The sequence below is a fragment of the Hyaena hyaena genome, unplaced genomic scaffold (genome assembly GCF_003009895.1).
Source record: "Hyaena hyaena isolate Hyena2069 unplaced genomic scaffold, ASM300989v1 scaffold_252, whole genome shotgun sequence".
Lineage (NCBI taxonomy): Eukaryota > Metazoa > Chordata > Mammalia > Carnivora > Hyaenidae > Hyaena > Hyaena hyaena.
The window spans coordinates 1,525,290-1,595,733 of NW_024080884.1; the positions used below are offsets into that span (position 1 = coordinate 1,525,290).

At 48.7% G+C, this 70,444-nt stretch overlaps 3 protein-coding genes across 3 annotated transcripts; 1 reads left to right on the forward strand and 2 right to left on the reverse strand.

Moving 5' to 3' along the window:
- Positions 1 to 3,626: 3,626 nt before the first annotated feature.
- DTX4 (deltex E3 ubiquitin ligase 4) lies at positions 3,627 to 38,685 on the forward strand. The gene is made up of 9 exons (XM_039245117.1): positions 3,627 to 3,895; positions 12,177 to 12,903; positions 19,608 to 19,669; positions 19,982 to 20,143; positions 22,118 to 22,179; positions 23,848 to 24,000; positions 26,996 to 27,157; positions 31,639 to 31,728; positions 35,880 to 38,685. The coding sequence occupies exons 1-9, from the start codon at positions 3,685 to 3,687 to the stop codon at positions 36,111 to 36,113; spliced, it is 1,863 nt and encodes a 620-aa protein (XP_039101048.1). The 5' UTR covers positions 3,627 to 3,684; the 3' UTR covers positions 36,114 to 38,685.
- A 3,249-nt stretch (positions 38,686 to 41,934) lies between these two features.
- MPEG1 (macrophage expressed 1) lies at positions 41,935 to 44,321 on the reverse strand. The gene has a single exon (XM_039245062.1). It carries the CDS (start codon positions 44,264 to 44,266, stop codon positions 42,113 to 42,115), a length of 2,154 nt encoding a protein of 717 aa, XP_039100993.1. The 5' UTR covers positions 44,267 to 44,321; the 3' UTR covers positions 41,935 to 42,112.
- A 16,897-nt stretch (positions 44,322 to 61,218) lies between these two features.
- On the reverse strand, positions 61,219 to 62,181 carry LOC120240322 (olfactory receptor 5A1-like). Its single transcript, XM_039245036.1, has one exon. It carries the CDS (start codon positions 62,179 to 62,181, stop codon positions 61,219 to 61,221), a length of 963 nt encoding a protein of 320 aa, XP_039100967.1.
- Positions 62,182 to 70,444: the final 8,263 nt, after the last annotated feature.

Below are 70,444 nucleotides of genomic sequence, written 5' to 3' on the forward strand. Positions count from 1 at the left end.
GACAGTGTACAATAGTTGGTAAGTATAGTTTTATAAGATGTTACCATCGGGGAACATGGAGGGAGAGGGTACAGGTGATCTCTCTGGATTCTTATGACTACCTATGAGTCTACAGTTATTTAAAAATACAAAATGTAATTTGAAGAGAAGGCAACGTAGCTTCTGTCTGGCTCTGTCTGTCATTTGGAACCCAACCTCCACGCGATGAAGAAGCTAATCAGCAACATAAGCCATGCACAGGTGCGTGCATAGCTCTACTTGAGTTCCCAGGTGACAGCCAGCATCAAACACTAGACAAGTGAATGAACAAGACTGCACGTGACTTCCGCCCCCAGCCGACCTTCACCTTGCCCTTGAGCTCTCTGTGGAGCAGAGACTAGCTGTCCTCATCAAGCCTTCGCCAAACTACAGATTCATGTGCAACATAAATGCTTATTGCTGTTTTCAGTCACTAATTTTAGCGTGTTTGATACGGAGCAATAGGTAATGGAAAAAAGAATGACTTTTGCCCATGAACATGCCACAGACAAGGAGTACGTCTCTTCCCTTGAAACTTGGTGTCAAGTGATGATGGCATTTTTCTTTAAGTATCATCAAATTATACCTTTGAACAATTCAGACTGGCTTCATTCCAATGAGTCTCTAAATTAGTGAGGTTTTATTATGGCTGCCACATTCCAAATTACAAATTGGGCACCTTACTTGGTTAGAGATTATTATGCCACTTACGGATATAGTTTATCAAAAATATGGGGTGCCTGGGTGGCTTAGTCGGTTAAGCGTCCGACTTTCGCTTAGGTCAGGATCTCACGGTTCGTGGGTTCGAGCCCCGCGTCGGGCTCTGTGCTGACTGCCAGCTCAGAGCCTGGAGCCTGTTTCAGTCTGTGACTCCCTCTCTCTCTGACCCTCCCCTGTTCACGCTGTCTCTCTCTCTGTCTTCTAGAAATAAATAAACATTAAAAAAAAAAGAATCATTATCTAAAAAATATCTATCTATCTATCTATCTTAAACTGTAATTGATTACTAATGTCAAGTCATCTATATCTTTGCTTCCTCTTACACATGAATCAGGCTATATACAAACCCTCTCTTAGGTCAGCAGGCATTTTTGTTCTGTTTGTAAGACACTGCCATCTCTAACATGACAGACACAAGAAGACCAGATACAGGATCAAGCTGGACATAGGTAAGAGTCAGTTTCTTCCTACTTCCTCTTCATCTTTCAAACAACCGTTCATCTTTCAAATGGCGGGTCTAACATTTGGTAATAGCCCTCTTCTCTGGTTTGGCCTTTTTCCATTTGAGAATTCCTGGTTGAGCTGGTCAGGTGCGGTTTTCTCCCTGGAATTCCTAGCATTCCCTTAAATCATTACTGACAGTTTCTGAATCCATACTTACCCAGACCACAAGGAAGTTTCCAGCGTCTTCATACTCTTGGTCTTATGATTGGAAATAAAAATAGCTCAATAAAGCTTTAGGTTCCTTTTTCTTCACTTCTACTTTTGTTCTTCCAGAACACCCTAACCTTGTGGTGTTCTCCCTTCCCTTCTTTCACACTGAAGCACTTTTATTTACATTGCCACATACCTTGTGTGTATTGTACTACCTCCTTGTCACATAACATGGATGAAGGAATAGGCTTTTTTTTTTTTTTTTTTTTGGAGTCCAGCTAAGTTTTGAGTATCAGTTTCCCTCCTGGCTAAAAATGTAATCTGGGGCAAAATGCTTCATTTTCCCAAGTCTCATTTGTAAAAAGGGAATAATAATGGATCTTGGTAGGGTAAATTGAGATATCCTTTACTCCTTTCCCTTTTGTCCTTCAAATCCTGAAAACTGATGTCTTCATGATGGTGTTGATTGAGTTGGATTGGGAGACTGGCTTTAGGGAGAGACTAATTGGATCTCTGGAAGTCATCCTAGGGAGATTTGGAGGCAAGGGCACCATCAAGAGTGAAGCTCAGGGGTAGCCTCCATCCTGGTGCCTTTTAAAGGCTGGACGAATGTATCATCATCATCATTATTATTTTTGCTTGTTCTTTAGAACCCTGTGAACAGGGAGATGAGGGAAGAGGGATGAAGAAGAAATGGAAAATACTAATGACAGAATGGACAGCTGTAATTCAAGAGAGAGCAAGAAAGAGAGAGGGAAAGCAAATCTTCCAAAACAAATAAACAAAGTTTACGACATTATCAAAGACAGTGCTATTTCAAAGAGATTCAGAATCTCAGTCCCTAACACGAACTGTTTTTATTTCTGTGTCCTATCCTGGATCTTCTTGATCATATGAATTCATGTATGCAGCTGCCACGTCAGCAAAACGAAGTTTGTGTTCTCCGGCAAAATTAGCATGAAATCCTGATGTTAATCTGCCCTTCTAGGTTATTTTCCCTATTAACGAGTGATGCCGAAAATAACCAAGTGTAGCTCGTGTCTGTCTTACTGTCCCAAAATTTTGGTCACAGAAACCCGACAGAATAAATCAACTTAGCCTGTATCTTCTGGACTATAGGAGACCAGAAAAATATACATTTGCCCTCCACGCGGACGATATAAACCCACCAAACTGCTGCGTCCCTTTGCGCTGGGTCTCAGGAGCAGAGGTTAGAGGCGAGCGGCGGTGTGGCCATTGGCCCGCACGCGTCGCTCTGCGCCAGCAGGGGGCGTGTGAGCTGCGGGCACCCCTCCTTCCCCCCGCCCCCGGACCCCGGCCCCAGCAGCCAGGGGCGTGGCCCCGCATCCTTGACAGACAGCTGAGGATGCGGGCGAAGATGAGGTAATAGGAGCCCGAGCAACGAGGGCGTGGGGGTGCGGGCGCGCGAGTGTGTGCGAGTGTGTGAGTGTGAGTGCGTGCGCGAGCCGGGGACACTGCGCGTCTCGGAGCTGGCGCTGTGGACCCGGATCGCGCTGAATTAAAAAAAAAAAAAAAGAAAGAAAGAAAGACCATTCCAGTTCTGGAAGGGAGGCTGCAAAGCGGCGGCGCGCTCCAGCTGCGGTCCCGGGGCCGCGTCATGGCCCGGCGCTTTGGGGCGCCTGGGGACGCGGGAAACCCCCGCGGGCGCGCGATTGCCTCGGCGCCCGGCTCGGGAGGGGCGCTCCCTTCTGGAGGCGACTGAGCAGAGCCGCAGGGAGGGGGAGCTCTCGCCGCAGCCGCGGCCGCGCGGCCGGAGGGTGCGCAGGGAGGGGCGGGCGGGGAGGGGAGCCCGGCGTGCCTTTCCGAGCGCGAGCGCGCCGCGAGCTCCCACCCCGCAGCCCGCAGAGCCCGAGGCGCAACTGGTGCGAGGGCCCAGGGGCTCGCCGCGCCGCCAGCCCTGCTCCGGCCGCCGGGGCTGCGGCCGCGCGCCCGCCCGGGCTTCGCGAGGCGGGGGCCTGTCTGCGGAGAGCCCGGGCTTTGCATGACGCCGCTCGACCCCACGGAGCGGCGGACCCCGGCGGCGGCGGCGGCGGCGGCGGCTGCGCGCGGTCGGAGCCGGGCGGCCCGGGTGTCCGGGCCCCGGTGGATGCGCGGCTGGGGAGCGGCCCATGGGCCGGAGCTGAGGCTGCCCGGGGCGGCGGGGCGCGGGGCGGGGGGCGCGGCCGAGGCCCGCGGGCGGCGGCGCAGGAGGAAGCGGAGGAGGACCCGCGCGCGGCGCCCGGGAGGCAGGCAGCGCGGAGCCGCCGCGGCCGCCGCAGCCCGGGGCTCGCCATGCTCCTGGCCTCGGCCGTGGTGGTCTGGGAATGGCTGAACGAGCACGGCCGCTGGCGTCCCTACAGCCCGGCCGTGAGCCACCACATCGAGGCGGTGGTCCGCGCCGGCCCCCGCGCCGGGGGCAGCGTGGTGCTGGGCCAGGTGGACAGCCGTCTGGCGCCCTACATCATCGACCTGCAGTCCATGAACCAGTTCCGCCAGGATACCGGTGAGCCGGCGCCCCTGCCCCGCCCGCGCCCACCTCCCCTCCCTGCCCTGGGATCTCCCGCCTCGAGCGCCCACCGGGACCCACCCAGTCCGCAACTCCGTGCGGCGTGTCGCCAGGCGGTGGTCGTGGAGGGGGCGCTTTGCTCCCCGCCATCCTCTTAAGATCGCCCCCGCAATAAACGTCCATGCAAGTAGTATCCGTGTTCTGCTTGTGCAAATCGAGCTTCAGCCGAGACCCTAAGAACCCCCTCCCCGCATTTCGCGCCACCCCCCCCTTTAATCGTTTGGTGGCCCCAAGTCCCCCGATGTAGAAATTCCAGGGCCGGCGCAGCCCCCAAGCAATCCCCGCCGCTGGGGAAGACTTCCTGCTCGCATCCTCACACCTTGGCTGACCCTGCTTTGCCTCAGGCACCCTCGGGCCGCCACCTGTCCCCCTCGCCCCCCACCTCCCTGCCTCCGCCCCTTCTGTGTGGGACGCCTTCCCACAGCTGGGTGCTCGGGGTTGGGAACTGGGGGGAGGGAAAAGGGATTCCCTGGAGGCGTTCGCGGTGGTCTCGCAGGGAAGGGCAGGCGCCCTGGGAGGAGAGCCTGAGGCTGCTGGGGGATTCCGGGGCAGGAGGCACTCGGGATGCTGTTGCCCTGGCCTTACCGCCTGTGCACTCCAAGTGCTCCAAGCAACAGGCCCGAGCAGATGCAGAGGGGAGGGGGAGGGCCGCGGCTCCGGAATGCCTGGCAGGGAAGCCGCTCCCTTTGTCCGCGTGGGAGGAGGTGGATTCCTAAGGAGAAAGGGTCCCCAAGCTTCCTCCTGAAACTCTGACACTCTGGTCTCCCAGAGCACTAAACCCCTAGCTTTTCATGAGACTCGGGCTGTGGCCACCACAATCCCACTTCCCTCCTGACCAGCCTTTCCAGGGCTGAGCAAAGAAGAGAGAGCCTTCGGGGAGAGGGGTTCAGGGTGGCGCGTCACTGGCAGAGGGTCAGGACCCGGCTGCTTGTCTTTGCTCAGCTCAGGGTGTCCCTGGCTTCACTGAGGACCTGGGGACAAATCTGCCTCCTCTCCAGTAGTCTCTTCGTGGGGGTGGGAGGTTGTCTCTGGAATTCTGGCCGGGCTTTCTGGGGAGTGTGACCCAGGAGCCTGGAGAAGCAGGTGGGGTGGGAGGGGCTAGAGCGGATGGGGGGGGGGAGTCCCAGAGGATCAGAGAACAGCTGCTTGAGCAGGGCATCCCAGCCTCCTTGGAAAGCCCCCACATCCTGTGTGCTAATTAGGATTTTCATGGGAAAGGAGCGTCTTTCCACCCTCACTTCCCCATCTTCAGTCCTAACTCCCAATAGCTTCTTAGGCAGGGACTTTGCAGACACCGGCCAACTGAGCAAAGCCTTCTGGTGAAGGACTCCAGAAGTGTTAGCATCTGGAGGGGCTTGCTTCAACCCCCCTGGTGGGAAAGGCAGAGGGGTGGAGCTGAGAGACACTGGGAGGGAGGAGGGAATGAGGAGGAATGTTCGAAGATTGAGAAAGAGGATTAAGTGTGGCCAAGGGGAGGGAGAGAATGTAATTGGGCAATTGGGGTAAAGGTTGTGGAAGTGATGGCGGAGGCAGCAGACCGTTGGGGGGCCGGGGGGGGGGCGGAGAGTGTGCTGAGCCCTGGAAGTGGGACACCCGACCCAGAATTCCAGTCCTGCTCAGAATAAACAGGCAGGTGTTAGCTCTGTTTCAGACTAAATCTCTGCAGCATAATAGAGAAACAGCTTCGTGGCATGCTTGTCTCAGCCCCTGCCCACAGTTGGATGGGGGTGGTGTTTAATCCGTGTTCAGGGGTACTTAAGAGGGGAATGAAGAGTCATGGCTTGAAACGCCCCTTCTACCATCAGATGAGAAATTACAGAGAAAAGTGGGTTGAGGGACAGAAGCCGTGTCCCCCCAGGTCTGACCACCCCTCCTTGAAGACAGGCTGTCCATGGTCTGGTAGTCAGCAGTTCAATCTGAGGCTGGGGCTTCTCAGATTTTAGACCAGAGTCAGAAGAGCTAGTAGCCGGGATCATTTTAAAGACTGCCTCGGGGCTGTTTTATATTCTTGTCTGTCTTAGGGGCTCACGACTCAGGCTGCTCCTAATGCTCAGTTGGTGAATGGTCCCCACCGCCTTCTTCCCGGTGCCGGGCCCTGTGCTGGCTGCCTAAGGCACTGGGCTGAATTCCCAGGAACGCTGAGCTGTCAAGGAGCTTGTCAAAGCAGAATAAAATCTCTGGGCTTCTAGGCTTGGAGTCCCCTCCTCTCCCTTCTCCGCCAACAGACATGCAGCTCCTCTCAATATAGCTCATTGATGAGGCCATGACAGGGTAGGAACTTTATACTGTGGGCGCCCGGGCAACCTCAGCCAAGCCCTGGCAATGTTTAATTAAATTACCCGCCATCCCCAAGCCACAGTTTGAAGCTGGGAACCAGAAACATCCCCAGAAACAAAGAAGAGCTGGAAGTCCCCCTGCCTAGAGGCTGAGTCCTCTCTCTCTCTCTTTTTTTTTTTTTTTGCCTCCTCTATGTGGGGACATTTCCTGACATAGGAGCTTTGTATTTTACACAAGTTGCCTGGCCTGCTGCAAGTAAGGCCTCAGACTCTCAGCCTCCCCTGGGCTCCAGCCTCACCCACCCTGTCTCCAGGGGGATGGCTAGGAGGGTACAGAGACCCTCTGCAGCCTCTGTTTGCCCTGGGCCCTTCCTCCCCACACCTCCTCTGGGTTCCAGCTTATTTGCACTCTCTGCTGGTCTCTGGCCAGCTAGTATTTCGAGCTTGGAAATCTGGAAGAAGGGAGGAGAGGGCGTGAGGCAGAGGCATCGGTCTTGGCTGCTTGCTGAGCCTTGCTTGGGCCTTGTCCCTGTAAGGTCATTTGCCTTGATGAGGCTCACCTGTTCTGTCACAGGGCAGTGACTGGACTGCTGTGTGTCCTTCATCACCCCTGTCCCTTGTATCTTTCAGTACACCTGATCGCCACCACCTCCCGGGCTCTGACAGCAAGACATGGGGAGCCCCGGGCTGTGAGTGGGGAGACGTGACTCAGGCTGTCATCCCAGCCTCACAGGCTTCCCGTGCGACCTTGAGCAAGTCCCTCAGCTGCTCAGTCCCCGTATTTTCACAGTAGAATGAAAGCAGCCTTGAGAGTCCCCTGGCTCCTCTCCTATCATCATTCTGACGGGCAGGTGAATGGGTTTGGCCCCTGCACCTGTGAGGATGCCACTTAGAGGTGGCCTGGTGTGAGGGGCGTCCTTCTCAGCTCAAGAGTTTTCTCTGCAACTTTTGCCTTCTCACTGTCTTTAATGTGGTGACAAAGGTAGAGGGAGAGAAATGAAAAGTTTTGACAGAAGCTAATTTTTAGGTCCCTGCAATACCCTCTGCCCTGTGTGAGCACAGATGATGCCATGATCTATCGTTACAGTATGGGGAAGCCCCAGGCCCTTGTACCACACTGTCTTCTTTTTTTTTAAGTTTACTTATTTTTGAGAAAGTGAGAGACAGAGCACGAGAAACAGAAGGGCAGAGAGAGAGGGAGGCACAGAATCGGAAGCAGACTCCAGGCTCTGAGCTGTCAGCACAGAGCCTGACACGGGGCTCGAACCCACGAACTATGAGATCATGACCTGAGCTGAAGTTCGATGCTCAACCAACTGAGCCACCCAGGCGCCCCGTCACTGTCTTGTTTAATCCTCACAGCGATCTTAGGAAGGACTATTGTCCCCATATTATAGGAAAGGAAGCAATTTGGAAGAGACTAAGTTGCTCAGAGTTTTACGGCTAGTGCAGGGCAGAGCTGAGATTCCAAATCAAGTGTCCCACCCCCTACTCTGTCATCAGTCTACACTTCTGGAGCACCTACTTCATGCAGGTGCTGTTCCAGGCACGTGGGATGTAGGAAATGACGAAACATCCAGGGCCTTGCCGTCACAGGACATTCCGATGGGGCTAAGGGGCGCTTTGGAGAGGCCTGGGAGTTCTCTGACACAGTGATGTACAGATGTGCATAAAGTGCCCTAGAGACTGGCTCGGGCCGGTCTGGCTGGCTCATGGCCTTTCTCCCATTTCCCAGAAGCCAGAACATCTCTGGTGCTTTGGAGTGCAAGTGTCTGAGTTGCCAGGAAAAACGGATTTTCTTTCCCTTTCTCCCCGCTTGGTTTATGAACATTCTTTTTTCCTATCCCGTTAGCGGCCTTTTCCTTGGGTCACTGCACCCAAGGACTAAATAGATTTCTCAGATCATCTAGTTCGTGGTCCTGACTTTAAAGGAGGCCAGGACTCGCACATTCCAGAGAGAGTGGACTCTGAAAATAATCAGAGGAGTGAAATCCCACGATGAAATTCTTTTGCACCAGGGCTTTGGTTCTGAAGTCTGCCTTCTGTCTCTGACGAACCTGCTGGGGCTGAACTGAGCTCAGCGTCTTTCCCTCCAAACACTGGCTCTTCCTCTTGATACCCCTCTGCCAGCAACTAATATCCTCATTTTACCCCTTGCCTGTGGTCATGACCTCAGGATCCTTTGACTCTGTCAAGAGTCTTGTTCTGTCCAGTGTGTAAGGCAGCATGGACCACGTGGCCCAGCCGTTGAAATGAGCATGTGTGATGAAAATCCTGGACGGTTATTCGCATGCAGATTACCAGGCCCAGGCCCTGGAGATGCTGATGGTTCCTCACAGCACCCAGTGGGTACTCTAGGATGTGTTAAGTACCCCCAGGAGATTCCGAAGCAGGCGATTCTGGAAACTCCCTTGGAAAGCACTGAATTCAGCTACTCATGGTCACCTCCTACCCACTTATTCTCTGTAGGGTCCCTCCAATCTGTCACCTGCTTTTCATTTCCACCGCCCAAACCCTCATTACTTCTCACTTGGAACTCATTAACAGAGCAACTCTGGTTTTGTCACTTCTCCGTGTCACAAACGTCACTGGCTCCTCAGTGCCTGCAAATGAAACCTTCACAGCCTGGCGTTCCAGACTGTCTGCGCCTTGGCTCTAACATAACTTTCCAGGTTTATCTTCCTTCACTGCCTTATATCACCTGCCTGACAAACAGGTGTCCCTTTAATCCTCCTGTACCCCCTTAGAGTTCTGACACCCCTTCCCCCGACTCTTCACAAAGTCTCTTCTACTGAAATGCCCTTCTTTGCCATTTTCGCCTATTGAAATCCTCCCTCTCATTCAAGCCTCCGGGTACTTGTCAGCCATTTCTTGAAATGTCCTCTGAAGCATCATTACTTCCTTTATTCAACCAGTATTTATGGAGCTCCTAAGAAATGCTGGGCACCAGGGATAAAACCACGAGCAAACACCTGGATGCCCTCTGTCATGGCATTTGGGAGTCCGGTGAAGAGATACAGACATTCACCAAATTAGTCACACCAATAAATGTGTAACTGCACATCATGATAAATGCTGGGGGGAAAAAATAATAATGAGAATCCGATCTGGTCAGGGCAGCCCAGAGAAGTTTCCTGGAGGAAATGAGCTGAAATCGGAACTATGGGCAGCAAAGAGGATGCCAGAGTGTCTTGAGGGAGGGGCCAGCAGTGTGGAAAGGCCCAGAGAGGAGACGCACGGCAGTGGGAAGAGACTGGAGGAGGCAGAAGTGCAAGCAGACCGTTGGCCGCAGAGATGGGTGGAGAGGGTCAGGTTCTGACCTAAGGGGAGGTCATGGAAGGGCTTTAAGCACAGGATGTGGGTAGGTTTTCTCCCACGTGCATCTTGTTGGCACCCTTCCTGTGGCACATTCTGCCTCCTAAATAGTCATTCGCACCCTTTTCTCACTGTAGATTGTAAGCTGTTTGAGTAGTGCAGGCGTTCCTCACGGCAGCCGGTGGGGACTCGGCAATACGTGATAAATGATGAAGTGCCGAAGTAGCCAGAAGTCTTCCATCCATCACAGTGTGGTTATGGAGTCCTGGTGACCGCCGACACCGCCTTGGGCCCCAGAGCGCAGAGCTAGAGGGTGGTGGCTCTGTCTCCACTGGCGAGACCCTGGTACACACAGGGTCCAGGTCTGCACCCAGACCTCCTGAGAGCGGGGCCCCAGGCTGGGAGAGCCCTCCAGGAGGTGGATGGCAAATGGCATAGGACCCAAATGAAGACAGTCTCCATGGGTAAAAATGGCAAAGGAGGGCATTTCGGTGCACGGGACCTGGCGAATAGTAGGGGAGGGGGTCAGAGACCTGTGAGGGAGCACAGAAGGATTAAAGGCCATCTGTCTGCTGGGAGTCCAGGAGAAGACCAGCACCGGGGGGGTGGGGGGAACATAAACCTGGAAGGGTTTGCGAGAGCCACAGCGAGCTTCCAGAACTTCTGGGACAGCTCTCTGGCATCTCTGGGATTGATACCACTGTTGTAAAGGGGGAAAAAAAAGCCTCTTAAGCATATTTGTAAGAATTGGACACGTACATTGCCCCTGCTACGCTGGAGAGAAGATAAAATAGGGTCATTTAAGCTCTTGAAACTTCATCTCCTCATTTCTAAAAGGTGTTTCATAGGATTGCCATGAAGATCATGTGGGATGGGATAAGGGCTTTCTAAATAAGAAAGATTGTATAAGGAGTTATATATAAACTCCTCTCTCTCTCTCTCTCTCTCTCACACACACACACACACACACACACACTCCACACATCCTCTGAACCATGACTTCTCCATCCCACTTAGACATATAATAGAAAATAAATTACAATGATAATCAACCAACTTTTATTGAGCTCTTGGCATGGGGCAGGTGCTATTTTGGCCCTTTCTATTCAGTCCTTTAATCTTCAAATCTACCCTTTGAAGTAGTTCCCCAGGGACCCAAGCAGATGAGGAAACTGAGGCTCAGTCACACAGCTGGAAGGGACAGAGCCTGTGCTCTTTGTCCCCAAGTGAGTTGGCTCCTTAGGAAGGAAATGGAAGCAAACTGGGAACTCCTGCCCACCCCCTTCTTCCTCCTCTCTTCCTCCCATCCCCCCCCCCCCCCCCCCCAGTTCCCCAGCATCATCCTGGTGCTGAATAGCAGATTGTTTTGTTTCTCCCTCCCGCCTCTGAATGTTGATGTTTTGGGTCATTAAGGGGCTCAGAGATGGGGTGGGGGGTGGGTTATGACCCTGGAAAAGGACTGAATAGCCATTGTTCCTTTTCTTCCCCCCTTGAATGGAATTCTGTCCTGGTCTTGGTGTCTCCCTCTGGGCTGGAGGAGGGGATGGGTCAGAGGCCTGCAAGGGGAGCCTTTTCCCACCACTTGGATGGAGAGGGCTTAATGACAGATGCGAGGTCCAGGCGCCCTTGGAGCCCTCCCAGGCCCCTCAGCCTGCCTTGACCCAGGCATCTTCAGCCCTGATGTTGATACCCATGAAATGAGGCCTGATTGGGCACGAGTCTGAATTCAGTCTCAAGATGGGTTGGGGAGAAAGAGGCAACAGTTACAGACTTCGTTTTCCTTCGAGCCCCTTTGGACCTGCAGGTTTATTTCTTCTGTGCTGCTTGCCTGCAATGATCCTGGCCTCTCCCCTGCTCTCCCTTCCCCCAGTGAGACTGAAAATTAAGACCATCTTATCTTTAGGATGGCTTGAGCTTTTTGAAAGGAGAGTATTAGAGAAATAGAAAATTATCTTGATCATATTACTGTTTTGATAGAAGATTTAATGCTCAAAAGTGTAAGAGTTCTCACAACCTGATTTTCTTTCTTTTTTTTTTTTTTACTGCACCCTTAAAGGGGCAGTGAGGGGGCCCTAACTCCACCTGTCTAGACTGCCTTCCTGGGGGCCACGTCTTCTTCCTCTGCCCTCTAGGCTATGGTGACTCTGTTCTTTTCCTCGTAGCCCTCCAGGCAGGGGTTTACAGGGTAGGGGAGAAGTGACCGGCTATTTGTGAGCACCCACTACGTGTTCAGGGCATTATGGAATTTAGTGCAAATTGCCGGATGCACCTTTTCCAGTACATTTTTGTGGGATGAATAAGCAGAGCACATTTTATTTTCACAAAGACTCTGCAAAGGAGTCCTTGTTTCTCGGGGAGGTGGGAGGGGAAGGAAAGGATGTTGGGGAGTTCTGCATAAACCGCGAAGTGAATGCATTTGGCTGCAGACCAAGGTCTCCACACTGCAATCGGGCAGGTGCTCTTTCTGGTACCCCACACTGAGCCCACACCTCTCACCCTGTCACTCAGGGCTCCCACCCCACCTCGAAGCTGAGACCTTAGCAGGCAGGCCAGTGCCCGCCCGGACGACCCCCACCCGGTTTCACTCCCTGCTGATCCCGACCCTGTTCATCGTCCCACCCTTGCAGGGACCCTGCGCCCGGTTCGCCGCAACTACTACGACCCGTCCTCGGCGCCCGGGAAGGGCGTGGTGTGGGAGTGGGAGAACGACAATGGCTCTTGGACGCCCTACGACATGGAAGTGGGCATCACCATCCAGCACGCGTATGAGAAGCAGCACCCCTGGATCGACCTCACTTCGGTCGGCTTCAGCTACGTCATCGACTTCAGCACCATGGGCCAGATCAACCGGCAGACGCAGCGCCAGCGCCGCGTGCGCCGGCGCCTGGATCTCGTCTACCCCATGGTCACGGGCGCCCTGCCCAGGGCCCAGTCCTGGCCCGCCAGCCCCGCGTCGGCCGCCTCGCCCGCAGCCCCGCCCTGCTCCTGCCCCCAGTGCGTCCTGGTGATGAGCGTCAAGGCGGCCGTGGCCCCCGGGGGGAGCGCCGGGCCGCTGCACCCCCCCGCGGCCCGCAAGAACGCGCCCCCTTCTGGAGCGGTGAGGCTGCCCCCCGCCCCAGGCCCTGCGGCCAAGCCGCTGGACAGCGCGGGCACCGTCCGAGGCCCCGTGAAGCCTGTCCCGTCGCAGGCGATCCGGCGACCGGCCTCAAGCGCGCCGGCAGCGGGGACCGTGGGCTCTCCTGCCAGTCCCCCCGGAGCCAACGGCAAGACGGGAAGGGTGGCCCTGGCGACCTTAAACCGGACCAACCTGCAGCGGCTGGCCATCGCCCAGTCCCGGGTGCTGATCGCCTCTGGGTAGGTACTTCCATGCGATGCATATGAGCGTGTAATAAAGGGCACAGGACTTGACTGATGGGGGCCAGAGATGAAAGAGGGGCTGCCAGGGCTTAAGCTCCCTGTCACCCTCTTGTCCTGACCCTCTGGCGGCAGGTGGAAGGCAGCATGGTGAGGTGGGTAAAGGTGGGCTTGGCCTTTGGGTCCACAGTATGTGGCTTCTAAGGCTTCCGATGGAGACTCTGGGTAACTATGTGATTTGGGACACACCCCAACGTCCCAGAGGCCTAACTTTCTCTTCGGTAAATGCCTTCAGTAATCCCCCCCTTAGCGTCACTGCTGAGGGTTAAAGGTTATGCACACGGTGTCCTATTAACAGGCAATATTAAATGAGCTCCCACCCGGGTCTAGTTTGGGGGATTTGTCACCTCATTTAATCCTTACAGCAACTCTTTGTTGTTGTTGTTTAAATTTTTTAAATGTTTTTCATTCATTTCTGAGAGAGAAAGAGAGACAGCATGAGCAGGGGAGGGTCAGAGAGAGAGGGAGACACAGACTCTGAAGCAAGTTCCAGGCTCTGAGCTAACTGTCGGCACAGAGCCCGACGTGAGGCCCAAACCCACGAAACGTGTGATCATAACCTAGCTGAAGTCGGACGCTTCACTGACTGAGCCACCCAGGCACCCTTTTTGTTTTTAAAAAATTTTTAAACATTTATTTATTTTTAAGAGACAGTGTGAGTGGGGGAGGGGCAGAGAGAGAGGGAGACATAGAATCCGAAGCAGGCTCCTGGCTCCGAGCCGTCAGACCAGAGCCTGATGCGCGGCTCGAACTCATGAACTGTGAGATAGTGACCAGAGCTGAAGTCAGACGCTCAACCGACTGAGCCACCCAGGTGCCCCGATCACAGCAATTCTTTGAAGGAGGTATTTGGATCCCCCCATTTTACCCACGAAGAAATCAGAGGTTCTCTCCCTCAAGGGCGGAGAGCTCACCATTGGCTGAGACCAAAATTCAAACCTGAGGAAGTCTGATGCCAGAGGTGGACTCTTTTCTGATTCTGCCGTCCCGCTTCTCTGTCAAGCGCATACCACAATGCCCGGCATACAGTAGGTGCCAAATGAGGGTTAGCCCCTTTCCTCTGGCCTCTCTGCACACTGGAGGGGTAAGTCCAGATTGGAACCAAGAACCCATATTTAGTGAGCGCTTACTATGTGTGCCAGGCACCTGCTGTGGATTGTCTCAGTTCTTCCCGTGACTGCCCGGTGGTGGTGTTGGTTCTGTGATTACCGCTTTTTATGATCTTCTTGGTCCCCCTAATCATCAAATGCGGGAGACCCAGGTCCACGTGGTGCCCACAGCCTTTGCCTGCCAGCTCCTGATCTCTCGTGAGATTGGCCTCTCGCACTGGCTCAGTCTTCCTTTCCTCCAGAGGGGCCTGGCCGTGCCGGTGACGCCTGAGCCCCAGACTGTCAGGGTGGTTTGGAGTGAAGCTGGACGCCTGAGCGGGAAGTTCAGGCTGCCCAGAGGAGGCCATCTGCGCACAGAGGTTCAGAGGCAAGAGAAGGCAGGTGTATGTGGAAGAGGAGGCCTGGCCTTCCCTCCGGCCTCTGCTGCTAAACTGAGCCAGAGTCTCTCTCTGCAAGGTCCGGTTTCCCTGTGTGTGAGGTGGGGATCATCGCGCCTGCCTTGCTGGCCCCATGGGGTGCGTGTAGGAACCTCCACTAAGGGAGTGCATCCCTGGAGAATGTACCAGATGCACCTGCCAGTGTTCTCTCATTCCCTGACCCGATGCACCGAGGGTCAGGCTTGGGCACGCGGTGCAGAATTCACTTCCCACGGAGGGCCGCCCAGCTCACGTGTCCCGGAGTGGGGCCTGGGGCCCAGGGGCTCATCTGCCCTTTTGGCTAAAGCTCAGCTCCTCGCTGTATGCGAAGGCAATTCATAAATGGTCAAGTGCAGGTCACATGCGTGGGATTTTCACCTGATTTCCGAGCCAACAGAATATTTGGTAGAGGGGAACGGGCACCTAAACCACACCACTGCTCGGTTTCTCCCCAAGGCCCCAGAGCAGCATCCTGGGAGCCTCTGACAGGCTTCCAGGATAATTATTTGTGCGGCACAGGGAGGCTCCTATAGTGGATGAGAAACCCAGCCGCCAGCACCTGACTGCCCCGGGCTGCAACCCAAGTTCCTTCAAGTGCAACTTGGGGCGAGCATTGCACCCTCTGTCTTCAGCTTGCTCATCTGGACAGTGGGGTGAGTTATAGCACCTTCCTTATCAGGGCCGTCACAAGGATTAAATGCAATGCTCGGTGTACGGGATTCGCCCAGCGCTTGGCAGATTGTACGAGTTTGGTCACTATTAGCGGCTATTATTATTGTTACAACGAACGCATCTCTATTGAACGTGTGCTGTGTAGTTGTTGAAGCCAAAGCCGGGCAGCCTCTAGCAGCTCACCTCATTTCTGGCTTCCTTGGCAAAAGCCAAGTGACCCCGTGCCGTAATTGAGGGAAAGGACCCCCAGATCACTTTAAACCTCACTGAGGAAGCCAACAGCTCTCTCTCTCTCTCTCTCTCTGCTTTACTCCCCCTGGCTGCCAGTGGAATTGGAGCGAGAGAATGGGGCCATTTCAAAAGGGCTATAGAAACACGCTTTTTTTCTCCACTCTGTTTTCCTGCAAGGGGGGGGAGGGGAAGGGGTTGGGGGGAGGCCCCGCCCTACCCTTCTATCTTCTAGCCCCTTCCTTTTTTACCTCTCACCACCACCCTCACCCCCACCACCATTTCCCCCTGCAGTCTTTCTCGGCCATTTAATGAGCGTGCCTAGTCCCTTTGTCTGGCCTTGCCGTCCACCTTCTGTCGTGGAACGGCCCCTTCCCCTCCTCTGCCCGTCCGTGAGCTCTTCAAGCAACTTTCCCACGGAAAAAAAGGGAGACCAGGGAGGGCGGGAGAGGTGGGCCAAAGAGAAGGGTTTGAGGGGGAACAAAAGACCCTGTGAATTATTCAGAGACACAAGCAGGGGGTTTCTAAAGAGAAAAGAGGGGGGCTGTGTAGTGGGGGGCCGGCGTCGCCTCTGTGGCCCTCTCCTCCAGTCTCTATCTCCAGCGAGACTTCGAGAATTCGGTTGCTGGAGAGACAAGACCATTGTCCTGTGGGAGGATTCCTGGGTCGGCTCACAGCTCCGAAAAAAGCCCTCTGTTTCTCACCATGGTATCTGCAGAGCTTTCTCGGCCATCAGCCCCCTTCTCCCGCCACCTTGCCAGCTCCTGTCTTTTCTTAGTTTTGTATTTGAGGCACAGAAATGGAAACTGAGAACAGCTCAACAGAATGGGGAGGGGGCGTCTTCCGATGGTTGGGCCAGACAGCTTTGGCGGAGCGGAGCCGCCTGGAGGATGCGAGAGACGTGCCAGTGTTTGGGCTGCTGGTTTCTGGAAGGAGGGCTCAGAGGCATGGACAGCCGGGAAGGGGAGTTGTTGGGGGGAGGGGAGTTGTTGGGGGGAGGGGGCTGGGCGGCAGAGTGTGTGACCGGTGGGGACTCCATGGGCCTCCCCACTGCTTTCGTTTTATCCAGTCGCCGTGGGGGTGGGGGAGAGCCGATCAGCTGTTGCCAAGTCAACAATCCTATGCACTACCCGGGGCTCAACTTTACACTTTGCCCTCAATGTCCTCAAAATCAGAAGATTGGACTCTTCTGGCAGGAAAAGGCTTTATCAAGCCCAACTTCCTCTTACAGTTGAGAAACAAAAATGTAAACAACGCCCCCAATTTGCATAGGGCTTGCCCGTGTATAGAGTATTTGACCTAGATCCTGAATCCTCACAGGGACCCGGTGGGCAGAGACGTAGGGTGGCCCTGTTCATGGGTCTGGTAACTTGGTCACCGAAGTGCAGAGAGGCCACATGGCTCTCCCAGTGGCACAAGGTGGGTGCCGAGCTGGGCTGGAGGGCAGGTCTCCTGACCCCTGTGCAAGCCTCCTTCCTCCGTACCCCTCTGTGTTTCGTAAGCAAATCTCCTTCTCAAGTCCACTGCCACCATCCAGAGCCTAATGACGAGCGTTCCCTTCCCTGGCATGGTCCCTCCCATGGTATTCCCTGGAGTCCTGGGTCCTCATATGGACCCTCCCTCTCTCCAGACCTGGCCCCCTCCCTGGGTCCGTGGGATGCTGGGGGAGGGGGTTGTGCTCTGGGGATTGGACACTTTCCTGGGTAACCAGATTGGGTGTGGAAACCTGCCAGTCCAGTTTGTGGGAACAAAGGTGGCTTTTGTCACCCAGATCACAGCTACTTATCTCCTGGTGGAGGGGGAGCTGCTTGGAGCTGGTAAGGGGGTGGGAAGGCAGGTGCAGGCCTCGACTGTGGGCGTTGCCCCCTGGTGGGGAGTCAGGGAACAGGCTCCTTCCCCAGACCAGCGGTGGGGAGGCCAGTCAGCGCCTGCTGGGGACACAGCCTGGGGCTGTGAGTCTTCAAGAAGTCTGTGCCCCCCGCACCTGCTAACTCCAGAGCCACACAGGTTCACGGGTAAGGAGACTGAGGCTGAGAAAAGTTGAGGGAGTTTGTGAGGAATTACAGACAGGTTTGGGGCTCTAGTCTGGTTTTCCTGACTCCAGTCCATCATGTCATGCCTGGCCCCGGGGGGCAGGCCACTGAGTCCACAAGCAAGGCTGGGCCTCTTTTCTCTGCCAACCTTCCTTTGTGTTGAATTCAGCTTTCCCCTCCCCCCATCCGGGTTTGATTTATCCTGGGGGTGGAAAGCAGGCTTTGGTGGCCTGTTGAGACACAAACACTCCCACATCTGTTCTTTCACATCCTTCCCACAGCCCTGGAGCACATGTCATCATCTGGGGGAAGGGACAGGGGCCCCGGAAGACTCAGCATAGCCGGGGAAGCACCCATCCCTGTGGACCCTCTGCTCAGCCTTGAGGCCCAATTCCAGCCCCTCTCCTCTCTTAGTCCTAGATTCATTCCACACGCTCTTTGTTCCCCATGTCCTCTGTCTGCCACGTGGGGCGACAGAAAGGTCGCACAGACGCAAAAGCCCAGCACTGGGAGTGGCTACAGCAGTGGGCTCTGGAGCCAGATTTCCTGGGTTTGAATCCTTAGCTGTGTGACCTCCATCAAGTTTGCTCAACCTCTCTGTGCCTCAACTGCTTTGCCCATTAAAATGGGGCTAATGATAACAGCACTTCCTGTAGAGGTCGTGGGAGGTCTTAGATGGATTTATGCCTTGTGAACAGTTAGAACCGTGCCTGGTACCAGGTGGGCGCCCTGCAGGTTCACAATCTCCCCACGTGGATGCAGGGCCACGGGCTGTCATGATCACCGGCGTGTCCCCAGGCTCTAGCCGAGCGTCCAACACGAAGTAGGGCTCCACGTGAACAAACACAGAAACAGGTAATAAACACGCCCCTTTCCCTCCTGTATTCCCAGCGCCACCCTGCCCCCCCTTCCCACCTGGGGGTCTGCTGACTTCTCAGGCTCTCTGGCCCCTGGAGGCATCTGCGACCTAGTCCACTGGCGTCCAGAGCTCCCTTCCCCCTCCGAGCCCAGCTGTGGAAGCCTGGGTGGCAGGGGCGACGGCGCACGACCCAACCCACATGTCCCATGTTTTTCTATCTGGCGTCGTGGGAGGCCTCGCCTTTCCAGGCAGCTGTGCGGACTCCTCTCCAGAGCCTGGCTCGGGTTTCTGGGGAGAAGGACGGAAAGAGGAGGAGGCTTTGCCTGAAACTTAGATTTCTCAGGGAAAAGGAGGGGTTACAGCTGGTGGAGCAGTGGCTCCCCAGTGTCAGGCTGGGATCGACTTATCTTGAGTCCTCTCAGCAGAAGCTAGAGCAGAGGCGGGTTCCGGGCCCCACCGGTGGGGGTTCTGATTCGGGTCTGGGGCTCTGTCTTTTTACACGCTTCTTAGGAGACCCTTGCGTACACCCAGGCTTGAACTTGCTTCTTCATTTTTCACTCGTTCCGCAAATTCTCACTGAATGCCTGCTGGTGTCAGGCTGTGAGTGGGATGAGATATTTGCCCGGGTGGAGCTTAGATTCTGGATGGAGAGGTAATAAAGCAACAGCTTATTTAAAAAAAAAAAAAAAAAAAGTTAGTTCCAGGGCGCCTGGGGGGCATAGTCGGTTGAGTGTCTGACTCCTGGTTCTGGCTCGGGTTGTGATCTAATGGTTTGTGAGTTCAAGCCCTGCATCAGGCTCCACGCTACAGCGCAGAGCCTGCTTGGGACTCTGTCTCCCTCTCTGTCTGTGCCTCCCCCACTCGTTCTCTCTCTCTCTCAAAATAAATAAATAAACTTTAAAAAAATTTTAAAATTGTCAGTTCCATGGGGGGAAAAAAAAAACCAAGAGTGAGACAATAGGCCTCGAGAGACCCGGGGTGGGTTGTAGTATTAAATGAGATGGGTCTCAGGAACTTCACAAAAAGGTGAGCCAAGAATCTGTAGGAGGAAGCCAGGCAGAGATCTGCTGGTAGAGCATTGCAGGCAGAAGGAACCGCATATGCAAAGGCCCTGAGGCAGGAGTGTGGCCCAGCTGGAGCAGGGTAAAATGGTGAGAGATATGTGGGGACACCAGGAAGATGAGGGTTGAGGCTGTGGGATGGGGGGGGGGTTGCAGGTCACAGGGGGCTGTGTGGGCCTTGCTGGGACCTCAAGTGACTTGAGGAGCCATTGTGAATTTTGGGGTTTTGAGTGGAGGGCTGACTCAGTCCGCCTTTCCTTCCACAGGGTCCCCACCGTGCCAGTGAAGAACCTCAATGGGTCCAGTCCTGTTAATCCTGCCCTGGCAGGTAAGTGCTTGCCTCGGGGCGGCCAAAGGAAAGCAGCAAAAGGGGTGGTGAGCATTTACAAAAGAGAGAGAACTGCATGAAAGCAAACGTGGCTTTTCGGAGTGGGGTGGGGTGGGGAGGGCAGGCAGAAGCCAGGCATGCTGTTGGAGAGGAGCAAACGACACGTTTCTGGGGCAGGCGGTGGGCGGGGGGGGAGGCTGAGTGAGAACATGTGCTGGGAAAGCCGGGGTGGGGGGGGGCTTGGTGGAGAGGGCAGGGGGTGGGATGCTGGGAGCCGAGGCTGCAGTCGGCGCTCACGCCCTGTCTTTCCAGGAATCACTGGGATTCTCATGAGCGCGGCGGGGCTGCCCGTGTGCCTCACCAGGCCGCCCAAGCTGGTCCTCCACCCTCCCCCGGTCAGCAAGAGCGAAATCAAATCCATCCCAGGGGTTTCCAACACGAGCCGCAAGACCACCAAAAAGCAAGCCAAGAAAGGTATCGGCCTTCTTATCCTAAGGCCTACGGGAGTCAAGGCGTGGGCCCCAGCCGTGGCTCTGCTGCCATCACCCAAGGTCATACCCGTGGCTTAACCCTCCATGCCTCTGTTTCTGCATCTGCTAAGTGGGCCCAGCTACCCCTGTTCTGATGATTGTATTAAAGCAGATTGTGCACGAATGAGATGGAGACACCTTAAGAGGTATAAAAGCACAGAAAAATAGAGACACAAAACCACAAAGTGTGACACATAAAATACAATACAGAGGGCGATCGCTGTGGGCTCGGAACTGCAACAGTCTGGGATCCAACCCTGACTTTGACACTTCCAAGTCACGTGACCGCAGAGAGCCTGTTTTCTTACCTTTGCACTGGGGTGAAAAATGCTCGCAACCAGTCTGGGGCAGGTGTGCCCCGGATCGCATCCATGACGGGGGCTAACCGCTGCCCTGTGTCCCTCCAGAGCCCTGGGCTGACCACTCGGACCTTCCTTCAGGCACTTCTTCTACCCATGCACAGTCCCGCCATTAAGGGGTCTGGGCCTGTGCTTACCCTGGCACCAAAGGACCCTGGCTCAGCTCTGCAGCCGCTCTTTCCGGCCACTGGTATTGGTTGTTAAATGTCTTGACCGTCACCCCAGGCCCCCACGTATTTCAGTGGGATCTCCTGTATCTTGTAACTGAGCCCAGGGCCTGGCAAGCAATAGGCTCTCCATGAACAGAAGCTTCATTCTTAGATGCGGGCCGGTGGGAAGGCATGGCAGTTGCACGATCTGCTTCCTCAAACCCTTGCCCTACTTTTCTGCTCCATCAGAAGTTCTCTGCTCAACTGAACTCAGTTGCCCTGTTCATAGTCTGATAGGAAATGACAGGATTTCACACTTTCCCGCGCTTCCTGTGGTTATTCATAGCGCATGTTGGGCCCTTAGCTGGAAAAGTGCTAAAGGTCTATACGTCCATTAGCTCATTTAATTGTCCAAGCACCCCTTTGAGCGGGTGCTATTGCTCTGGCCTATTTTACAGGCGAGGAAACAGAAGCTAAGAGAAGCTAGTAGGGGTGCCCAGGGAGGTACTGATCCTTTTTAAGGTCGTATCATCCTGTCTCTTGCCTTCAGACTGGGCCGCCTCCTCTGGGTCCTTCGCTGATGCTGGGCTCCGGCTCTGGCAGCAGCCAAGGAAGACCATCCTGAAGCCATGGGCAGAGCTTCCTGCTTTCCTGGGAAAATAAAATCGCTTTGACACCACCTTACAAATGGAGACAGTACTTAGCACACCGTAAAAGGAATGTGATAAGCCTACCTCATTTTTCTTTCTTTTTTAATTTTTTAAAAATGTTTTATTTATTTCTGAGAGAGAGAAAGAGAGAGAGAGAGACAGCATAAGCAGGGGAGGGTCAGAGAGAGAGGGAGACATAGGACCTGAAACAGGCTCCAGGCTCTGAGCTAGCTGTCAGCACAGAGCCCGATGCGGGGCTCGAACCCATGAACCGCGAGATCATGACCTGAGCCAAAGTCAGACGCTTAACCGACTGAGCCACCAGGTGCCCCTCTTTCCTTTTTTTAATTGTGTAATGGTTTACACAGTGCTGTCTCCTGCTACCTCGCCACATCGTTTGAGCATGCCCGGGCTCTTTGATTTTACAGAAGAGAGTCCCGCTCAACCTATCTCAGTTAAAAAGTGGGTTTGGTGGAAATAAGCCTGGGGGAATGTTAGGGAAAAGACTGCGGAGGGGGGAGGGGGGGTGGTAAAGACAGGCAGGAACACCTCTCACCTCCTCAGATACCTCGCTCTCTCTTCCATCTGCTGATTCCCTTTCAGATTCTTAAATGCGATTGCAGAATGAATTCCTCCCCCTGCCTGCTTTGAGGCTGGCTGACGGCTCCCCTCTCCCGCTTGCCCAGCTTGATGAGGCTGTTTGATGCCTTACCTCTGTCTTGGTGGCCCACCGACCACCCTGTTATTCTCTCCCACACAGGTAAAACCCCAGAAGAAGTGCTCAAGAAGTATCTGCAGAAAGTCCGGCACCCACCAGATGAGGTGAGCACGGGGGCAGCAGGGTGGGGGTCACCCGCTTCTCTCTGGAGTTTTCCACTGGATGCAACGAGAGCAGCCTTCTGTGTCCTGGCTGGTAGACAGCTGCTCAGAGCTGACACAGGGGCTCCGAGGTTGGTCATCGGAGCTGCAGACTGATGGCTGGATTCTAAACTGCCTGACCATTAAGTCTGAATTTAACAAAAATGGCATGACAAGCTATGGGAACTGACTTTTATTTCTTTTTTTACTTATTATTATTATTTTTTAAATGTTTTTTATTTATTTCTAAGAGAGAGAGAGAGAGAGAGACAGCGTGAGCAGGGGAGGGTCAGAGAGAGAGGGAGTCACAGACTCTGAAACAGGCTCCAGGCTGGCAGTCAACACAGAGCCCGACGCGGGGCTCGAACCCACGAACCGCGAGATCATGACCTAAGCGAAAGTCGGACGCTTAACCGACTAAGCCACCCAGGCGCCCCTATTATTATTATTTTTAATGAGAGCTTGAACTCATGACCCTGAGATCAAGAGTCAGTACTTAACCAACTGAATCACCCAGGCACTCTATGGAAACTGACTTTTAAATGGGCTTGATGTAAACCAGTTATTGCCAGAGGGAGTTCTGCATGGGGGGTGGGGGGAGTGAGCCAGAGGGAGTTCTGCTAATGGGCAGAGGCTAAGGATGCTAAATACCCACCATGCCCAGGACACCCCCCTCAGCGAAGAATTACTGACCCCAGATGTCAATAGTGCCAAGGTTGAGAAATCCTCTTGTAAACTTATTGATTTATTTTTAATGTTTATTTTATTATTGACAAAAATTTTTAATGTTTATTTGTTTTGGAGAGAGAGAGATAGAGACAGAGCGTTGAGTGGGGGAGAGGCAGAGAGACAGGGAGACAGAATCTGAAGCAGGCCCCAGGCTCTGAGCTGTCAGTACAGAGCTCAGCGTGGGGCTCGAACTCACACACTGCGAGATCATGACGGGAGCTGAAGTTGGATGCTTCACCAACCAACTGAGCCACCCAGGTGCCCCAATATTTATTTTATTTTTTTGAGAGGGAGAGAGAAAGCAAACATATGCAGGGGAGGAGGGGTGGCAGAGAGAGGAAGACAGAAGATCCAAAGCAGGCTCCAGGCTGTCAGCACAGAGCCCGATTCAGGGCTCCAACTCACAAACCGTGAGATCATGACCTGAGCCGAAATCGAACACTTAACCGACTGAGTCACCCAGGAGCGCCCCTTATTTGACTGAATGAAACAACAGCCCCTCTGTTACACTTGGGATACAAGTGCATTGCAAACGTTCAGCCTAAATAAAGGGTCTGTTGCCAAGTGTCTGTTTCCTCCACAAGCCATTGGAGAGCACCGGGGAAGGACAGTGTGTCATCATAGCCCTCAAGGAGACGACAGTTTTGTTGGGAAGCCCCCGGTGGCCTGAACCACCACCAGCAATTATTTTAGGAACTTTTCTGCTATGTAAAGTTGAGATAAATTTAGATTTAGATTCCCAAAGGCATGTCCGTATATATCCTGGTTTGTGGGTTTTCTAGAAGAGGAACAGGGACACCTCACCGGACCTCTGATCGCGCAGGAATCACTATGGAGATGCTCTGGCCTCCCAGGCTGGGCGGGCGCTGACGGCCTCTCTGCCCTGTCCCCTCCCACCCCCAGGACTGCACCATCTGTATGGAGCGCCTCACCGCCCCCTCCGGCTACAAGGGCCTGCAGCCAACGGTCAAGCCTGACCTGGTGGGAAAGCTGTCCAGATGCGGCCACATCTACCACATCTACTGTCTGGTCGCCATGTACAACAATGGCAACAAGGTTAGTGCCAGCCTGTGGGGCTGCCCCCCGCCCCCCCGCCATGGACCCTGGAGGAGCAAGAGTGTGAAGGCCCTGTTGGGGTGATTTGGGGCGTCTGAGAGACACCCCGGGGGCAGCAGGAGTGAGGATCTTGGCTGTGCTCAGCAGGGTCAGGCGTCTACACAATTATAATGTTCTCAAAACCTGTCGTACCCAACTGCCCCCATCTCTACACTGAGCGTGATGGTCTGAGAGGTGTAGACTGCAGTCCAGGAGAGTTCTTGGGGTGGGGGTGGGAGGTGGGAGTATACCCATGGTGGGCATTCATTACTCCCAGTGTGAGTGGATTTGCCAAATGACCCTTCCTTCTCCAGGGCTAGTGCTTTTCAGTTATAATTCATTTCCTTTGGACAGTCTCAAAACACCCGTGATTGCTGCCTCAGAGGCATTAGAGGCTGTTGCCAAAATATGTCTGGTAGTCCCTTCGAAGGTCACTGTCGGAGGAGGGGAAGGCTGTCCGTGATGCTCACCTCGGCCGTTACTGATGGCAACATGGTGTTCCTCTGCCAAGCTGGATTCCAGGAATCTGGGAGCCTCCTTCGATGATAACTCTCTCTTTACTGTCCGAGCTTTTACTAAGCCACTGATATCTCTGATTTCTTTCCTGTGCTTGGAGTAACCATCACTCCCCTATCCCATGAATTCAAATCCTACTTGCTTCTGCAGACCCAGCTTGGATCGCAGTGGAATTTGACATTTCTCTGATATCCCCAGCTTCTTATTCATTCCCCCCCCCCCAAAAAAAAGTCTGGCTTCTGGGGTCTGCTCTGTACTTCTCCCGCTGTGGGAAAGAGTCAGCAGACCCAAGCTTGAACCCTGGCTTTCGTAACTGAATGATCTTGGGCGAGATTTCCAATCTCTGAGGTTTCATTTTCCATCTGGAAAATGGAGATAAAACAATACCTACTTTCAGGGTATTATTACTGTTACTAGTCAAATAGATATCTCCTTGGTATTATAGCTATAATGTTTTTTTTTTCCCCTTCATCTTTATAAAGCCCTGTGATTGAAGTTCCCAGAGTGCTGACCTTGGGCTGACCTTGGGATCTTTGTTTCAGAGAGTTCATGCTCAGTCACTGATGGATGATATGGTCTGGAACTGGTGCTCGCTTCCCTGACCCTAAGTTAAAAGGTCGCACTGGGGCGTTGCATTTTAAGAGGTTATTTTGGATTTAAAGGGGTTTTTAGCACCTTCATTCCCTTTTTGATGACTGTTTTCAAGAAGAATCTAGCACCTCTTTGCCTCGATTTCCATGGCGCTTCAGAAATATTTCTCAAGACACCATCCTTTATTCTCTTTGCACTAATACTTTGAAGCATGCCGTTTAAAATTTTCTTTACACGCAAGAGGAAACGGAAGGGCCCAGAGAGAAATGAAGTGATTCGCCTGTGGTCATGAAGCAAGTTAAGGCCAGAGCAGAAGGGGGGATCCTGGTTCTTGGCCCCAGGCCTTGGGTTCCCGTCTGTTGACCACATGAAGTAAAGCGTCTCCATTGCCCTGAACGCAAGTTATTCCTTTAATGCTAGAGCTTGAGCTGAAGGTCCCCAAGTAGCTCCCCAGAAGATCTCTGTGCTCCTGAGACAGTGCGGATGGCCTGGAGAGCTTCTGCCCTGGCTGTGTGACCGTCCTTCCTGCACACATGGCTCCCTGGCCACGCCTTCCTTCTCACCCACTTTCTGCTGGAAAGCCTGGGAACAAGGTCTCCTCCCACCCATGCAGGCCGTGCCTCGCTGGGCCCCAGTGTGAAGCCATCGCCCTTATATCTCTACATCCAGAGTCTCATCCTGAGCCCCAACACAGCCACCAAGCAGCGGGGTTTGCACAGAGCCGCTGGGGCCCCAGCACTAACTAGCGTCAAGTCCTTTAATGGTGCAGTGCCTCCGTTTTCTTCTCTGTAAAAGGGAATAGTTTTTTTTTTGTTTTTTGTTTTTTAATGTTTATTTATTTGAGGGGGAGAGGGGCAGATAGAGAGGGAGACAGAGGTGGGACTTGAACTCACAAACCATGAGATGTTGACCTCAACCACAAAGGTGCCCCAAAGTGGGAATGATTTTTAAGGCTATTAATACTAAGGCTAATATTCCTTTTCAGCTGATATCAGGCGAGGCCTACATGAAACAAGATGAAAGTCTGTTGTAAGATTTAAAGTGCCTTCACTAACGACTCATTCCCTTCCTCGTTGCTTGTGGGGACCTTGTCCTCCATCCTTCAAAGCCAATCCACAGCTCTTCTTTAAGGACCATTTTCTTAAAGTCAGCTTCATCTACTCTCGCACACGGTGCCCACCTTCTCTTTTCAGAGCAGTAGTTTCTAAACCTGTACGAGCCTTGGGGATCGTAAAAGTACTAATAACAGTTAGAGATGCTACTAGTGCTCAGCACTTCCATTGGGTTCTCTAGTTCAATCCTTCCAACAACCCAGTAAGATAGATACTACTATTTTCCTTGTTCTGTAAAAAAGCTGAGACCCAGAGAGGTTAATTAATTTGCCCCAGGTCTCCCAGCAGGTAGATGGCAGAGCTGAGAATCAAATCCAGAGTTCTTAGTCTTTTCACTGCTATGTTCTGTAGCGCCCCACCCCTCAATCCAATTTGGTGGCCTGGGGTGGGGCCCAGGTGTCTGTTTCTAGCAAGCTTCGCAGGGATCGTGATGTTTAGCATGTCAGCAGCGGCTGCTCCCTAGTGCTTTGCTGTGTGTCCGACTCGTTTGGAAGGTCACAGTTCGATAATGACTCCCTGTGTGTGTTTCCCGCCCGCCTGGGCAGCTCTGCCTTTCAAGGACGGGGGTCTCTCTTACATGGCCCTTGGCATGGAGCTAATTTGTGGCATTTACTTATTTGGGTGCATTTTGTCCCCCTGGCCTTCTAACTTTGTTTCCTTCCAGGGTTGGGCGGGGAGGAGAGGGGGTGTTGCGAAGATAATTTCCCCACCTGGCTGATCCTGCCATGTGCCCTCAGGACGGCAGTTTGCAGTGTCCAACCTGTAAGACCATTTATGGTGTGAAGACAGGCACCCAGCCTCCGGGGAAGATGGAGTACCACCTCATCCCTCACTCCCTGCCCGGCCACCCCGACTGCAAAACCATCCGGATCATCTACAGCATCCCCCCTGGCATTCAGGTACGCCCATGCCCCGCACGGGCTTTTACTTATTTATTTTGTAAGTTTCAGTGTTTGCAGGTAATATGTTGTCTTTTTTTTTTTTAATGTTTATTTATTTTTGAGAGAGAGAAAGAGAGAGAGAGAGAGAGAGAGAGAGAGAGAGCATAAGCTGGGGAGGGGCAGAGAGAGGGGGAAATAACAGAATCTGAAGCAGGCTCCAGGCTCTGAGCTGTCAGCATAGAGCCCGACGCGGGGCTCGAACTCACAAACTGTGAGATCATGACCTGAGCTGAAGTTGGATGCTCAACCAACGAAGCTGCACAGGTGCCCTGGTAAGTTGTTTGTCTTAATCTGTTCAGGCTGCTGCCACAAAATATCACAAACTGGGTTGCTTTTAAACAACAGAAAGTTATTTCTCACACTTCTGGAGGCTCGGAAATCCAAGGTCAAGGTGCTGGCAGTTTCACTGTCTGGTAAGCAACTGCTTTCTAGTTCATGGACATCTTTATGCTGTGTCCTCATGACAGAAGGGGTGAGGGAGTTCTCTGGGGTCTCTTTAATAAGGGCACTAATTCCATTCATGAGGGTTCACCTTCATGACCTTATCACCCACCCCAGACCCCACCTCCAAATACCATCACCTTGGGGGTTAGATTTCAACACGTTAGTTTCCAAGGCACACAGACTCTCAGTCTATAGCATTCCATCACTTCTTGTACTTCTTGCATGCAAAATACATTCTGTCTCAATAGCCCCCAAAGCCTTAACTCATTCCAGCATGAGCTTTAAAGTCTAAATCCAGGGACTCGCCTACATACCGTCTAAATCAGAAGTGGGATCGAGACCCCAGGTACAAGTCCGTCTCCAGCTGCGAATCCATGAAACTGAACAGATTATGTGGTGGAGCCCTCATGAATGGGATTGGTGCCCTTGTAAAAGAACCCCCAGAGAACCTCCTCATCCCTTCCTGAATCGAGGACACAGGGAGAAGACAGCAGTCTCTGAACCAGGAAGTGGGTGCCCACCAGACACTGGGTCTCCTGGGACCACCTTGGACTTCCAAGCCTCCGGAACCGTGAGAGATGGATTTCTGTTGTCTAAGCCACCTGGGCTGTGGTGTCTCGTTACAGCAGCCAGAGAGGACCAAGATAATTTTATACTGCGAAAAGTTTCCTTTCCTCCATCTACCCAGTTTCATCCCCCGCCCCCACGCTCCGCCATTGTTCTATTTTCTTATGCATTCCCCAGGATTCTCTGTGCATGTGCTCAAAGACTGTTTCCAGCCTGCCCATTTGTACACAGAGGGGAACATTTTATGCACATCGTTCTGCATCATGTGTTTTTCAATGAACAATATAGTTTGTAGATCTTCCCATGTTGGTATGGAGAGAGCCTCCTCGTTCCTTCCCAGCTCTGGGTGATAATCCATAGTATTCAACAGTCCCCACTTGATGGCCATGTGGATGGTTTCCAATCTTTTTACTACAACAAATAATACTGTAACATATAACCTTCCAAGTTTATCTGTAGGATAATTTTCCGGAAGTAGAATTTCTTTGTCAAATGGTATTTGCTTTTATAATTTGATAGATGTCCCTTGGCTTTGATTTTTGTGGGCATTTCTTTCCTCTTTTGATTCTTTGAAAGACAGCCCTAAGGTGCAAACTGAAGCTCATTCCTGACAGTGAATTCAAGTATGTCCCTTCCTTCACACATTGAAGCTCTTTCTAACTGATCTAGGGTGCTTACTGGATTCGTTTATTTGGCAAATGTGTATGCATTCACCCTTCCTGCCTCCCTACTCCTTGCCTTCTTCCATTTCGTCTCTTATTTAACAAACATTGGAGGATGGATTACGGGCCAGGCATGTTCTAGGTGCTGGAGAAACAAAGGTGAGCAAAGTGGACAGTCTCTTCTCCTCTGAGGTCCCCGTTCTAGGGGGACGAGGAAGTCAGTACACAGATACATAAACAAGGTATTTCCAACTAGCGGTAAGAGATGTGGTAGAAATAAAACAGGGCAGGTGTGACAGACTGTAAAAGAATTTAAAGAAAAATATGGTTCTCCCTGGAGGGACTTACCAGCCACTCAGAGAAAATAAATCTCCATCACCAAACTACAGAACAAAACATGATGTGCACCATGGATAAACACTGTGGGGGCAACACAAGGTCTTCAAAGTCTGAGAAGACTTGGGTTCTGATTCCTGGCTGACTCCGTCTTGGCTGGGACTTAGGACAGCTGCTTGACCTTCGTGACCCAGTGCCGTGTCCATCCCTCTCCCTGAAGACTCCAGAGTCCACAAGGGCTTGGGGTTTCCAAGTTGAGAATTTGGAGAGAATGAGTCCCTGGGGGAGAAACTCTGATCTGCGGGAGGCAGAGACGTGACTGCTCCACTTGGCAACGTGCAGGGAGCACATAGCCTCGTGGGGTCAGCGCCAGGCGAGCATCTGTGCTGCAGGCGGGCAAGTCCCAGGAGGGTGAGGCGTGGGCAGAGCTGTGCTGGGAATCTGCCCTTGAGTTGGGCAGTCTGGCTTGCAAACAGCTGTGGCTGTGAACGTGTTGTAAATGTGGTGTGATTTCGCATGACTATGAACTTCAGAACTGTCAGGTCCTGCATCTCCAAGAAGATGTTGTTACCTCTCTCGGCCCAGGGGCATCTTTCCCTTCTCCGATATCATACTTAGGCCATTCACCCTGCGAATGAGATGATCTTGAGCCATGCTATTAAAAATCTTTTTATATCATAGGATTTAAAAATCAATTGGGGGGGGCACCTGAGTGGCTCAGTCGGTTGAGCATCTGACTTAGGTTCAGGTCATGAAATCACGGTTCGTGGGTTCGAGCCCCACGTCGGGCTCTGTGCTGACAGCTAGCTCAGAGCCTGGAGGCTGTTTCGGATTCTGTGTCTCCCTCTCTCTCTGACCCTCCCCTGCTCACGCTATCTCTCTCTCAGAAATAAATAAAACATTAAAAAAAAAAAGTTTAAAAAATCAATTTGGAGAGAGGGCGCCTGGGTAAGTTCAGTCAGTTAAACATCCAACTCTTGGTTTCAGCTCAGGTCATGATCTCACAGTCCCAGAGTTTGAGCCCTGCATCGGGCTCTGCACTGACAGCGCCTGCTTGGGATTCTCTCTCTCCCTCTCTCTGACTGTCCCATGCTCTCCCTCTCTCTCCAAATAAATAAACTTCTAAAAAATCAGTTTGGAACCACCATCCACTATAAGAAAAAATGAAAAGTCTGTGTTTTCTTACAGTTTCTTCATCCATTCATGCATTCATTCATGTATTCCTTCACTCCTTCACTCATTTTTTTTTCAGCCAGGACGCAGTTACCGTTTGTGTGAGAGCTCATGCTAAGAGCTGCAAGGAATTATCAATATTATAATGGCTTCATTTCAAAGGGAGTTTTTAAAGGGCTCGACAGACCCTGAGGGAATGAGGGATGCTCAGAAATTATAGACAGACATTTGTGTGTGGGGTGAGAAGGGGGTGGGAGGGGTGCATTGATACTGGGAGAAAAATCCCTCACTTTTCATGAGCTTCTCAAGGGGGCCTGTGGACCCTGATTAGGAAGCGTGGCTTCTGGCTAAATTCTGCATCAGTTTCTGCCCCCGCCGCAGCCTGAGACTGCTTGCTGAACTGGGGTATCCGCGCACCCCAAGTTCACTGCAACATTATGCACAATCGCCAAGACAGGGGAGAAACCTCCCTGTCCATTAGTGGATGAATGGATAACGATGGCTCCCTGGCTCCTGGCTCAGAGGCACTTTTGTTATTCTGAGTACTTCAGAGGTAGGAAGTTCATCGTGCGCCTCAGGAAGCCTGGGTTTAAGTTTTGGCAAAGCCATTGACTTTGAAGAAGCCATGTAACCTCTCTAGGCTGAAGTTTTCCTGGTTCGTAAAACAAAAAGAGCCAGTGAGCGGAGCTGAGGGATGATGGTGTATGAACATTTACTGAGCTCGTACTATTCACCCCAGTGCCAAGCTCACTTAACCTTCACACTCTCCCTTTTTTTTTTTAACTGTTTTATTTATTTCTAGGAGAGAGAGAGACAGCGTGAGCAGGGGAGGGTCAGAGAGAGAGGGGTCACAGACCGAAACAGGCTCCAGGCTCTGAGCTGGCAGTCAGCACAGAGCCCGACGCGGGGCTCGAACCCATGAACCGCGAGATCATGACCTAAGCGAAAGTCGGACGCTTAACCAACTAAGCCACCCAGGCGCCCCCACACTCTCCCTTTTTAACGGATAGGGGAACCCACACCCCAAGAGAAGGCTCCAGCCAACACATCCGGAGGCAGCAGCTCTGCAAACCCAAGTCTCACGACTCCAAAGTATAGGCGTGAAACCGCGACTATTGCTGCTTTGGGATCTGCTCTGTCTAGACGCTATGACTGTTATTATTGTCATTATTATTTGAATTAGTCATGCCTGGTCTGCACCCCTTCATTAAAGATATCTTGAAAAATGCCTTTCGCTGACTTACTTTCTGCTTTCAGGGGCCAGAACACCCGAATCCTGGGAAGAGTTTCAGTGCCCGAGGCTTTCCAAGACACTGTTACCTTCCAGACAGTGAGAAAGGGAGAAAGGTAAGAGCGGGGGCTTGGGGGCTGGGGGTGGGAGAGAGGATTTGCTTCTATGTCAGGGCCCTAGGTTTCGCTTCCTGCTGTGCACAGACTAAAGAGAGCTGAGTCTCTTTTCACTCTAGATGCACATGGGTAACAGGGTCATATTTGAGTCAACCGTAGGTAAAGGTGGATATGATTAGAATGTTTTCTTTTGCAGGGTAGCGGGAGGTCAGGGCTTTTTCCTCTCCGGGAGAACACTGGCAATAATTCATCAATTTTAGGATCCTTTCCCTGGGGCTTTGCTTCTTAGCAGCTGGTTCTGGGATCCACACCGGCGGCGGCACCTAGAAGCTTGGTAGAAATGTAGAACCTTGGGGCACCTGTGTGGCTCAGTCAATTAAGCATCATCCGGCTTTGACTCAGGTCATTATTTCATGGCTTTGTGGGTTCAAGCCCTGCATTGAGCTGCACTGACAACAAGGAGCCTTCTTGGGATTCTCTGTCTCTGTCTCTCTGCCCCTCTCCGACTTGTACAATCTTTGTCTCTCTCAAAATGAGTAAATAAACTTTTTTTTTTTTAAATGCAGAACCTTAGAACCTCCTTCATTTTAACAAGATCCCAGGTGATCTGACAGCACATTCAAGCTTCGTGGGCACTACTCCAGGGCAGGGATCTTAATTTGTGGGAGATTAATCTTTTTTTAAACGTACTTTTGTATTCTATGACTTTCCCAAAAAATCAGTGGGTTTCTGGATTCCCAGCAATTCAGTGGTTCTATGAATTGTGAAATTAGAATAAAATCTTTATGTTCACTTTTCTGTGGCTTTGGCCAGAAAAGGATTGGATTTTCAAAACCTTCCCTGATCTCAACAAGGAAAAGATCCATTAATCTAAGGGGGTGTCTTGCCCCTTCTTGGGGGGTGCAGTGGGACAGGAAGTGAGTTTTAGCTAGCTTTCTCTAGGCCCTGCTGTGTAACAGTGTCAGTCTCAGAGGCTGACTTCAGCAAACGCTGATTCTCATGCACGTTGCACGGCAGCGGCTGTGGCTTCTGTGGCTGCTCCGTGTCCTGGAGCCCAGGCTGATGGAGCAGCCTTTCTGTGGTCCTTGCCCTTCTTCTAGAAGGGGGCAGAGGATCAAGAGGGAATCTGAGTGGAATGGCAGACCTCAGCCAGTCGTGGGCGCCACACAAGCAACAGGGTCATGAACTGCCCACAAGGCGGCCCCTGTGGTCACATGGCAAAGAGCATGGGTGTGCTCTGTTACGGAGGTGAAAGCTGATAGTTCGGAACAGTGAGAAAATCAACCACATCATGAAGACATACCCAGTGTGGGGTCCTCAGATCAGAAGTCAGGACCAGTCCTGATACCTGTTTGCCTTGAGCCCCGGCTCTACACAGTCCCAGCCGCTGGCTAAACGTGTCCACTGTGAAGTCCTATTGCTAACCCTTGACTCCTCTGGCCGAGAGCTGCCCCTCTCTCTTCCAGGCCTGCCTCGTCTTGTTAATGACATACCCAGAATCCCTGGGGCCCATATTGGACACGTTAGTCAACCTTGGACCCTCGCTCTGAGCCACCACCCCACTGGCTTACTTCCCAGTGAACTGCCCGCCAAACCACGTGACTCCTTTCCAAATCCTGCCACACCCACCTAATAAATACCTTTTTCTTTAAGTTTATCTATTTATTTTGAAAGAGAGAGAGAGAAAACACAAGCAGGGGAGGGGCAGAGAGAGTAAATACATTTTTCTTTAAGTTTATCTATTTATTTTGAGAGATAGAGAGAGAAAGCACAAGCAGGGGAGGGGCAGAGAGAGAGGAAGAGAGAGAGAATCCCAGGCAGCCTTCACACTGTCAGTGCAGAGCCTGATGCAGGTGCTCACAAACCATGAGCTGACATCAAGAGTCAGATGCTTAACTCACTGAGCCACCCAGGTGCCCCCTAAATAGTTTCATCTTTTACTTCCCACCATGTTAGGTATCCTAAAATACAGTGTCTACCACAAAACTTTTTTGTTGAAAAGAAATAAAGTAGAAAAAACCCAAAAAGTTGTTCTGAAATCTCTCCTTCTTTACAAAGTACAGCCTTCTCAGCTTGGCATACAAGACCTACTACTGGGGGTCAGAACCTTCCCCTCTCCCTAATTCCTCACCTTTATCCTTCACATCTGCTGATCTGGGACCCTAACCTTGGGCTTTTGCACAGAGAGGTAATAGGAGCCTGGGTTTTGGAGCCAAACTGGCCTGGGTTCGAGTTCTACATTTGCAATTTACCAGATGTGGGGGCTGGCAGGAAAATTAACATTCTGAGGTCTTAGTTTCCAGATTCATACAACAGCGGTGATGATTCCTATCTGTGTGGACAGGATGTTGTTAAGAATTAAGTGAAAGTAGCATTTGAAAAGTGCCCCACATGACAACTGTGGCTATACTTACAGATGCCGTGGCTCCCATTCATTTACTGTGTCTACTTGTCCTTTTCTGTTAATGGACAGTTGACCCTTAAACAACTCGGGGTTAGAGGTGCTGACCTCCATCCTCCCGAATCTGATATCCACATATAACTTTAACTCCCCCAAAACTTAACCACTAATAGTCTACTGTTGACTAGAAGCCTTGCTGATAACATAGCCAGCCAGTTAACACGTATTTTGTATATTATGTGTATGATATACTGTATTCTTACAATAAAGCAAGCTAGCCAAAAGGAGATGTTACTAAGAAAATTGTAGGTCCTGTACTGTGAAAATATTTACTGTACTGTTAAAAAAAAAAAAAAAAAAAAAAAAGACCATGTAGGAGTGCCTGGGTGGCTCAGTCGGTTGAGCATCTGACTTCAGCTCAGGTCATGATCTCACCGCTTGTGGGTTCGAGCCCCGAATCAGGCTCTGTGCTGACAGCTCAGAGCCTAGAGCCTGCTTCAGATTCTGTGTCTCGCCCTCTCTCTGCCCCTCCCCTGCTCATGCTCTGTCTCTCTCTGTTTCTCAATAAGTAAATGTTTAAAAAAAAAAAAAAAAAGACCACGTGTAAGTGCACCTGCATAGTTCAAACCCGTGTTGTTCAGGGTCAGCTGTATTCACCCCCCCGCTCCTCTGACAGTTCAGAATCATCTCCCCCCATGAATTCTATATGGACCCACATCTAAGAGTCAACAGAGTAGTGACTCAGCCCATGGACTGCAAGGTCAGACAGTCCTGAAGTCAAGGCCCCCGTCTGCCAGGTACTAGCTGTATGAACAGGGCAAGTCTTTATCTTCTGAGCTTCTTCATGTGTAGAAAGGAGACAATGAGAATACTGGTCTTATCAAATTGTTGTAACTAGTACATGACCCAGGGCTTGCTACATCGTAAGTAAACCCACGGGAGAGGGTCGATCGGATTTCTGCCATATGCCATTGCCATTACTACTGCTATAACAGTTCCCCGCCTCCAGCCCACACCGGGTCGGCGGCCATTCTTTTTTTGAATCCAGGTTATTTTTATCGGGTCCCTTCTTCAGGCTGGACAGGGTGTTAGGTAGTTGACTTGCTCAACAACCATTTTTTAAACTTTAGCTGAATTAGAATGCTCTGTAAGCCTGAATGCCGCTCTGGGCCACACCTATGAAATAGAGACAATAACAGCCCCTGTCGGATCTGCTTCCACGTGTGGTTGTGAGGACCTGGTGGGCAAATAAATATGAAATAGCCTGGTAGAAGTCACCCCACTTCAACCATGTCGTTAGCTGTGGGCGCACTAATACCACGTTCAGGGAGTGGAGGGAATGGGGCGGAGGCCACAGTTTCAGAAGCTCTTGGATCACAAGTGCCTTGAATTCCTAGATCCTGTCCTTTTAGCCACAGTGCTGGTAGCTGACGTTTATTGAGATGTGGGTGCCAGGCACTGCTATGAAAGTCCTCGTAACATTTTGCAGATCAGAGCATTGCCATTTTGTATGTAAGGAAATTAAGGCTCAGAGAGGTGACAGAATATGACCGAGGTCACACAGGTAGTTGGTGACAGATCCAAGACTTTACCTTGTGGCTCCCTGACTCCACCCCCAAGCTCTTTCTATTCACTGTGCCACTGGGGGCATTGTGATGTCAGAAGACCCTTGGGAAGACCCTACCATCAAGGCAGAGTCTTTGACCAACACTGAATGTCTGCCTTTGGTCTCCTGCCCCTACATGCTCAGGTGCTGAAGCTGCTGCTTGTGGCCTGGGATCGCCGCCTCATCTTTGCCATCGGTACGTCCAGCACCACGGGCGAGTCAGACACCGTCATCTGGAATGAGGTCCACCACAAGACAGAGTTTGGCTCGAATCTCACGGGTCACGGCTACCCAGATGCCAATTACCTGGATAACGTGCTGGCTGAACTGGCTGCCCAGGGCATCTCCGAGGACAGCACTACCCAGGAGAAGGACTGAGCTGGAGGGTCTTTAGGCCAGGAGGGGCCGTGGGGGCCACAGGCAGGAAGTGGGAGAATCGAGATGGAAGTTGGTGCCACGCCCTCGCAGCTCCCTCATCTCCCCCTGTGTCCTGTCCCCGTCCCCCATCCCTCCCGGCCACAGAGGGGAGGGAGATTGAATAAGGTGATGTCACTCATAAACCTCATCCACCACAAAGGGGACATGGGATGAGGGCCATCCTCGGTCTGTTCCCATGGAGTTTTCGGTGCTGGGTAGGCAAGAACCCCCACCCCCACCCCCCTAAGCAGGGGTCATGGTCAGCACACTTGGGGTATGGACAGCACACGGGCACTCCATACCCTGGCCTTGTGAAGCCTGAGGTTCAACACCTCAGCTGGCTTCTTGCTGCTTCCACTCTGCTTTGAGAGCGGAGTTTCTGCTTTTCTCTCCTCCTCCGGAGGCGAGGAGCTCTCACTGTGCAAGATTGGGGGGCAAAGGGGTGAACCGTTAAACTGCTGTGACATCAGATATTTGATGCCTCGGTGTACAGCGAGGAAGCACTTCTCACCAAGAGGGTCAGAGAGGCAAAGGCTCCTGGGAGCACACTCTGCTCTCATAATAGCCCTTGGCCTCTCTGGGCCCTCCGTCCTCACATCTTCAACCTGTCCAAAGAGGCATCTGGTTCTCTCGTGTGGATGGACGGACTCTGGGATCCCTCTCTGGGTTGGCATCCCATGATGTTTCCAGCCCCTCTCTGATCAGACCAGAGTCTGCATCCCACTTAGCATCTGAACTGTCCTCAGGGAGAGGAGCCCGTAGCCTTCTTCCCAACTCATCCCAGACCAGCTCAGAGATTCCATGAGTTTCATCAAGTCACTGTGAGTAGAGCCCATGCTGGGCTCTGTGCCATCTTTGTATGCACATAAGTGTGTGTGTGCGTGCGAGTGTGCACCACTGGGCCAGGTTGGTGGACAGTCCCATCCTGTTCTCCTGTTGTTTTTTTGTATTTTTTTTGCAAACTGTCAAACTCCAGCTGTGATAGGGATCAAACAGCCAGGCCATGGTTCCTTGACTTTCTTCACCCTTTGCTGACCCATTCCCACAGTAAACTTGGACCCAGATAGTAACAATCATTCCTCTTGCTAGATGCCCCAGGGAACAGGGCTTGGGGAGAAGTGTCAGGGGAGGGCTGGACTGACCCCCTTTTATATCTCTTTCAAGATTGGATCTAAAACCAGTCCGTCCAGTCTTGTTTCTATGAGGGCTTCGGTCTGTCTCCATGCACCCTTGCTAATCAGAGCCCAGAGGTGGTGCTGGGCCCCTCACCTGTTACAGATTGACCTAGAGCATGGAGGGAGCCTTTTTAGCTCATTCCTAACAGGATTGGGACCACATCATGCATGGTCCAGTCCAACCTGCATTTGGGTTGTGTCCCAAGACCCTGTCTGTCCCCTCCCCAACATTCCTCTTGTTTTTCGCTTCCCTTCAGGAATGAATTGGGGGTCAGGGAGGAGAGAAGGGGGATCAAGAAAGGAAACCCAATTCCCCCTTTGAAAGTGGGTTCTTTGAACTATGTGTTTGGGGGAAGTTCCTCTGGATACTAATTTGAATTTATATACCTCATGTTTTGGGGGTTTGACGTATATATATCCATATATATTTCATAATATTTGGAAGGTTTTTGATGCTAGAAAAATGGAAACAAAAGAACCTTCAAAAACGGTACTTAAGTTAGAACCTGAAGCCAGGCTTTCCCGAGAGCTGGCTGCGTAGCCCCTTGCTGTGTGCCTACAGCCATTTTGGCATTGGTGTGGCCAGTGGATTCACCAGTTCCTTGGGAGGTGCTGGTGCTGAGCCTTCCCTTGTTCTCTGAATGGCTGTCGGGGTGCTGCCTGGCTCCAGCAGGGGGAGCTCTGATGGGAGGAATCGTCCCTGACATCTCAGTGCCCGTGTCTCCGGTCAGCCGGCCACCATCTTCTCTCACCAGTGGACCAGGGGATTGGGTGCGAGTCCACTGCACCACAGGGCACAGTTTCCTGCCAGTCGGGAGGAAACACTTGAACTCAACAGAAAAGACATGGCTGTGGCATTTAATATCACACCCCGTGCCCTTGGCCAGGCCACCCTGTTCCAGAGATCATTGAAGAGCCTCACTGTACACCTAGTACCATCTCCGCCCTTCAGCACCTGGGCCAAGTGTCTGATGCGGAGCTTCTCACCCACAGGGATGAAGAAACAGATCGAGGGTCAGTGCATAGAAACACCCAACTGTGGAGCAGGAGGTGGGGAAGAAGAAAATAAGCTTTGACACCTGGCCATGGGCAGTGGGGAGAGGCTGATTTCCATGCATCGGGCAGGAGGTATGGGCAGGGAAGGGGACTCAGAATGAATAAAGCAGGCCAGGGGGAATACCACTTCGAGGGTAAGTCTTCATACCTTCAAGACCTTCCCCCTAGGATGCTGACTGTCTACACCCTCGTTCTTTTCCTCCCCGAGGATGCTCAATAAGGGTGACTGCCTCCTCGTGTTGCCCTTCTGTGGGGCTTTCTGGGCAGAAGGATCTTGAATTTTCTTTTAACACTGTGCCAGGCAGGGCGGGGGGGGGGAGGAGAAGTCGGGGGGAGGCAGCCTAGAAAAGCAAGGTCTCCGGCGAGTTGAGCACCCCGCCAGCAGAGGTCCTGAGCATCCACCCCTGGGACCCGGGACGTTTCCCTACCAGTGCTGCTCCTGCCACATTCGCTGGGCTGCACAGGGCACCCCATGCCTGGCTTGTCATGGCCAGACCACCAGCTGCCTGGTTTCTCCCTTCCTGAGTCTCCAGGAATGACAAATGGGATTGCAGACAAACTCTGTCAGATGCCCGTCCCTTAGACGTTAATTGTGTATACGTGGTTGTGCGTGCCTTCGTGTTTCATACCCTTCCTCCCCCACCCGCCGTTTTGTAGAACTTGGACTTTCTCTGTGGTTTTATACTTGGTCAAAAGTACGCGTCCTGGTATTGCACTGTTGTGTGCATGGGGGTGGTGGGGGGAGGCCCTGCGTGGTACAGGAAGGGGCTCCGTCGCCTTCCCTTGTCCGTGGTCACTGGCATTTGGGTGGGGGTTTTCTGGGAGAGGGAAGGTGAATGTCCTAAGATAAATCCCTGTGACCGGTATGTTGTGAAGTCCCTTGGTGTTGCTCTGTGAGAGGACATCGCCACCTGGTGCTCATGAGGTGTATGTGCAGAACAATAAATGGCAAATGAACAACCACAAATTGCCGTTCCCCTTCTGCTTTTTGTAGGTCAGGGCACCTAACTATGAGGCATTTGGGGCACCTCACCCAGTCTGGGAGCAACCACAACCCCTTCCACTGATTGGGGGCGGGGGATTCCCTTCTTTCTTCCCCTCCCCCCCATCTTTCGCACCCACACATTTGACCAAGGGACTTGGCCTGACTGCTTGTTCCTCTCAAGAAAGAGACCGCATGGCAGCAGAAATGTAAGTGAATCTGTGGGGAAAAGACCGTCTTAAAACACATGAATGTTTGCTTTTTACAGTGCCCAGCGCCCAAGGACAATGTAGTGTAGCTTTCAATAGTTGACCAGCTGTTGAGTGTCAAATACATGTGTAGTAGTGATCATCCCGATGCTCACACAAACACAAAATGCAGACGCAAAGCTCCCTTTGGCACCCACATGTGACTCTATTTCTGAGAGTCTAGGGAGTGTGGTTTTGGTGGAAGCCAGGGTTAGTCCTCCCACAGCACCAAGAGCTCACGGATCAGGAAAGCAGAGCCTGTGAACTCTCCGCTCTCTGGGTCCTGACTTTGCAAAAATGATGATTGCAAACTGCAAAGCCCTGCGTTCTCATTTCCTGTGGATGCACAGCCGGACAGTGTTCCTTAAGTACACATTTTAAATGCATAGTTATGCATAATTCTGTGAGAAACAGAAATCTGTGAAGAGTTTTTCTTTCCAAGGGCAGTTAACGCAAAGTCCGGCAACCTATAGCTGGACCGTTGTCTCTCTGACTCCATAATCTTTAAGGCATTTGTGGGAAATTTGCAGGAAAGTGGATAGCTCAGCTGAAATTTACCCACAAGACACCCAGAGGTTTAAGAGAATATTTTAATGCTTAAGAGGCAGGGTTCAAAGAACAGGATGTAGAAATCAGTGCCTGTGGCTGGCCGGCCGGGGGGAGCAGGGTTCACCTTCTGTGACTCGCTTCGGACTCACCGTGGGAGGCGGACAAGGACCCCCTTCCCGCCTTCCCACAGGCTGGGATGTTCAGGCTCCTCAGAAGGACTTCTGTGAACCTAAGCTCTCCGCTGTGAATGTTAACGAGGCGAGGACACATTATCCTTCATGAAACGAACTCATTAGTGACATTTGACTTGGCGAAGAGATGTACAACTATTAGAAAGGTTATGGAGAAGGGGCACCTGGCTGGCTCTGTCAGTAGAGTATGTGACTCTTGATCTCAGAGTCGTGAGTTTGAGCCCCACGTTGGAGGTAGAGTTTACTTAATAAAAAAGAAAATTTTTAAAAGATGTCATGGAGAAGTATTAATAGACTCACCCTAATCATTATAATTCGACATTGGTATTAAAATTGGGCAAAGCCCCAAATGCCAGGTAACAGGCACACACCCTGCTAGATGCCTGAGGGAAGTCAGCCTGGGACTGAAACACATGTGTCATAGTGGATGTTGGGCGCCTTTTTGGTTTCATTTAAAGACAGGGATTTGGTCATGTCAGTCTTTTTTCTGCCGGAAAACAAAACAAAACAAAAGAAACAAAGGTAGGATACATAATTGGTGGTTTCTACTCTGTTTTGGTTTTAGGGAGGAAATAATACTTGGGTGTGGGCTTATTTTGACTTCTTACATTTTTCCCTGTCTCCTGCCCCTAGAAAAATAGAGACCTATTGTCTGAATGTAGTGTGTGCATGTCTATGGGTGTGTGTGTGTGTGTGTGTGTGTGTGTTTGGGGGAGCTGCGGGTGGGGGTGTGTTTGGGGGTGCATGTGTTGGGGGCATGGGAGTTATGGATGCATGCACATGTGTATTTGGGGGTGTGTACATGCAATACAGGGACGGGAAGGGGAAGGGCCACTCATGGAAAAAGAAAGGGCAGTGCTCTGGTAATAGAGACCAAGAAAATGTAACGCTTGTTTTACCCAAATCTGCAGCTCCATCCGCCAGGTTGGAGGAAAGAATTCCAGTTACCCTGAGCACCAGGATCTTTTCCAATTTTCACCCTTTCTCTCCTCACACCTTGTCTCCAAACCATCCTTTCTCCATTGACCCTCTGATAGAAGATTATAAGTTAAAATCTTTTTTTGAGGACTTCACGACACTAGTCTGAAGGCCAAGAGAGAGCTCGTGTAAGTCTGAATTGTGGCTGGAAAGGGGGAAAACGTGGACTTGGTAGAGATAATATCTTTCTGTTCAGATATGGTTGGAGGGCCCAGTCCATCAGGGCAGAGCCCTCTAAGCTGAAAATCGTGGCACTTCCCGTGTCTTCTAGGGGATCATTCAGCCTCCAGGAGTATGAAATCCAGAGAGATTTAAAAGAAACAAAACAAAACAAAACAGAACAGAACAGAGGGAGGGTAACACGTACAGGCAGAAATTCTTATAGCTCATGAATCGGAAACTGTGGCCGACCTCAGATTAAATGCATGTCTCCAAATCCAAAGATCACCATGCCCCCTCCTCTCTTTTCACGTATAGATATTCAGGTGAAGATAATCCATGACGCACACAGAAAAAAGACACCCCCTTTGTGTTCTAGCCCCTTCCCCGCCCCCCCCCCCCATGACCAATGACTTGCGCGCTCCTCCCCTACCCCAACCCCTGTCCACAGAGCTCTCTGTTTATTTCCTGGCCCAGGGCCCTAAGGAAGTCACAAAGTTATACCTGCTTTTCGTTGCACCTGCCACTCCAGTCCTCAGGCAGGCAGAAGTGGGGAGAGAAGGAGGGAGAGGCAGGTTTGCAGCTCTGGCCAGAGGTGGGAGAAATGTCTCCTGGGACAGACTTAAGCAGGACTCTGCTCCCGCTCTTGGCTGGGGGCATCTCCAGGCGCTGCCAGGCCTGCGGCCAAACTCTGCGTCTCGTCCTCCAAGGCCTGGTATTCCCTCTTCTTGTACTTCCGGGTGCCGTAGATGGCCAGGGTGATGGCGGCCGCCAGGACAGCGGTGACCCCCACTGTGACCCCGGCGGCCGCCCCTCCGGACAGACCGCTGCCATCCCCACGGATGACCCTCATGGCCCTGCGTAGCTCTAACGGCTCCCCCAGCCTCCACTGGTGGGTCTCAGAATCCTTGATCCAGGAGCTTGCAGTCTCACTGTTGGTCACCATGACGGTGTTGGTGGCAGCCTGACTCATGAGGGGTGGCCGGGTGTACGGTGGCAGCCTGGCAGGGGGCAGAGTCCCTCCCGTGAACAGCCCCGCCTTGACACAGTAGGACACTTGGCACCCGTCACTGATGATTGCGAGGTGTTGGCTGAAGCCCCCGGGACACTTTCTTAGAGAAGGTGCCTCTAAATCTCTGGATAGGGCAGCATTCACCAAGGGGTTCCCGACTGTGCAGCTAAAGAACCCACCAAAGGGGGCCGAAAACCTGTAGCCCAGCTCATAGTCCTGAGAGGCACATACCTTGAGGTTTTCAAAGAGTCTCAGTGGAAAATAGCCAGGTGGACACGACTGTGCATTCGTCAGAGGGTTTACGCTCTTACCGCTGAAGAGGCCCCCGAAAAGCAGTCCTGAGTTTTCTGGTATCTGCCCACTGGCCACACACCAAAAAGCCCTAAATTCAGCCTTCGCCACCCGGAACACGTCTTCGCACACCGTCTTGCAGAAGACGAGGAAGGTGCACCTCCGCAGGCACTCCAGGTGGTTGTAACCCTCCTCATGAACCTGGGACAGCAGGTTGATTGAGGAGTAGCCAGAGGGGCAGGAGAAATCGCCAGTGAGCGGATTCTTCTGCTCCAGGTTTTGGCAGAGTTGGACAAACTCCTTCCCAGAGAGCTGGGCGCATTCCTGATAAACTCCCCCAAAGGAGAAATTGGTCATTTTTCCCTCGCAAGAGCCATCATCAGTGTTGGCCTGAAAATTGAAGTTGGGCGAATTGACATCTGTGCACCCAGGGTAGGTGTTGAAGGCGTAATAGTGTCTCACAGCAGCCTCCACCGTCCTGGACAGCTTCTTCACGAGCGGCCCCGGCAACTCGGGCAGCATGTTGGGGTTGACGAAGAAGTGCAGGGGCAGGCCGTCGCGATCAATGGCCACCAAGTGGTTGGCGATGCCTTGCTGCCAGGCCTGAAGGGTGATGCCCGGGTAAAAAGGAAGCCCTCCGATGCTCTGCACCCTGGAGTTGGTTCGGTTAGAGAGGTAGCTCTTGGTGAGGGCGTTCTGTGAGGTGTACTTCTCCTCAAATTTGAAGTTCACGACGTCCAAAAAGGCAGCGCCAGCGGATGAGGTCAGGGCAATGCGGCTGCTCTGGCTGTCCTGCAGGAACGAGGCTCGGATATGGTCCTCCTGGATGAGAGCAGCCCCGGCACCCACACTGGTGATGACATGGGTGCCGTAGTTGAGGACCAGCAGTTCTGCCAGGTAGGTGGCCATCCGCGTCTGGTTGTTCTCCAGGTGATCAGAGATGTCCAAGAGCTGCTTCGTAAACCCCCTGCTGAGCTTTGAAGCTGGGTTGATGTTGACTGTGTAGATCAGGTTTCTCACCTGAACCCGGGTCGTTATGGCTTGGTCGTTCACTTGAAGGGTCTTCATCTTCTGGAAATCAGAGGAGAACTTGCCATTGACCTTGGAAAAAAGGGAGAGCTCCAGGTTGATGGAGTAGGAGGTGCTGCTCTGGTAATTCACCCAGGACTCCAGGATTTCGGAGTTCATCTCCAGGTTGCTCTGTTTCTGGGCGATGCTGATGACCTGGTCGGGGATGATGTACTGTCCATCCTCTGTGGTCTTGCAGCTCCTGTAAGTCAGGTCCATCACCCGTCCCATGTCCACATTCCGCAGGTTATCCCAGCCCCCTCCGGGTAAGACTTCCAGAACAGGTAGTTTTAAGGCATTCCTGCATTTTTGAAATGTAGTCTCATCTGTCTCGCCCAGAGGCTCATCCGCTTGAGCCCATGCTACCAATGCCCACAAGAGGATAGCACCCCTGAGGCCGTTCATGGCTCAGACAGCCCCGGCCACCCGCCAGCCCTAAGCAGCGGCCAGCGAGCTTGGCGCAAACTGAACAGATGAGAAAGAAGGCAGTTGCTGATACAAAATACACACAGCAGCTCTCCTAAAGCCACCAGTTCCTCTTTGGGCTGCTCTAATTGCAAAACGGGGAAATGAGAATCAGATGGAATACTAAGGTCCATCATGACTTTGAGGAAATCAAGTTGTACTAGCTATATCCTTACCAGTTAACCACCCTCACTGCCCACCTCTCCCCAGCCCCCAGCCCCAGGCTCGTTCCACAGCTGTGGGGGGCTCTCAGAAAAAGTGCGACCACATGTCTTAGCGCTTCCTCCATGGGAGATTTCCGGCTTTGAAAGAAAGCTTTCGTTTTGCTTTTTTTTTTTTTACCCACTCTCTTGATGTTTTAGTTTCCTGAACTGCTCTCTCCTGGGACTCCGATACCAGTTTCCTTTTACTGTAAATGCAGAGGTGAATGGTAGCATCATCCTTGCCGAGACAGGCTGCCTCCACCTTACCTAGGCTAGTAGCTGTATGTCAAGGCCGAGGGCTGGGTTTTGCCTTCACCTGAGGGTAAAGGCAATTCACACACAAGAAAGGAGTGAAAATCTTGGGCACAAGTCCTGTGGAATTCCACTGTTACAAGCGTAATAGTCCAGGCTATGGAGGTGCCATTTCCTGAAGCAGAGCTGAAGGGACCTGAAGTGGATTCTGTGAACCTCAGTCTGCATTGTCCTCAGCATTCAGAGTGAAGGCAAGTGGTCCCCACACTGTGTTGTTTCCTTTCAGGTAGAAATGTTAAAACAGAAAAATCTATACTATAATCTAGATTTGGACTTATCAAAAGCAGACAGTGGCCAAGGACCATATGTGTATGTATTTACACACTTCTACATCCTCTGTGTGTGTGTATCGTTGGCAATAAGTTGGTACCTGCTATTATAGCTTTACTTCCTCACTCTGCTGTTAAGTTCATGTGCTTAGTATAGGTACATAAAAAAAGAATGTAGCTCTTTATTACTCATTTTTTTAAAGCAGCAATCCATTCATTCTGTCATTAGGAGAACGTAATTTCATGAAGGTCCTTTTGTGTGCTAATACTATGTCTGTTAGACTCCATACTTTGGAACAGTGTTTCCAGACCCACGGATCAAATAGCAGGATTAGTAGACACCCGGCTCCATTACTTCTTTGAGACCAGTAAGGTGCCTCTTAGCACATTCAGTGGTAACCAAAGAATCCAAGGAAATTAAGGAAGCTCCCAATTGTACCCTCATGTCCCCCCAAATCATATCACAAACCAGATGCAGTGCTGAGGTTGAAAATGTCATGTTTCAGGGCACCTGGGTGGCTGTTGGTTGAGTGTCTGACTCTTGATTTCAGCTCAGGTCATGATCCCAGGGTTGGGGGATTGAGTGGTGAGTTGGGATCTGCACTGAGAGTGGAGCCTACTTGAGATTTTCAATCTTTCTCTTTCTCTCTCTCTCCCTCTACCCCTCCACCGCTTACTCTCTCTCTCTCTCTCAAAATAAAAATTAATTAATTAAAAAGACATTGGGAACAAAGAAAAAAAAAGAAAATGTCATATTTCAGCTTAAAGATATCACTACACTATCTCCTGTACACATCCTGGAAAAGGTTTCAGGGAAATGAATGACCATAATATCACCACAGATGCAGTGACAGGTGTTTACAGATAGAACAAAGCCAGTTGTCTAGGTTCACAGGTTGAAGTTCACTAGTTATTATTAAAACCTTGGTGATGCTCTAGGTTTATTCATGCCTAGATTATCACGCTTGGAGGACTTCATTTATATCCAAAAAGGATTAATGTCTGAACGAGTGTCCAGTTTATATTTGTCCAGAGAAGCAAGCTTGCGCCTGGGATATCCTGGCTAATTTATAAACAAGTTAGTTATAAATTTGTAGCTCATTCAAATAGTCCTAGGACTAGAAAAATTAGAGCTGAGTGCCCTCAAGCATTTTCAGTAAGTCTTGAAATTCCCACACACGCCTCCCCAGACTGTCACGGGGCTAGGCTTCATCATCATGAGAAAACCCTCACATGTCACACAGTTTTGGAGACAAGCTGACAATTTATTATTTTTTGTTTGCCTAGTAACATATCCTGTTGAGTTCTCACTCTTCCGCAATGAGAATATAAGCAAGGTAAATATAGATAATTCTCTATTCAGGTGTTCCTGTATCTCTGAACACCCAGCCATCATGTTTTTGGACTGCCTTCTTCAGCTCTACCAGAGCAAAAAGTGGAAAGCAGCTAAAAAAGCCAAAAAGAGCAAAATTATATTGCATCCCTATGACAAAATATTTTCCAGCCATCATAATCACATTTTCACAGACTTTTAGTAACATAAGAAATTATATGGTGGTGTCTAGTTGGCTCAGTCGGTTGGGCATCCAGCTCTTAGTTTTGGATCAGGTTGTGATCTCACGATTCGTGGGATCAAGCCCTGCATCTGGCTTTACGCTGAGCATGCGGAGCATACTTAGGATTCTTTTCTCTCTCTCTCTCTGTCTCTGCTCGTCCCTTGTTCATACTCTCTCTCTCTCAAAATAAATAAATAAACTTAAAAAAAATATGATATCTTGCTGGCAGGTTTTACAATTATGTGAAAAATATCCCTCGTACTTTGCTGTATTTTTTGAAAACTCAAAAAATACAGACACATTTGACACATTTTTAGTGAGAATCTACTATGTTCCAAATGCAGGGATGGGTATTGAATAATTGTTGCTTTTGTACTCCGGAAAATAAGCAGCAAGTACTCAATTTAAGAAACAAAAGAAACTGATTATTATTATTAATTTTTAATCTCCATATACCTCAAATGATATAGAGCCTATGACTCTTTGCCGTGTTCAAGGAAGGTCTCTTTTCTGTTCACAGGGAAACAATGAAAAGAGAAGTATAAAAGATGGGAATTCCAGTAGGGCCTGAACTTGCATGCCCCCCTCAGGAACGCTGCTCATGGCGGTGGCCATGAGACCTGGACGACAGGGGCTCACCCATTCGTTTCTTGCTTTGCTCTGCTCACCAGCAACTTCCTCTGCTTTCGTGCCGAAATGCATGTGCAATCGCGGAAACCCTCCAGATGGCTGCCCTCCATCTAGAGACCCAACTTTGGTCTCTAGAGGAAAAAGCAACTTTTCTACAAAGGTTAGGCATCTCTGCATAGAAGAGAGGTTTCACTTCCCCCAGAAAGACGCAAGAGGGAAGTCCCATGTCTGCTTTCTTTCTCAGTGTGAGCACGTGCACCCTTCTGAGCCAAACCATGATTCTTGTACGAGCTTCAGTTCTGTGTGGGCTTGGAGCTGGTCCAGGTGTTTCTGATCCCTGCATTTCACCTGTGGTCTGACACGAGCAGGAAATTCTGGCTGTGTTTGTAGGGACCAATCCCTTTCTTATTTTCAGCAGGGAGCCAGGAAACCAGCCAAATGGCCGCTAGATGAAGGGATCAGGGGACAATAACTTTTATACGCTCTGGAATACACTTGGTTCTGGAAAACCAGGAGGTATCAGTTAACAGTGGCAACCTTTTCTTTTCTGAACAGTTGATTGCTAACCTGACGGTTTTTTGTTTGTTTGTTTGTGTGTTTGTTTTTTACAAACAGTTTATTGTCAAGTTGGATTCCATATAACACCCAGTGCTCATCCCCACAAGTGCCCCTCTCCGTGCCCATACTAACCTGATGTTTTGAAAGTTGCTTTGTCACCTCCTTCCCCTCCAAGACTGCTCTTCCCCCCAGGATTGTTTGTGGTCTGACCCCAAAATAAGAACACTGTGGTCCCTTCAGTCCTTTTAATCTGGTTGGTAAAGACAGAAGGCCTGTGTGAAAGCGAGGCCAGGACTTGGCAGCCTACGCCATTTTCCTTCTTTTCTCTGTTGACACTTTTCCCTCTGTCTGCTCTTTCGATTTTTGATTTTTCTAATGCTTTTTCTCCTCACCAACTATTCTCTTTCTGCTCTTTGTTCTCTTTGACATTTCCATATGTAGGTTTGAGGGACACAAGTCTGTGAAGTAAGCTGACATTTCCACTGCACTATATAAGATGCAAATTCTGACTCCATCTTCAGGCTGTGCTTCCTTATTCCACGTCATGGCAGACACCACTCAGCAGTCACACCATCCATTCCAGCTGAGCTCCAAAGCTGCTTCCGTATCGTATCCTTCCCAGCACAGTTCTCCAGGACATTCGAATGGAAGCCTGTTTTATCCACTCATTAAATAAACACTTACTGACCATCTATTTGTCAGGCATCCATTGTATGCACCATATTTGGAGTAGCTAATACCAAATTTGATGCTCTTTTAAGAGTCTAGGTGACCAAGTGAGCCCTTAGAACTCCTCCCTTCTTTCTGTCTCCTCTTCAAACTAAGCTCTGCGGAGACAGAACAGTTAGGACCAACCCATTCCCCCTCCCCATCTGCCTTCAGGGTTCCTAATGACATCAGCCCAATATGAAGAGTGCCTCTTGTATTCTCGTTCAGCTGAAAGCAGCTTCACACAAAGGGCTTTGCACATAACAGGGCTGGACATACAGTGGGATTTCTCTGTAGCCTCGATTCTCAGTCCCCAAGTCTTTCCTATAATGCAACTTCCTCTTTGAGGAATATCTGAATAAAAGAAGTAACTGAGTGACATTTGACCTCTCTGGGATTTCATATTTCTCTATTTCTGGCAGATTTCATATTTCTCTATTGGTCTCATTATCAAGTAACACAAAACCAGTCTACCATTCAATCTTTCTCTCTTTTACCACACAATCTTCAGATGGGACTTCGAGCAGACATATTTTTCTTTCTATCTGAAATAATCATGAAGAGGTTAAGGTAAAACAGGCAAGTTAGGTGAGGTGGTTCTTCCAGAATTATGTGGACTTGGGAACTTCGGGTCCTCCATTGAAATATTCCTGCTGTCTCTGCTGTTTTTTTGGTGATCAAATGTGACATTAGGAGCATGGGCTAGGTTGTGGGTCTATTCAATCTCTAGACTTTGTTGGGCTTTGGATAGTCACTCAGACTATCTTCTGGATTGACAAACATGGATGTGAAACAGAGTTTTCAGAATTGAAATGTAGGCAACATCTTGGCTCCGTATGTGAGGGCAACTTAGGGCAAGTTTGGGAGCTTCCCTAAGTCTCTGTCACCTCTACTATGAAACGGAAATAGTAGCATCTACCTGTGTGTAACAGATGAAGATGTAAATCATCCATGTAAAGCAATCGTCCCTATAAAGTTCCCTATGACCTAGGTAGGAGCTCAGTATGTATCTGCTATCAGCTTTGCTGAGCTTGCTGCAGTGTTGGTTGACTCTGTGATTCAATCGTTTCACAATGGAAATAGGAGAAAAGGAATGTTAAAGCATCTCAAGAGCTTGACTTTTCTCTAGCCATCCATTTGACAGCATGGGAAGCCATACTGACTCAGAGGGATCACCTGAATATATTTTATTTATAACCTAAACAAAGACACGTATCACTTCAAGAAAAACAATCTAGTAGCCATGCCATCTGGATTAATGACATGGGTAAATTAGAAGTGATAGGTTGCTTTATCAAAGAATTCATCCTAAGGGTCTTTTAGAGTGGGGTTGACAAACATTTCCTGTAAATAGCTAATGAGTAAAATCTTTTAGGCTTTGCAAGCAAATGATCTCTGTGATAACTACTCAGTTCTGCCCTTGTAGTTCAAAAGTAGATGATACATAAACACATGGGCATGTTGTGTTCCAATAAATCTTTATTAACAAAAACAAGGGTGGGGGCTGGATTTTGGCTGTGGTCTGTAGTTTGCTGATGCCCAATTTAGAATCGTAGAATTATAGAATCCCATAACTGGAAAGGACCTGCTCTCCCAGCCACGGCTTGAGCCTTCTCCAATGCAGTCTTATAATCCAACCTCTGCTTAGATGCCTCCAAGGTAGGGTGGCTCCCTACCAACTGTCTACATACAGTTCTGATTCTCAGAAAACTTTTTCTTCAACTGAACCCAAATTGATATGTTTGATCCTTTGGTGACTGAGATCATACTTTTGGGCTATGGCCATCTTACAGTGATGCTGTATACCCGATCCAGTTAAGATCTGCCCACCATCCTGAGAGTCCTGTGGGAGTCTGGCTGAGTCTATCTAGTTTACTGACTAATCAGAATGGGTGAGAACCATAGTGGGAGGGTCCTAGAGGCCTATTGGCCTAGTTATTCCTTTATTGGTGGATCATGGAGAATTTCAGGGTTTATAGGGTAGGGACCAGAGCAGATAGGGTATTTGGCAGGCTTGGCAAAGCATCTGTTAATCTATAAGAGGAATATATTTCAGTATTTTAACAACCTAACCACATGAATCCCAGTCTTCCCTAGAAGAGCATCTGACACATAGTAGGTCAATAAATATTTGTTGGAAAAATTAGTGATTAAAAGAATAAATATAGTAATAAACTTGCATCCTAGAACTCTGTTCATGAAATTCCAGAACAGTCATTGGCAGAGAACTACAGGCTCTGAGATGATGGTGCAAACAGGTGAAGACATCCCATTTTGGAGTGGTATCCAATGTAAGAATCCACATCCCAACAATTATTTTATGCTCGCATTCTGAGGCTTGTCAACATGGGGACTAGACAGACACAAAAGGATAAATACTGAATGATTCCACTTACATGAGGTTCCTGGAATAAGCAGATTCAGAGAGACAGAAAGTAGAATAGTGTTTTCCAGGGATTGGGGCAGGGAGCTAAAGAGTGGGAATATGTAAGAAATTTCCGACCATGTGTATTTATGAGCGGGTGTCCTGGAGGCAAACTCAAATTGCAAAGCTGTCTTTTGACATCCTATATTGTATCTGGAGACCCTAAACACTGCTAGAACCAAAGAGACTTTGGTTCCTTTGCTTTTGAGCTCAGCTAAAGCACTGGGCCAGGGCTGCGGGATACAATTTCTCCAGCAGTTGGCCAGAAAAGCCGGAGAATGCAACCCAGAAGTACAGAGGACTTCATTCCACATGCCAGTGAACATTAGTGCTTTAGAGACAAGAGATAAGTGGGATCTGGCAAGTCATTTGCTCTTCCTTCCAATGGACTGTTTGGAGGACAGGGGGCTTCATGTGGTCTGTCTAAAGATATATGCATGAGTAAACAATTATATCGTTCCTTAAGCTCATCAGCTCAGTAATGTACCCCCTTAATATGCTTGGTCTCCATCCCTGTCTAAGTTCCCTTGCCCCTTTACCTTTGCTGCCCTGGGATTGTACCTCTCAATGAAATGTTAATTAATAATGAGCATTAATGTTTATTTTATTTTTGAGAGACAGAGAGAGAAAGAGAGAGCATGAATTGGGGAGGGGCAGAGAGGGAGGAGGAGACACAGAACTTGAAGCTGGCTCCAGACTCTGAGCTGTCAGTGCAGAGCCTGATGGGGGGCTTGAACCCAAGAACTGTGAGATCCGTGACCTGAGCCAAAATCGGACGCTTAACCGACTGAGCTACCCAGGCGCCCCTGCCACTGTATATTTTAATGACCTTTTTGTTTGACCTCTAGTCACCCTCTAGTTACCTCTAGGAAGCTGTGAGCTCCTTATGGGAAGAGACTGTGTCCTGTTGCTTCATTGTTGTATTACAGGATCTCGTGCAGTATCTGGTACACAGCAGGTGCTCAACCAACATTCATTACAATTGAATGAGTAAATACATGAATAAAACAGGCAAAGGTGACAATAATTCTCAAACACAAATTCTCATTTCCCTGGAAAATCAGGCCATGAATGGCTGGGAATGAATATTCAAGCTGAAGCAACATTATTACACAGGACACTTATTTCATTTTACACCAATATTTTTGAGCACTTACTCTGGACCTACTGTGTGCTATTTCCAGTTCTTACTGTAAAATAATTTGGTTTTCTGATTTATAATTATATCCTGGGTGAATATAGGATTGTGCGAGCCTCATGCCTTACATAACAAATGTATTCTGAAAGCCCAGAGGGAGTGCTCCTATGGGCTAAGAGCTGTTGCCTTATTTATGTCTGAGCTGGTGTTTGGAGCTCTGGCCCTGTAGGGCTGAACCCATGTGAACTTCCATACTCCCCTTCACCCCTTCCCTTCCAAGTACCTGCAGCTAGTGAGGCTGGCCTAAAGGTACCAGATCTCCCCTCTCCCCTCTCCCTTTCCCCCGTCCTTGATCCTTATACACAGCGTGCAAGCAGGGCCTGACTGGAGGGTGAGCAGGAAGGAGAAACTATCGGAGCTGACCTGCCCCAATTCTGATGACAATTCCATCACGCTGACAGCCAGGACAAGGACTAAGGAAGGGAAAGGAAGAGTAGGAAAGAGAAACAGGTCAGCAGAATGAAAACAAAACAAAAGAAAAGATAGGAGGGGTTTATTTAAAATTTCTAGTTATTACACAAGCAAATCTGAGCTTGGCTGATGAGAGCTGGGGCCTTGGCTCTGGAGCTTCCCAGGTCTGGAGAAGGTCTTTTTGTTCCTCTTCCCTCCTGGTCCTTTCTTGAAGTTAGGATTTTCATGCCTCCCTGGGAAACTAGGGCATCATGGGGCAGTCAAAGTAGTGCAGGGCTAGATCTGGAGTTTGGATTCTGTTCCTCATCTGCTGCTACCCTGCTGGTGACCTCAGGGAAGTCACTTCCCCTCTCTGAATCTCTGCTTCTGCATCTATAAAGTGACAGTGGTGGAGGATCTTTGCCACATCTGAATGGTGCACGGCCCACGGGTCTGCAATCCAATTACCTTGCTTCGGCTGAAAGCGACGGCTGTGATCGTTTACTAATAAATGTTGAGAATATTCTGTCCCATATGGGTCATGTACCTTTTCTCCTTGTTCTTCCTGCTGCTACTTCCTCTTGCTGTTTCCCTGTGTGGTTTGTAACTTATGACTGCTGAGCTCCTTGCCGCTGGGGCTCGCTCAGGGAGGCCAGTCTGCTCTGGCTCGGGCAGTGGTCTCTCCCAGGCGGTTTTCAGTCTGTCTCTGCTGAGGCCTGATCCCTCTACTGGACCAGTGTTTAGGTTCATTTCTTGGTTTCTTATCTGTGAGAAGTAAGTCCTCACATCTGCGTGAACACAGGCCGGGGCTTCTGAGATCTCTCCGAAGGTGCTAGGCATCTCAACCATTTTCACAAGCAAGCGGGCGGAGTTGTTCTCACCTGCAGGTCGTGGTGGAGACAGGCAGCCTCTCTTGACTCCTGCCCCACCCCCCACCCCTTGAACATCACTCAGGGACCCAGTGGCCTGGATCACCTCCCACAGTCCTTAATGCCCCAGTACCCCTGCTTGGAGGCCGGCGGCTGGCTCAGAAAACCCCTTAGCCACAGCGCTTCACCTCCCACCAATGGCTCTGATTTTGAGTTCTCTTTCTGGCACCCGAATATTTCCCTTTCTTGGTTTTGAACTCGAATCTTTGTGTTTGGAGACACGTATCTCTGCCTGTGTGTCTAAGGGGCAGGGGAGTGCCCAAGGGTTGAATCAGCTCAGCCAGCCACCTTCTGCCCGGTCATGGTTACTTTGTATGGTTGGTTCCTCACGGATAGAGTGGGCGGCCGCACGCAGACCATGGCGTCCCATTGCTGGGAAGCAAACTTGCCTGCTATCACACCCCCCTCCCCCGCCCCGTGACAGAGCTCCTTCGCCCAAGTCCTTTGTCCTTTCTCCATAGGGAACATCTTTGCTTCTGCTGGAAGAGCACAGGCGCCAGGTGCCTTTCCCTCTCCCCACACTCCCAGAAGAAGATGGAGGATGGCTGTTCTCACAATGTGACGGGAACAGAACTTTTGCTGAGAGTAGGGAGAGGGAAGGAGAGCAGTGGGTTACTGCACAAGTAGGATGGAGGGAAGGAAAGATGAGGAGCCCCGGGGGTCTCAGGGTGGAGAAAGGCCAAGGCCAACTAAACTGGTAGCAGGATGTTAACATCCGGTACCCATCTCTTCCCTCCTTCCCTTCACCTCCATGGTGTGTGTGTGTGATTGCGTGTATTTATAAGTTATGTGATTGTGTATGAGCTTGTGTGTGACAGAGTATTGTGAGTGTGTGTGTGCAGGTGTGAATGTGTGTATGTGAGTGTGCATGTGTGAGTATATATGTTTGTGTGAGTGTGCATGAGTGTGTGTGTGTGTGTGTGGAGAAAAGCACATGGGGTGTGAATGTATGTTTGTGTAAGAGTATGTGAGTCTGCGTGAGTGTGTGTGTGGAGAAAAGTGCACGGTCGAGGCACCAGTAGGCAGGAGACTTAAGCTTGAAAACTAGTCTCTTGCCTCCTGGTGCCTCGACTGTCATTGCTTCTCTTCTTGGCCTGTCACCTCTTCATTCACACAGTTAGAGGACTGTGTTAAATTTATGGATTAAAAACACATTTTCTCCCTAATGTTCACTCATTTTTGAGAGGCAGAGAGAGACAGAGCACACATAGAGGAGGGGCAGAGAGAGAGGGAAACAGAGAATCCAAAGCAGGCTCCAGGCTCGGAGCTGTCAGCACAGAGCCTCACACTGGGCTCGAACCCACGAGCCATGAGATCAGGACCTGAGCTGAAGTCAGACCCTCAACCCGCTCAGCCACCCGGCACCCCTTAAGTTCATGAATTATAAGCATAATATTAGCAGTGGAACCTTACTTTCAAATGCAAGTTTACATGGGAACTAATATCTAAAACATGTAAAAGGGGTGCCTGGGTGGCTCAGTTGGTTAAGCATCTGACCTCAGCTCAGGTGTCGATCTCACAGTCCATGAGTTGGAGCCCCACATTGGGCTCTGTGCTGACAGTACAGAGCCTGCTTGGGGTTCTCTCTCTCTGCCCCTCCCCCATTTGTGTGTGCACTCTCTCTCTCTCTGTCTGTCTCAAAATAAATAAATAAACCTTAAAAATAATAAAACATGAAAAAAATAAATAAAAGGAGCTGCCTTGATGGACTGAACAAGGGCTGGGGCCCCAGAACTCAGTGGCTTCACCTCCTCACCTCCTGGAAAAAACCTGTGTGGGATTCCTGGGATCCCTGGAACATGGTTCGAAAACAGCCAGTCCACACGTCTCGTCTCCAGTTCCTTGCAGTGAAGCATTATAATTATGACGAGAAGGATGAAAATGTCCTTGGCCATGAAATTCCTGCAGCAGGGCTAAAGTGGCGTGATTTCCCCAAAAACAGGACTCAGAGCTGCCAGACTGCAGGCCACACTGTGTACTCCCTTAGAGCAGCTTCTTTCCACCTCCCAGCCATTATGGAACCACATGGAAGGGCTGTGGCCAGAAAGGGGCGCTTTCGCCAGCCAGCTGTGAGCCATTAGCAAAGGACTCCACCCCCCAGAGCTTCTAGTCCTGGTTTGTGGAAAGCGGGGAGTGGAATGGGTTAGTCACTGGTAGGTCACTTACAGCTCTAAAGCTTTTCTGGGATGCAGTCAGAGTATTAGCATCCTCACAAAACTTTATTGTGCGTACAGTATGTGGTCAGGCATGGAGATTGTAGTCAAATTGTAAGACAGACAAAGAACAGTGATGAATTGTATGGAAAGGAAGCACAGAGTGCTAAGAGAACATATTGGAGGGCCTCAACTTGGACCAGAGGGTCAGGGTGGTCCTCCAAGACAGAGAGAGAGAGGGGCGCCTGGGTGGCTTAGTCGGTTAAGCGTCCGACTTTCGCTTAGGTCATGATCTCCCGGTTCGTGGGTTCGAGCCCCGCGTCGGGCTCTGTGCTGACTGCCAGCTCAGAGCCTGGAGCTGTTTCAGTCTGTGACTCCCTCTCTCTCTGACCCTCCCCTGCTCAAGCTGTCTCTCTCTCTCTCTCTCCTAGAAATAAATAAAAATATTAAAAAAAAGAGAGAGAGAGAGAGAGAGAGAGACATACAGAGGGGCAGAGAGAGACAAAGACAAAGGCAGAACTAGGAGAATGACAAGGGAGAAGGGCCAGGGGACTACAGAGTACAGGGCTGAGTGGGATTGGAGCAGAGGCCAGAGACATCAGCAGCCTCCATGACCAACTCACTTCCAAACGGACCAACCTGGTGCGTAAAGCAAACTCTCGGACATTTTTTTTTTTTTTTTTAACTCTCGGACATTTTTATGTTCTCCTCTGCTCCCAAGTATATCAGCAAGCAGTTTGCAAAAATATATAAAATATGCATGGCAATAAAGAATGGTAAGAGACCTAAGTTTGGGATGCACAGGAGAGCCAGGAATAAGAATACAAGTGGTGTCAGATGACTTAAATTCCTGCTACAGATGGGTCACGGAGTTTGCTCAGGACTTCTCAGCAGCCAAAGTAGACAGAGTTTGTGTTTCCACGTTCAGTGATACAAGTCACCCTGTTGATAGGGGGACATAGAAAGATTGTTGCTAGGAAGGCAGTTATTAGTCTATTCCTCCTAGAGTCTCCAGTATAAACAATTCATTGTGGGTGCTGATACAATGTTGTCTCTCTTAACTGGCTTAATCCAGGGCTAGACTTTACAACATCAATCTTCCTCTTTTATGTCCCCCTGGCCCCAATCTCTTGATATTGCTACTCAAGACTGTCCTTCACCAGAGACCCCAGCACAACTGAGTATTTCTTTATCTGAACCTAGAAGCAAATGCTCTAAGTCGGGAGGGAGCCTCGTCACTACTGCTACCTTCGAAAGGCATTGTAAATTCCTTATTGCTTCCATTCTGTGTTTGTCTTAATATTTTAGTTTCTCTCTTGTTTCATGGCCACTTGAGAATAATACCATTTATAAAACTGTTTCACTTAGGGGCACCTGAGTGGCTCAGTCAGTTGAGCGTCCGACTTCAGCTCAGGTCATGATCTCATGGTTCACGGGTTCGAGCCCCGCGTCAGGCTCTGTGCTGAATGCTTGCTCACAGCCTGGAGCATGTTTCTGGTTCTGTGTCTCCTTCTCTCTCTGCCCCTCCCCAGTTCACATTCTGTCTCACTCTGTCTCTCAGAAATAAACAAAAACCAACTTGACAATAAACTATTAAAATAAATAAATAAATAAAGTAAAAAAATTAAACCTGTTTCACTTAGAAATCCATTTCTGAAGAGTGTTGTTTGAAATAAATCTCATCACTCCTGGTGTATAACAGAAGTGATAATCTTATCGAAACTAGCCCTAACTATTTAACAGAAGTCAGTTCTCCTTTCTTTTTCTGCACTTAAATTATGCGTGACTTGAGGAAACAGTTTTTTTAATAGTTTATTGTGAGGAAACAGTTTTTGACAGAATTTGCTTTAATATCTTCTTCATCATCTTTGGGCAATGCCAAGCATATATACGAGAAGGTATATTTTCAATTAATGGTCTTCAATGTCATGTAGATATGCACTGAGGATCTCCCTAACTTGTTAGTGTGTGCCTTTGGGTAGGTTACTTGACCTCCTTCCTGAGTCTTACATATTTCGTTTCTTGGATAAAAATGGCTAAAACTCCTATCTCCTATGCGGTTGTGAGAACTGCGAAGAGTGTATATAAAAGAGTCTTTAAGGAGTATATAGTACATTGAATGTGAATGAAAATAATAAACAATCTTATCTAGCAGGATCATTTTAAGGATGAAGAGAATACATATAAAGAGGTTATCAGGTAGGGAAAAAATTAAGTTTTGTTAATATCATCTTTTATCAGGATATGAGGAGATAGATGTCCTAGGAGGTTGCTGGCAGTAGCATCACAGCCACTTTAGAGAGAATTGAGCAGTGTCTATGAAAAGTTAAAAATATACAAACCCTTCTATATTAAAAAGGAGTCATACACTACTAGATATTAATCCAAAGGATATAAAAATGCTGATTTGAAGAGGCACATGCACCCCAATGTTTATAGCAGTGCTGTCAACAATACCCAAATGTTCATAGACCAATGAATGAATAAAGAAGATGTGGCGTGTGTGTGTGTGTGTGTGTGTGTGTGTGTATATATATAATGGAATATTACTTGGAGATCCAAAGAATGATATCTTGCCATTTGCAATAATGTGGATGGAACTAGAGTGTATTATGCTAAGCAAAATATGTCAGAGAAAGACAAATACCATGTGATTTCACTCATATGTGGAATTTAAGAAATAAAATAGATGAACACAGGGAAAGGGAAGGAAAAATAAGATAAAAACAAAGAGGGAGGCAAACCATAAGAGACTCTTAAATACAAAGAACAAACTGAGGGTTGCTGGAGGGGAGGTGGGTGGGGGGTGGGCTAAATGGGCGATGGACATTAAGGAGGGCACTTTTGGGATGAGCACTAAGTGTTATATGCAAGTGATGAACCACTGGGTTCTACCCCTGAAGCCAAGACTACACTGTATGTTAACTAACTTGAATTTAAATTATATATAAGTATATATACACACAATATATATACATATGCATGAACCCTATAAATAGCAATTCAACTTCTCTGTTTCTACCAGAAAAACTAGGTATTAGCACGAAGAGGTATGTACAAGCACGTATATTCCAACACTGCTTGTAATAAGCTAGCAAAAACTGGAAACTACCTAAATGCCCGTCAATGCACAATAGGTACATAAATTTTGGTGTGACAAGTCTATGAAATAATTTAAAATACTGAGGTAAAGTTATATGTTTAACATGGAAAGAGCTCCAAGAAATCATGTTGAGTGAAAAAACAGGCAGGGCATGGAAGGATCGTTCAGTATAATACCATTTATGTAAGTACACACAGAACAGCCACTTGAAGCAGTATTATATAGTGGCACATATATGGATGTTAACACATATAAAGAAAAACTGTAAATTTACGTATCAACATAAACAGTCATTACCTCTTGGGGAGAGCAGGAAGGAATTGAAACTGAGAATTATGGTCAAAGGAGGAATTTTCTTCCCATAGGGTTTTCTTTTTCTTTTTTAAGCAAGAAATATGTATATAAGTTATAGAACTGAAACAGAATTTTATAGAAACTGCTGGGCACAATGCCTGGCATATAATAAGCTTCTGATAAGTGTTAACTCCCTTTCTTTGGCATAAAATCTCAAAATTATCTGCCAAGTGAATTTGGATTTTATTCATTTATTAAATGAATATGTATAAGCACATATTTTGCCCCAGTTGTGTTTTAATGTTTTCATGGAGAGCAGTTTAGACAGAATGTTAACAACTTAGGGAGAAGACAAATAACTAAGCAAGGAAAAGTAATAAAGTTCACAGGTGCTAATAGATAAAATAGAGAATACTATGGGAACACATCACAGCAACCCTTAACCTGGTTTGGAGGAGTCGAAGATCAGAAAAAGGAACCCTTAACAAATAATCCAAGTAGTCAGAGACTAGATCAAACAGCAGCATGAATTGAAAGAAGGGGCGAGGCAAAGCCAGCTTTGGGGTGCCTATGTGGCTCAGTTGGAAAGTTGTCAATTTCAGCTCGGGTCATGATCTCCTGGTCTATGAGTTTGAGCCCCACGTCTGGCTCTGTGCTGACAGCTCAGAGCCTGGAGCTTGCTTCTGATTCTGTGTCTCCTTCTCTCTCTGCCCCTCCCTGCTTGCTCCCTGTCTTTGTCTCTGTCTCTCTCAAAAATAATAAACATTAAAAAACTTTTTTAAAAAGAAAGAAAGAAAGAAGAGGCGAGGCAGACTAGTTATAGTCAAAATTGATACAGGTTAGGGATGGCTATCATGATTCATTATGACTTATATCCACAACCATTAAAGAAGCAGGACTTCAGAAATGTTTTTCCTTTGCTCAAGAACCATCTTGTAAAATAGGATCAAAGAACATTTAACATCTACATTCAATTCTGCTGCAAACTCACTGACTTGTATGTCTTATCTCATGTCCTGGAGTGGGGTTCCTTCTAAGATGATGCATAAAAATGAAAGCAGGGATGTCAGATCTGTGAGACAGGCTGAGTTCAAATTCCAGAGAGATGGGAGACAAGATACAAACTCTAGAACAGGAAGTGAAAGTAAGGACAGAGAGAAAATATCCATACAAGGCCAAGGGGGAGAACCGTCTAGGGAACAGATACGGAATTAGAGTTTCCAGGGGAAGTCTCTCTTCCCTGATCCTGTTCCTTAAACCAGGTGGTCCCACCCAGTCACTAGGAGGTTTCAGTCATGAAAATGAACTGTATGGCACCCTATTCTCCTTTAGAGTTTCTCACTTAACTGCATCTCTGCTTTTTGCTCACTGTGACTTCACAACTTTGGATCTGCTGATTTAGGCTCCTATTTCCGGCCCATACATGTGACCACTGAGTCATCTCAGATATAGTTTACAGGTACTCTATGTTCTCCTGGCTCTGAACAGCCAGTGATGGATCCAGCTGGTTAAGGTTCTCAGGTTCCTAAACCAAAGTCAGCCTTCCTGGTCAGTATCAACCATTAGATAGGTACGAATCAAGGGCAAGAGGAACAGAAAATTTGTCCAAAGTGGTGAGTGGGTTTGTATGAGCAATGTTATACTATAAAGGGGTCTGTGATGGACGCTTGTGGTCCTGGAGTTCTGACCCAACCAGCTCTAAGGTATGGCATTCTGGACCCAGCACCTGATACCATAAAGCTAAAAAAATGTCATAAGAAAACATATTTATTTTCTATTGCAAATGACCTAAATTGAAACCATATCAGTCCGTGACAAGAAAGGTAAAGGGAAGAAAAACCTTTGTGTAATACCTTAATTGTGCAATAGACATGCAGGTTGGGGATCTTGCTTGAAATAACTTCTTTAATTTATTACTCAAATTCTGTGACCTATTTTTTAAAATGCCTATTTACATAGAGCAAAACTTGATTTTTTTAGCAAACTTTTTTTTAAGTCTATTTACTTTTGAGAGAGAATGAGCAAGAGTTGGGGAGGAGCAGAGAGAGAGAGAATGCCAAGCAGGCCCTGTGCTGACAGAGCCCAATGCGGGGCTTGTATTCACTGAGCTGGATGCTTAACTGACTGAGCCACCCAGGTGCCCCAACTTAAAATTGTTTTTAATTCAAGGAACTATAAGACACAGAGAGGATATATGCTTTTTCTGGTCCTTGAGTCTTTTCAATGCATCTTTGATCTCCTTGTTTCGCAAACTGTATATGATGGGATTCAGCATGGGAATCACAGCTCCATAGAGCATGGACACCACCTTATTTTGGTCCTGTGAGTAGCCAGTACTAGAATGGAGATATGAGAAGAGACCAGAGCCGTAGAAGAGAATCACTGTGGTCAGATGAGAGGCACAGGTGTTGAAAGCCTTCATCCGCCCTTGGGTTGAATGGATCTTCATGACAGCAGTAATGATGTAGCAATAGGACACCAGAACAACAAGAGCTGATGTCCCACCAACTGCACACACAACAAGAAAGTTCACTACCTGGCTGAGGAAGGTACTAGAGCAAGACAAGACTAGCAGAGGTGGCAGGTCACAGAAAAAGTGGTTAATGACTCGTGGTCCACAGAACTGCAGCTGAAATATGGAACTGGTCTGGACCAGTCCCGTGAGGAACCCTCCAGTGTATGCTGTAATGGTCATCCTCACACACATGGGGGGTGACATGAGGGCTGTGTAGAACAGAGGGGTGGCAATAGCAGCATACCGGTCATATGCCATAGCTGCCAGGAGACAGCATTCGGTGCCCCCCATGCCAATGAAGAAGAAAAACTGAGCAGCACATCCCACAAAGGAGATGTTCTTCTGCTGCTTGAAGAAGTCGCAGAGCATCTTGGGGGTGATGGAGGACGTGTATGAGATGTCAACAAAGGACAAGTTTCCAAGGAAGAAGTACATGGGGGAGTGCAGGCATGATTCCATCCTGATCAAGACAACAAGGCCCAGGTTCCAAGCCAGAGTCAGGGAATAGATCCCCAGAAACAACACGAAGAGGAAAGCCTGCAGCTCTGGACGTTCTGAAAATCCCAAAAGGATGAAATTGGTCGTCATGTTGATGTTCCTTTCCACGGCCATGTGTCTTCTCTTTCCTACCTGCAGGCCCAAAAGTGAGACTCCTGGGGAGTGAAAATCCAGGTGGAGAAACCACTTTGTTCTGTCATGGAATCCTAGACTCCCCGAGTCACAAGAGTCACTGGAAAGAAGATATTCTACCTCTCTCCAACGCGGAATTCCCCTCGACAGCATTTATTGGGCTTCTCATGGAGATCATTGTCATCCTAATCTGATCTGCTATTCATGCAAAACTGACAGGCCCAGATCAGACTGGCAATTCTGCATTATCTGGATCACCACCTTCATTGTCAATATCACCACTTTACTGAAGGAAGTTATTAATACAATTTGGACCAAATACTCCTTTTTTCCCCACTTGCTTCTAAGCATTAGTTGTTGGATTCTTGAGCCACTCAGATTTATGCTAGATACTTTTTTCTTTTTTTAAAGAATGTAAATATATCATAAATTAAAATAGCCAGAGAAGTAATTATGTGTTTATCATCATAGTTTGTTCCGACCAGCTTTTATGGGGTCAAGGTATTCTTTCTTCTTTAATTAGTTGAATGAAGCACATAGAGGTGTGGTAACACTGGTATCCCCTTCAGAGACTAAAGGAAAAAGTTAAAAATAAAAGTTCAACACTGAATTGTCAGTGCTCATTCTGCACAAATATTATCAACTGATTACAAACCTTGCACCAAGTTTGATAGACCTGACTGTGGATGATGTAGAAAGTATTAAGACATTATTATCAAGCTCAAAATGTTCGACAGACTGCATGGTACAAACAGGAAGCAGATAAACCACAGCACAATGTGATAGATGCCCCAAGAGAAGTATTTGTATAGTGTCCTCGATCTTGGGCATAGCAGGTGGAAGCTTCTGAGAGATGTGTTCCAACCTATGAGGGTTCCAACAGTGAATATGAGGTTACCAGGATGAAAATTTGGTGTATGAGGGGGTTGGATACGGTTCTGGAAAAGCATTTGCAAAACCAAAGGAAAGCATAGTACTTGGAACACCTTAAAAATGTCAGCATGGCAGGGGCTCAGGTGGAACAGGGTTAAGAGCAGATAACAGAGGTCTAGTTTTGAGAACCAGTAGGAGGTGGGAAAATAGTGAAAGATCTTTGAAACCCAAAGCAAAGACAGCAAGACATTTGTTTGTTTCATACATATGTGTGCATACAATTGCATATGCTATGTATATAATTGCATATGCTGTATATATAAATGCAAATATGTATTGCATATTCACATTTAATTTCAACCTCCTCTGCACTTCTGAAATTCTGTCCTCCTTTACTCTGCTCTGCTCTTTTGATAGGATGCATCACCTTCTCCCATTGGATAGAATCAATTGGTTGTTGATCCTGATTGGCTGTCTCCCTTAGATTGTAAGCTTAAGGAAGACTAGGATTTATAGGAATTTTTATCTCTTTTGTTCATTGAAGTATCCCCAGCACCTACAGCTGTACCTGGCATGTCGTGGGTGCTCAATAAATATTTGCTGGATAAACGCCATGCTAAGGGGTTTGACCTTTCTCCTATGGGCAAGAGGGAAAATATGAAAGTTTTGTTCTTGTTTGTTTTTTAAAATTTTAATTATTCCTTTGTAAACAGGGAACTAGTTGTCAAATATGTGTTTAACAATATAGCAGAGCAGTATTGCTGTGCGGAAGCAGGATAGGAGTGAAAAGGAAATGTGGAAGGGAGACCAGACCGTTGCTTTGAGAGCCAAGAGGAAAGCTATTACTGATTTGAGTGGAGACAGGTAGGTTTAGAAATGAATGCGCCCCTGAGATGCAACAGCACCATTCACTCTGCTGTGCTGCAGGGGAGAAAAACCGTAAATGGCCACCTAGTCGCTGCCTCCTTTTTTCTCACATTCGCAGTCAAAGCAACATGTTATTAAGTTACACCATGATTCTTTCCCATTTCAACCCAAGAGTCTACAGTATACATCTGTTACACTTTTAGAGAGTGATAAAAGTGAATTAGCAATCATTTTATATGATTTCCACATCAATAACCTGGTCATCTTGACCTGAATTACCTGGAGGTGAAGATATTAGAAGTAGAGTACATGACATGTGTTAAATGTCCTTATAAGTATATATAATGTATATTATATGAATATATTACATATCATATTTTATATGGATGTATCTACATATATCATATATATCAGAGTTTTCATGGTCTGAGAGAGCCGTCATTTCTTTGACAGCATTTTTGAGCTGACGTAGCATTCCCACATCGGCTACCTTATCTGCGGGCAGGGCTCTGATGTCAGCCAGAGTCAGTCTGTAACCCTCCATCTGCAGGCTGTGAGGCCTTGGGCAAGCCGACACATCACTCTTAAATCTCTTTTCATTTTCCTCAACTGCAAAACTAAGACGATGATAGTACAGGCCACTTCATAGATTGTGAGGATTAAAAGAAGTTACATCAAGTACTGGAGAGAAAAAGAAATAATTCTTATTGCTTAACAAATGATCAGCACTGTAAGGATTTGAATCCCGGTCTCTCCATCCCTAATCCAGAGTTTGCTCTCCATTGCATCTGCTGCTTAAAGCCAGGTGCACTTACTTGTATATAACAGCAGCTACATTGACCATATGCCCTTTGCTGGTGTGATTGCCAATATTTTCAGCAATATGTTGGCTTATTTCATCACACTGTGTGCTTCCTTTTGTTTGCTGACCTGCTCTGTCTACAGACTTAACTATAAAGCCTGGGCAGACATTATAAGCTCAGTGCCTTTGTATAGTTCCTGGCACATAGTAAACATAAAATAATATTTGCGGAATGAGTTCAATCTACAACAATTTGGAAAGGCACATATTACAGACCAGAAGATCACTGAGGTTATAACAGCTGACACACTTAAGTGACCAAACCAATATTTAAATCACTGGTTCTTTGACTGCAGAGCCTCTTCTCTTTCCTGAATGCTGTAGAAAGAACTTGACAAAGGGACTGAGCAACCCACAGGACCATATTATGGGCATAAGCTGCAGCAGATATGATCCGTTCCCCATCCTGACTGGATGGGGAAAGACAGGACAAGACTGGATATGTGGAATCTGAATTCTGAAAATCACTGTAAAGAGTTTTTCTTCTCCCCTGAGAAGATCCGCTTGCCTTTTAACAAGGTTAATGCCACATACCAAGATAAAGTGGAATGAAGTTCTAATGTGGTAACTCCCAAATAAATGATATAACTGAGGTGCAGAGGGAATTTTCAGTTCAGATGACTTTGTAGCGTATGATAAAGAAAACCCAGAAAGACAAGCTTGTAGGAAAAGAAACGTATTTTCTCCTTTCTTCTCATCTGTTGCAGTGCTTGGTACTTTATAGGTACCCAGTAAATATTTGACTTGCTCAGTAAAGGCTAATAACATATTTACTGTAAACTTTCCCTAATCCCAAGATCATTAGACCTGTGCTATTTTAAAGATTTTATTTTATTTTATTTTATTATTTTATTTTTTGAGAGAGAGAGGAAAGGGGGCAGAGAAAGGGGTGGGAGGAGAGAATCCCAAGCAGTCTCTACACCCAGCATTCAGCCAACGTGGGGCTCAATCTCACAACCAAGAGATCATGACCTTTACCTGAAATCAAGAGTCAAGTAGATGCTTAACCAACTGAGCCACCCAGGTGCCCCTGGACCTGTGCTATTTTAAATGCTGCATGGGTGTCCAAAAAACTCTGGAGATATACTTAAAATAATAGAAGTTGAAACCAGTTAGGCTAGACTTTCCCCATTATAAATGATGAACCTAAAGCCAAAGAGAGAGTGAATGTCTGTACAGCTGGTTGATAGGAGAAGTGGAATTAGGACCTATATTTCCTTTTCTAGGAGTAGCTCTCTCTGCTTTACCTTATTCTAAGGTTTTTAATGCTTATTTATATTTTTGAGAGAGAGAGAGAGACAGAGTGAGATCAGGAGAGGGGCAGAAAGAGGTGGAGACACAGAATCTGAAGCAGGCTCCAGGCTCTGAGCTGTCAGCACAGAGCCTGACATGGGGCTTGGACTGCAAACCACAGGATCATGACCTGAGCTGAATTTGGACACTTAACCAACTGAGCCACCCAGGCACCCCTGCTCTACCTTATTCTAAAAGCTGGAAGTCTCAATGGCAACTAGAGAGGATCGAAGGAAACCATATGATTTCCTCGCACATGCGTGCACTCAGGAGTCTAGAATAGCATGAATATGCTCTTAGTAAGAGCGTAAGAGACTCTTAAATACAGAGAACAAACTGAGGGTTGGTGAGGATGGGGGAAAGTGGCGGATGGGCATTAAGGAGGGCACTTGTGGGGATGAGCACTGGGTGTTTTATGTAAGTGTTGAATCCCTGGATTCTAATCCTGAAGCCAAGACTACACTGTATATTAACTAACTTGAGAATTTAAAAAAATGTTGATTCAAATCCTATTTCTCCTACCTTTTTGCTGTGTGACCTTGGGAAAAAATGGTTTGCCATTCTGAGGCTTAATCTTCCTATCTCCTGTCTATACCATAAAAAGAGTGTTTTCGAGTCCACTTTCCTTCCTTATTCCCACTTGAAAAAAAAGCAGAACTTTTTTCAAAACAAAATTTTCTGCAGAAGTACAGAATACAAAATAGGTGAAGTCCAGCTCCTCTGGATAAAGTAAAAGCAGGAGAGAGAGGGGAAGACAGCCTCCTGCCTGCTACATCTCCCCTTCCTTCAAATGTCTTTCTACATCTCCCATTCTGTGATTATAGGATTTACATTCCTACAGAAGGACAAAGGGCAGACTCACCTACAACTCCTTAAACTCTGGGCTTCAGTCAGATGGCTAAGATCAGATGCACGGAACTACAGTGAAAACTCATCTCTGCTAGCACCTGAAGCATTAGTTTTGGCCAAAGAGATCAACAAAATTTGGGTGTAGCTACTTTAAATTGACCACCAAGGGAAGGACTTGACAGGGATTTAAAGGAAGGCCAGTTCTCTCCCAAGTACCATTGGGTCTCTTTAGGTTGTGGGATTATGGCTGTCCCAGGGAGCACCTATTGGCAGCCTGGCTGGCTGGCTGGCCTCATGGGCAAAGAAGATGCCAGCTTTGGTTGAGTGGAGTTGATTTTCGTTGGCCCTGCTTCCATTGTATTCCTAGTCTCTGGTCTTATTCCAGTAAGATATCCCACAGGCACTGACGGCCAAGAGTGTCTTTTGGCTTCAAAACAGCGTAACTATTTCAAACAACAGCAGTTACCTTTGTAAGGCACTAGATATTTTACAGGAACTTTCCAATGTAAAAACATCTTTTGGATGACTCCAAGGGTTTTAACTAGGACTAAAATGAGTAACATCAAGAGAGGGAGAGATAGAGAGACAGAAGTTATAGGAAAACAATAGGCCAGTCCAAAGGTGGAATGGATGTTCTAGAAAGGGGTAGATTTTCCATCACTGAAAGTGAGTAAGGAGAAAATAGTATACTTGACAGCAGTGATCTCTCACTTATATATAAAATTAAAAATGAACAAACTCATAGAAACAGAGAACAGATTGGGGGTTGTCAGAGGTGGGAGGCCGGGGGTAAGGGAAATGGGTGAAGATGTTCAAAAGGTACATACTTCCAGTTATATGATAAATATATCCTAGGAACATAATATACAGCATGGTGACTATGGCTAACAGTACTGTATTATATAGTTGAAATTATATACTTGAAATATAAGTGAGTAAATCTTAAAAGTTCTTATCACAAGAAAAAGATTGTAACAATATGAGGTGATGAATGTTAACTCAACCTACTGTGGTGATCATTTCATCATATACACAATCTAGTCATTGTGTTAAACACTTTAAGTTAATACAATGTCATATGTCAATTATATCTCAATAAATCTGGTAAAAATTTAAAAACAGGCTATCAAAAAAAAAAAAAAAAAGAGAGAGCGAGAGAGAGTCAGAACTAGTTGACCTTATGGGATCTATAAAATTCTAAGATTCTATGATTCTGTGAAATAAAGATAAAGAGGAAAGAAGACAGGCATTTACTACCACTTTGGGTTGTGTGGATTGGACTTTTTGCATACTTTATTTTATAGTATCCTAACAGTAGCTCTGAAAGGAAAGCATTCTTAAACGTATTTTCAGATGAGAAAATGGAATTTTGGATACGTGCTTGCCAAAGGTCACAAGACATATTGAAACAATGCTAGAATTTGTGCTCAGGTTTTCTAGAATCCAAAGTCCATGTTCTGTCCTTCCATCCCACTTCATCCCAGAAGGACAAGAGACATGGATGGCAATGGGGGGCATAATATGATAGACCTCATTTTTCAAAAGATCTATATGCAGGGAGTTTAAAAGCAAATAACCTTTAGCTATTTGCCTACAACAAGAGTTCTCTTGTGTGTATTTTGTTTATGATTTATCAAATACCCAACTTGAAAAGACTTGAATTCTATTCTGTGTCTGGGGAGGGACGTGCAAGGAACAGGAGGAAGTGGGCATTGTGCAAACCCACAGGACTTGTGGATTCCTTCAAGGATTTATAAGAAATGGCAACCACACCCTGTTTATGTTGGCAGCTCTCTGCAGCTTGCATCCAGATGAGAAAAATCTGTAGTTTCCCTTCTCCACGGCTAAACATCACCTACTTCTCTTCTACCAAGACTATAGTCCCCCACTGTGAGGCTAGAAAATTTAGACCCTGTCTACAAATTCCCATCACCTGACCTTATGCCAACCTTCTTGGAATCTCTCTAAGGTTTGAGACTGAGGAAAGGATCACCTTTGCCATTGCAGTAGTTTGTGTGCAATTAATCTGTTCTAGATGAAAATAATAAAAATAAAAACAAAACACTCCTTATTGCAGATTGATGGGTATAAAAATGGGGTGCTTGAAGCCTGATTTTTTAAAAATTTCTTGCCTTTCTCCTTCCCTCCCTCCCTCCTTCCTCTCCAAGGCAAAACTCCGAAAGGACTCTCTTTGATATTCACAGAATAAAAATACCATCAATAGAATCAAGGCCTCCTTTTGTGACATCTCCACCCCAGCTCCCATTTGTCAGGTGGTTCTAACCTGATTGTTCATGATCAGCCACTGCCCCTCTCACTGGTCTTTCTGCCTTTAGACTCTCTCCATTTTAGTCCTTCCTCCTTAACCAGCAGGTGGACTTCCCTAAAGCACATATCTAATCATGCCATTCCTTGCTCAAGAATATTCATTAGTTTGTTGTTGTTCATTAGCAGCCCAAGGGCATCCAAGGCCTTATCCTAATCCTTAGAGCCCTCACCACCCAGTGACTCTTGGTGAACATGGTATGGAAATCAAAGAGGAGAAACAGGAACAAAAGCCCATTGGACATGACAAGCAGGAAGGAGCATGTGATCAGCACAGTTTCAATACAAGCCCATCCATCCCAAATGGGCTACCTGGAGTGGGGACCAGGGGATCTAAGTAAAGCCAGGTGCTGAAGAAAGTGAGATACAGCTTGGTAGTTAAAGAAGAGAAAGAGGGCACCTGGGTGGCTCAGTCAGTTAAGTGTCTGACTTCAGCTTAGGTCATGATCTCACAGTTCATGGGTTCAAGCCCCGCATCGGGCTCTGTGCTGACAGTGAGCTCAGACCCTGGAGCCTGTTTCAGATTCTTTATCTCCCTCTCTCTCTGACCCTCCCCTGCTCATGCTGTCTCTCTCTCTTTCTCTCTCTCTCTCAGAAATAAATAAAACATTAAAAAATATATTTTTAAAGAGAAAGAAATGAAAATTAGATACAGTGTCTGGCAATGTTAAGGTAAAAGAATTCCCCAGATTGGGGAAACCAGAACAGATTTGGAGACTGGAAGAAAGGCCATGGAGAGGGATTCTCTGTAGCAGTTGTTCTCTATTGTGGTGGCTCCCTCGATAATGACCAGCAGTTGGAAGAGCCATAATGTAAGCCTGTGCCAATCAGAAGAGATGGAGGAAGACTGTATGAGAACACAAAGGCAAGCAATAATGAGAAGGACAAGGAACCCAGAATCAGGAAAGGAGGGGTTACAATGGGAGGAGGGTCACAGAGGGAAGGGTTATAGGAGGCTGGTCTTGTCTGCCTTTGTAAATAGTTGTTTTAGCTCATTGAAAATAGCATAAAAGTTTATTTTTCTGGATCCAGGGTAAGTGGAGAAGGTGGTCTCTTGGAATCTATTCTCAGCCTTAGAATAGATCTATCAACCAACAAGGTAGTATAACCTAGAAAATAGTTGCCCAAACACACGTGTCAAGAAGATGTGGCCCTCCACAGTGTCTATTGTCTATT

What these genes read in the sequence shown, in the direction of transcription:
- MPEG1 (XM_039245062.1), bottom strand. Translation starts at nt 44,266, where the DNA reads ATGAACGGCCTCAGGGGTGCTATCCTCTTGTGGGCATTGGTAGCATGG.
- DTX4 (XM_039245117.1), top strand. Translation starts at nt 3,685, where the DNA reads ATGCTCCTGGCCTCGGCCGTGGTGGTCTGGGAATGGCTGAACGAGCAC. An exon ending in CGGGTGCTGATCGCCTCTGG is followed by an intron (nt 12,904 to 19,607) that starts GTAGGTACTTCC and finishes TTCCTTCCACAG; the next exon opens with GGTCCCCACCGTGCCAGTGA. An exon ending in CAAAAAGCAAGCCAAGAAAG is followed by an intron (nt 20,144 to 22,117) that starts GTATCGGCCTTC and finishes TCTCCCACACAG; the next exon opens with GTAAAACCCCAGAAGAAGTG.
- LOC120240322 (XM_039245036.1), bottom strand. Translation starts at nt 62,181, where the DNA reads ATGGCCGTGGAAAGGAACATCAACATGACGACCAATTTCATCCTTTTG.